General features: G+C 32.3%; 3 protein-coding genes and 2 long non-coding RNA genes across 9 annotated transcripts; 2 read left to right on the top strand and 3 right to left on the bottom strand.

Annotated features, from left to right (window-relative positions):
• Window positions 1-7290: 7290 nt before the first annotated feature.
• Window positions 7291-16439, top strand: LOC132623991 (uncharacterized). 3 transcript variants are annotated; one of them, XR_009576498.1, is made up of 6 exons: window positions 7291-7448; window positions 7613-7727; window positions 12517-12610; window positions 12702-13081; window positions 15121-15208; window positions 16200-16439. It is a non-coding gene; the product is annotated as an uncharacterized LOC132623991 (long non-coding RNA). The 3 variants fall into 3 exon arrangements; XR_009576497.1 differs by lacking the exon at window positions 15121-15208; XR_009576496.1 differs by having other exon boundaries at window positions 12702-15208.
• A 2042-nt stretch (window positions 16440-18481) lies between these two features.
• On the bottom strand, window positions 18482-19901 carry LOC132624067 (uncharacterized). Its single transcript, XR_009576518.1, has 3 exons — window positions 19289-19901; window positions 18974-19041; window positions 18482-18722 (listed from the first exon to the last, which is right to left on the bottom strand). It is a non-coding gene; the product is annotated as an uncharacterized LOC132624067 (long non-coding RNA).
• A 9090-nt stretch (window positions 19902-28991) lies between these two features.
• Window positions 28992-37756, top strand: LOC132621770 (multiple organellar RNA editing factor 1, mitochondrial-like). Its single transcript, XM_060336159.1, has 6 exons — window positions 28992-29176; window positions 33467-33679; window positions 35048-35145; window positions 35232-35297; window positions 35409-36343; window positions 37351-37756. Exons 1-6 carry the CDS (start codon window positions 29007-29009, stop codon window positions 37360-37362), a joined length of 1494 nt encoding a protein of 497 aa, XP_060192142.1. The 5' UTR covers window positions 28992-29006; the 3' UTR covers window positions 37363-37756.
• Window positions 37757-41838: 4082 nt separating this feature from the next.
• Window positions 41839-44303, bottom strand: LOC132623058 (vacuolar protein 8). The gene has a single exon (XM_060337759.1). The coding sequence runs from the start codon at window positions 44008-44010 to the stop codon at window positions 42286-42288; it is 1725 nt and encodes a 574-aa protein (XP_060193742.1). The 5' UTR covers window positions 44011-44303; the 3' UTR covers window positions 41839-42285.
• Window positions 44304-52528: 8225 nt separating this feature from the next.
• Window positions 52529-57910, bottom strand: LOC132621074 (protein TRANSPORT INHIBITOR RESPONSE 1-like). Of its 3 annotated transcripts, XM_060335210.1 has the most exons (6): window positions 57754-57848; window positions 57422-57515; window positions 56170-56725; window positions 54709-55198; window positions 53256-54029; window positions 52529-53163 (listed from the first exon to the last, which is right to left on the bottom strand). In XM_060335210.1, exons 3-5 carry the CDS (start codon window positions 56685-56687, stop codon window positions 53277-53279), a joined length of 1761 nt encoding a protein of 586 aa, XP_060191193.1. In that variant the 5' UTR covers window positions 56688-56725; window positions 57422-57515; window positions 57754-57848; the 3' UTR covers window positions 52529-53163; window positions 53256-53276. The 3 variants fall into 3 exon arrangements, with proteins under 3 accessions (XP_060191193.1, XP_060191192.1, XP_060191191.1); XM_060335209.1 differs by lacking the exon at window positions 57422-57515 and having other exon boundaries at window positions 57754-57910; XM_060335208.1 differs by lacking the exon at window positions 57754-57848 and having other exon boundaries at window positions 57422-57730.
• Between the last annotated feature and the right edge of the window lie 14179 nt (window positions 57911-72089).

Here is a 72089-nt window from a genome sequence, read left to right as displayed (position 1 = left end):
AAAAGCGGAACCCACCACATCCAAATTCACGGGAAAAAAAAAAGTGGACCCCATATTAACAAAATCAAGCAATATTGAAAAAAAAAGTGAATCCCATATTTTTGGGCCCCATGTTAAACAGGCCCTAAAAAAAATTGTGGGCCCCATATTGCTATTGTTTTATCTCAAAGAGAGGAAAATAGTTTTTTTTTAAACAAGTCTTCTCTTTTAAAAAGTATTAATAAATTTCCGTAGCAAATATGAATAAAATAAAGTTCTAGATACGGAGCACAAACTACAATGTTATATTAATCGTATTTTGAACATAGTATATATATATATTATCATTATCTAAATACAACTACATATACATAAATACACTATAATCTGAAGTGTTGAACCCGTGCGCAGCACGGGCATAAGCCATCTAGTTCTTGTACTGCGCACGGCATAGGCCATCTAGTTCTTGTATATAATGCTTACTGACTGATTTAGTAGTTAAAATTCTCAAAAAGGAAAAGTGAGGGCCCAAACAAGTGGAATAAGAGAATACTGATTAATAGTGTCTTTTATTTCGAGTTCTACTAATGAGATTTCAAACGTGGTGGCTTGACTAGTTGACTTTACACATAACGGATGTAGGTGGTAAGTCTCACGTCATGCTAATTTACGTTCTTTTGTTATGCTTCGCGGTTGTTAATAATTCAATCAATGTCTCACTTTAATTTCTTAAGACTTGTAACATTGATTATGAATAATCTATTATATTTTTCTTCCATATTATTGGCAAAGAATTTTAGAACGATTTAACAAAAGACAATTTTACTTTTTTTAAAAAAAGGACAAATTTAAAAACTATAAGTTGATGGATACATATCGCTATTTTACATATTTTTTTTCATCAAAAGGTTGACCTTTTCATTCATTTGATAGCAAAGCAAAAGAATCACGAGTTTCATGTACAAGCCATATAGGAAATTCATCATCCGAAGAAACTGCATCGACTAAAGTCTTTGAAAAACTAGCAAGACGGTGACTACACCTATTTTTGTTCCTTCTAATAAAAGAAAATCGAACTACATCTAGGGTGTCCCTGAGCTGCATGATATCTTCATATACGTTTTGTACAGGCCAAGGTGCTGACTTCAGTCCTTGACTTATCATTACCAATTCCATTGCATCCGATAAAATATGTGCTATCACTATTTTACATATTTCGTTCTTTTAGCGATGAGCGGAGGGGATAGACACAAATAGTGAATACATATGAACTTATATGTGTGTGTGATATGAAAAAAGTGCATCCACTTCCTATTATTATCTCAAGATTTGTCTTGGATAATGAATTTGTGTGCACCCATATATTGTTAAATTCGCTTTTAATTCAACAATTCATTTGTCGGACAACACATAGACAACTACATAGAGGGTCTTTACTAGTCTATATATTCTTTGATTTCGTTCCCCCCGTAAGAGAAATATTACAACCTATGAGGTCTTACTTCCTCCCTTCCAAAATAATTATCACCTTAGAAAAAAAAATTGCTAAAATAAGTGTTACCTTAGAAATTTAACACAAAAATTGACAAGTGTTTCCGAGTATGTCAAGCATCCTCTTTAATATTGATCAATTCTAAAAAACATCTAATAAATAGGGTAGTTTAGTAAACTTCACATTGTATTTATTGATTTCATAATAGGCGTGATTTTTGCTAAAATGATACTTATTTTGAACCGGAAAGGATATAATAATATAATGATTAGAAGAAAAACGGAAAAAAAAAATAGTTGTCATAGACTCACAGGCGTGATAGAGGAACCCAACAGCTAGTTTTGGAGTCGCTTTAAAAGTTTCCTGCTTTATGGGTGCTAAGGTTTGCCACACATTATTATTTTGGGTTGAAGATCAAGATAAGGGTTATGATGAGGCAGAGGGTATTAACAGCCCACTTGCATTTGCTTCACCACAAATCATTACAAATAGTGACTTTTTTGTATAACAAAATCCATGTGATGGGTCCATTCTCACTTTGCTGTCATCTTCTGTATTGGAGTTTTTTTTTTTTTTCGCGCTTTGTCCCCAAGTTGTTTCTCAGTAAGAGCCCGTTTGGATTGGCTTATAAGTTATTTTCAGTTTTTTTGAGTGTTTGGTTGGCTAGCTTAAAGTCATTTTATGCTTAAAATAAGCTCAAAAAAATAATTGAGCCCATTTGACTTAGTTTATCTAAAGCAGCTTATAAGCCACAAAAAATAAGTTAGACTATCCCAACTTATTTTTTTTAGCTTATAAGCTGTTTGCAGCTTATAGACATAAGCCCATCCAAACAGGCTCTAAGTAGGGTCGTTTTTGGTGCTCCAAGTGCTTATGTTTCATTTAGAGTTCTTTAGAGCCCGTTTGGATTGACTTATAAGTTGGTCAAACCAGCTTATAAGCCATTTTTTTATTTATTTGGGTGTTTGTCAAAAATAAAAAACAGTTTAAAGTAAGTTAAAAAATGCTTAAAATAAGTCAAAATCAAGAAGTTGCTCAATCCCAAATTTATTTATTTTTTTGGCTTAAAAGCCATTTTGGTTTGACTAACAACTTTATCCTTTTATTCCTTATATTTTCTGTTAATTTCAATATTACCCTTACTTCTAAAAATTCTTTAAGCACTTTTATGCAAACACGTAACTGCTTATTTATAAAAATAACTTTCAGCACTTAAAAAGTACTTTAAGCACGTATGCTTAAAAGCCAATTTTTGTCAGCTAATCCAAACGGGCTCTTAATCACACTTTAAGGGCCTGTTTGGAAAGCCACTCAGGTAATTGGAATTGGGTGTAATTACACAGTTTGGCCTGTTTGTTTGACCAAGTAATTACACAGTTATGTGAGAATTGGGTATAATTGACAAGGTGTAATTACACTCTCCAATTCTCAAGGGGAGGCTGAGAATTGGGTGTAATTACACCCTGTAATTACAGGGTTACTTTTTAGTTTGTTTATTTTTTTACTTTAATTTATTTTTTATTTCTATTATTTTTATTTCTTTTTTATTTTTAATTATTTTTATTTTTTAAAATGTATTTTTATTTTTATATTATTTATTTTTCGTTTTCTTTCTTCTCATTCCCAATCTTTACTTCTGGTGGTTTCATGTAATTGCTCGTATTTTTATTTTATTTTATTCATTTAGCATAACCGTGTTATTATTCTAATATTTGAAACTACACCCCTTAATATTGGAAAGAATGAATCATTAACAAACTTGACATATAACGAGTGACGTTATTAACGTAGAATTTCGTTGTGAATGAGGTTATAGACTTATATTTTTCCTTTCTTTTGAATTATTTACTTAAGTTACGTTGGAACTTATTTATGTAATGTTGGAAATTTAACATAAGAGTATTCTATTGAACTTTTCCTTTTGAATTTTGAATTTAGGTTATATTTCCAATTTTAAGTTATTTGTTTTCACATTGCATGTTGTTTATTTTTCACTTACCTTTGATGGATTTTTTATGTCAAACATTTGAATAATGTTATGGCATTATATTTATTAATATTATTTTTTTGTCAAACATCCAATCCATGACGTTCTCACAAAAAAAGTCTTCTTTTAAGTTTTATAATTAATTACAATTAAATATTTATTTGAAAAATATATATCAATTATTTTTTACAATATTAGTTACAAATATATGATTATTAATTAATATATTTTCAAGAAACAATGTGTTATTAAATAACTAATTTAATATCATTTATAAAAGCAATATTTTTTAAATATTAATTTTAATTTTTTTATAATTAAATTTTATTTTTAAATTAAACTGGCTGTGTAATTAACCTTGTGCAACCAAATAGCACGCTTGTAATTACACTGTAATTACGTTATGACAAACAAACAGGTCATTATAATTACACTACTGTGTAATTACTAGGCTGTGTAATGTGTAATTACTACCCTAGTAATTACACCAATTCCAATTACCAGGTGGCTTTCCAAACAGGCCCTAAAGAAAGAAGAGCAATTGCGAATGAAGATAAAAAGTGAATGGAATGAATTATCTTCTTTCGCCACTATTTATGAGCCTACCTCCATCACCTAAAAAAGAGTTACCCCCTCCGTTCCAAAGTAGTAAGTGTCTCTTTAACAAACAAAAAAAATAATCTAAAAGTATTTTTTTTTTTACTATACTCTTATATTGAAAAACTGCTTCTAACCCAATGTAGTTATAGATGCAGATGATAACTTATCGTCTTATCTTCATTTTATTTAAAGACTTTGTAGGGGTGGAAATAAGAATTTAGATAAGCTATGACTCCAACATAAAAAAGAGCACATTAATTCCGGAGTTTAATAGTGCTTGACTCTCAAGGAAAAACTAATAAAGTTGGATTAACTTAGTAAAATATATGTAGTACTTATTATATTTTTTTAATGGTCGTGAAATGAGCTAAAGCGACACTTATTTTGGAATGACGGGAGTAAAATAAAAAGAAGAAATAAATTAGTACCCATAATTATATGTTCATAAAATCTTAATATCTTCAATTTCGATAAGATAAAAGTAGGGGAAATTAAAACAATTGAAAGTATTTCCTTCCAATTGTCCCCTATGATTATGATCCTCTAGAAACATGGATCACAAGCTTGTTCTTAGCCGCTAATTGACAATTAGAGACAACGAATTATCTGCCTTTTTGACCTGCACCTATGACCTAACTGATATGCTCGAGCATATATTCACATATGTTGAGGCATAATTATACGGATTCTCGCCATGCACGTATGGTATAACCCATCCTTAAAGATGAAAGTGATTTCTATCATAGGTTTTTCTTTTCACAAGATACAAACCATTATTTCAACTAAGAATATAAAAATCTCATCCATCTTACCGTATTCGCGGTATTAATTATATAATATATGATTCTGCAAGCTTAGAGACCTCTCTGGATAATAATAAGATTAAGGGTAGGGAGAGGGGGCTAAGCTAAGCCCTAACATGACGAAGTCAACCCATTGCCCATAGGTGGTTATCCTAAACAATAAAATAATAAAGTCCATGATTCATTTAGCAGCAGGAAGTAAGGCCATATTGTAAACAAACATACACATATTTAATTCATACCGTAAGGTATAATATCATGTCATTGAATACACTGTTTAATGTACAAGAAAATCTGTCAAGCTTTCATTATAAGTTGTATCTTCTGTCACTAATAAATGTTGCTTACCTGTTAATTTTTTTGGGGTCTAAAATAATAGGAGTATATAAAATTTTAAGTTCCTTTAGAATGAAAACGACTCCGACCCATATGCATCACTTTCATGCATTTTCCTTTAAAATGTTAAAAGCCTCTCTTATTTAAGGACGAAAATGGGTGTTGACTCATTCCAATTCGTTATATTGTTGAAATTTATTTGTTTTCCCATACATCGGCGAATCATGCGTGTGAACTTTGAATATGTAAGTCATAGTGCGCTCATGATCCAAGCGTATTACTTACCTAACCAGATGTGATTAATTTCTAATTTCTCAAATATTGTGTGTGTATAATTCTTAACATTCATATTAAATATGCAAATTTCTTTCAAGAAAAAATTGAGAAATCAGTGTCGAAATTCACACTTTATCCGTTGTTTTCCAAACTCTATAATTGTTTTTAGAACAGGGGATTGACATTACTACTATAGTTTTTAATTTATTCAATTACAGAGAATTAATAAAGATATCGGGGAAAAACAACTAAAACTCAACTGGCTAGCTGAAAATCTACATAATTTAGTAGCCATTAAATAAAACTGACTTGTCAAATTTTAAATTACTTTCTTTGAATGACTAGGAAAGCATTATCCACTTATAAAATTGGTATTGAATTTTTACTCCAAAAAGTAGAAGATAGTTATTAATTAACTAGCCACTTTCAACGCGGACGGTGGAGCTTTCCCATTGTTAAAAGGATAAAATGAGCTTTTGCATGAAGAAACCGTGTCAATCTAGCTGTTGAAATAATATTTGAGTGATTATTATATTTATCCGAAAGTATATCTTATCCTAAAAAAGGTAATATCTTATCCAAACAAGTCATGTAATAGTAGAGTTATTCCTATGGGAAAATGCATGTAGGATTAAATTCTGAAGGTATAAGATCACGTGCGGTTTAAAATATTTTTCTTTTGGAAAAAAAAAAGTATATATACTCCATTACATTGTAATATATAATATCTATATCTGATGCTAAGTGCTAATTGGGCCTTGCTAAAGTAGCGACAATATTCATAATAGAATTTAAGTTTATGCAGTCTGAGTACAAAACTTTTTATTGAATGAATACAAAACTTTTTATTGAATGAACTACCTGCGGAACGTAAATATCTAATCCTATTTCTAATTGCACTATCAAACAAAAATGTAAGCATTATCCTATTACGACTACAGAACCTAAGGATTATCAACTCAACTAGGAAATTAACTCACGTTTTACATTTGAGTATCTCTTTTCTTTTTCAATTTGAACGGTATCCTAATTTAATTGGATATGAGGGTCAATCACTTCTATTATAAAAAATAAAATAAAAACTCATTGTTCCCATAAACTTAGCTTTAGTACTACTTCAAAAAGAAGATAACAAAATTTGGTAAACTTTTTGAAAGATATTATTTCTTTCAATCATTATGCTTTTTTTTAACTTTATGTAGTTTTTCGGATGCAAATGCTAAGGTTCTAATAATAATTTTGGCTTTTGTGGAAGTATTGTTAAACGTTTATGCGGGATTACGGCATTGAAATTCGTATTAGTTTGATAACAATGAGACCCCGCTAAGGCTCGTGATGATTACACAATCCTATTACGTGGTATAAATTTATTATCAACTTTAGAGGTCTCTACATCAAATTATCAATTATATTTAGAATATAGAAGCAGTTGAATGTTAATATTTTATTTATGCATTTTGTAGCATATGAAGAAAGATACGAACATAGAGACTACCATATGATCCAAAAATCAACTCTATGAAGATTCGTCGGTTGAACATTTTTTCAATTTTATAAAATCCAGCGTAAAGGATGTATATGTAGTCCTTCAACCACTACAAGAAAATTGACTTTTAACGACCAATTCTTAACGAAGGGACATGAATCCGATCGTTAAAATGTATTTTTAACGACACAATTTTTTTCCAGTAGTTAAAAGTCAATTTTTAGTTTACTATTCATGACGGAATAATATCCGGACGTTAGAAATATTAATATCCAGTCGTTAAAATAATAATTAGAAAAAAAAGGCGCTATATGTTTCCCTCTTTATTTTCACACCCACGTCTCTCCACCCATCCCCTTTCCTCAACCCTCCGTAAACAGAGATACACTCAGCGTGCTTCTCTTCTATTTCCAGTTAGAGAAAAATCAACAACCAGAGATACACTTCGCGTGGTCTCTCTAGGTTTCTTGGAGCTTCCTTTTCATCAAGGTAAGTTTCTGATGTTTTAACTATGAAATTCTTTGTGAAATGCCTGATTTTTCCCAATTCCGAATTTATTATGATTCCATCTAGGTTTCTTTTTCCTTCTCTTTTCATCTACGCCCTTTGTTTGGATTCGAGTCAATTTATGCCGAGTCTAACTCTTTTCTCAGTTTTTTTTCCGTTTCGTACGATTCTACTGAACGGAGTGGAATTGAATCGTATATTTGATAAATATTGAAGGTGATCTTCAAACCCCTCAACGCCCCGCTCTCTGCAAAGGATCAGGTAATCCTTTTTTAGTTTTAGTGCTTTTGTTGTTTAGATTTGTCACGACCCAACCCCGTGGGCCGCGACCAGTGCCCGAGTTGGGCACCTATACGTACCCGATACCCCAAATTAGCATATTAACAGAATAATAATATAATAATAATATTAGTGGTCGCTACAGAACTTAGCAGAAAAGCATACTTGGCACACATAGGCCGATAAGGCCATCACAGAACAGAATATCCCAAACATATGTACAGAACCCACACAGATGTATCCACAGACCTCTACAGAACATATCATAATCATAAGACGGGACAGGGCCCCGTCATACCCTGAACAAAGTACATATCCAGATAGCAGTGACAGACTGTACCAAAAGATGGGCTCTGTAGAAGAGAGCGCCCCAAATAGCAGAAATAGGATCCTAAACGTGTGGATCAGCGAACCTGTCGTCAGTACCTGCGCGGCATGAAAACGCAGCCCCCGAAGAAAGGGGGTCAGTACGAAATATGTACTGAATATGTAAAGCGGAATCACAGAAGTCAAATCATAATGATTACAGAAAATGGGTACAAAATCCAGAGTGTCAAATGCATATTTCCAAATCAGACAGAATGTGTACAGAAACATATGTCATATCATATCCGATCCCTGCCACGGGACTCGGCAGACAGAACGTGGTCACCCTCCCGACACTGGTGCCACAATACAGAGGAATCAGAAAAGGGGGCGTGGCCCCGTATCATAAAATGTCATATCAGAATGGCCATAACAGATCAGATCAGAATAGGCGGACATGGCACATCATACTCCACAGACCCATGTACGCGTATACCTGCCCCCTCACATCGGGGCGCGGCGAACAATGCAGAGAATTACGCTTGACAACATATCCTGGCCCGGGCTCAGTGTGGGAAACATTGGGACATCCACGAATGGAGTAGTGAGAGACTAATGCAATTTAAAAATATCATAAGTATTTTCAAAGACTCGATGAGGCGTAGCAAAGACAAACAAATCAAATGGAGTCGGACGGAATCATAATAAATGTATTCCGGATATCATAATAAATTACAGAAGTCTGACTTTCCCGAAGTCATTCCGGGTGTCAAAATAATTTATAATATTTAACAGAATATTTAAAATTATATTCGTTAAGCGATTAGTAGGGTAATTAAAACATTTCTTTCAAAAATCGCTTAAAAAGGAAGCTTTAACACATTAGGGGCAAAAACGTAAATAGTGGGCTCGCCTCAGAACAAATAAGGCGGCGGGCTCAAAGTGTGCCCTCTAAACATATAATATCATCTACGAAGGTTATACAAACATCCTATGACTTTCTGAGTAATTTAGAGCACAATTGCATAATTTCAGAAAAAGCGTATCAAAATGGTTCAATTCTACTGAAGGAAAAACTGAAATTTTGTCTTGCGGATTCCGAGGGCCAAGAGGTCCTTCGAGGCCCGGATCCGACCCTAATACACTAAGGGCATGCCAAGGGAAGAATTGGGTTTACTTTACATACCTTTCACGCTCCTTAAGCCTTTCCAATCTCACTTCCCGTTTCGTCGAAAAACTGCAATTGGTCAAGTTTACCAATTGTGAATTATTAATGCCATTATTTCAACTTTAAGCATATTTGGCTACCGAAATTTCGGCAGCACTTCCCCTATACATATGACACCCCGAGAATTCAATCAACAACAACCCAAACGACAACAACAATATCAACAATGAACATTAAAAACACAAATATCCTTCAACTAGTCATTTTTCTCACAAGTTGACATAATCTTCAATTCAACCCAACTTTCAACTAAGATCAATAATTTCATATTCAACAACCATCATGATCATCACCATATAAATCTAAAGACATCTCATACCATTTCCCTTAGGATATACACTTGATATACATGATATACACTTTTCCGCCAAAAGCATAACTTATGCAAAACATCAAATCTTTGGCATATAATTTCATAACAAGTTTCCAACTTCCAAATTCATCAACCATAATCATAATTCACATCTTAACAACTTCATTTCCATAATATCACAAAATTATTCTAAAGTGACATAATCATCTACATTCCAACTTCAACCAAAATTCATTCAACTTTCATTCCCAATATAATTTCCATCATAACCACAACTAGAATGCAACATAAAATTCAACTCATATATGTATACAACATATATACACCCATGGCTACATATATATATACATACCCACTTTGCAAACTTCCTTATTTCCATAATTTCTACTCATTTCCACATACCACAACATAAACAAACCTTCATAACATAAGAAAAAGGAATTGATTCTTACCTTTTTCTACAAACTTCTTCACTTGAACAAGTTGTCAACTTGAAGAAATAAGTGCTCCTTCTTCCAAAACAATTACACCAAGTTGTAGAGGACACTTAATTTAGTAGGAATTCAACAAGAAAATAATTTTAGAGGCAAGATTTTGAGGGGTGATTTTTCTATGGCCAAACCCGAAATGCCCTCTTTTTGTTCTTGTTTTTCCTCCTATTCTTTCTCTTGAAAGTTCTATGGAATTTGGATGATTAAGTGGTCTTTTATTCATTGACCACATGACTTAATTCCATGGGCTTGGATACTTTTTATGGACCATGGCCGAATGGCTCCTCACTTGGGCCTGAATTTTTTTTTTTTCATTTTTTTGGGCCAACTCGGTTGGTCCCGAGTTGGGCCTAGCCCACTGACCTTTCGACCTTAAAACGTTCATATCTCCTTGTACCGACGTCACCTGGGAACCCACGACCTATGGATGGAAAGCTAATTCAATTATCTACAACTTCTATTTCAAGGTATTTTCGAAATTCCAAACTTACAATACAGTTTTTGCCCCCCAAAGTCAGGTCACCCGAAAACGTTTTCTTAAAAATATTCGTTTGGAGGGTTTCCACTTTGATTTGGTCCAAAGGTACTTCATGAGTTGTGTTTAACTTTACATATGTGATTCATATGACTTTTCAGATGTTCCAAAAAAAATCTCAGTATGTGGGCCCCACCCCAGCAGATGCTCCGAGGTTCAAAAATACGGGATATAACAAGATTCTTGTATTTGTGCTAGAATATCTTAGATTTTTTTTCTCTTTTCCTATTGCAGTTGGGTATATTTCCCCTTTCTTATGTTCTTTAACTCAAAATAGAAAAGCATGACAATATCAATTTCATTTCAGTATTATTTTTCCACTTTCCCTTTACTTGTTTTTCTGCCTTAGTATTTTTTTCCTTTTTAGCAAGGTGATTACGCATATGCCACTTTAATTTGTGATTTTTCAATTAGAGTAAATATTGTTAAAGTCAAAACCTGTTAGCATATACGGGTTGTTAGTAAAACAAATCCTCCTTTGGTCTTCAATATCAAAGGAGGGGATATGATGATTATTATTGAATAAATTTGTTAGTCTGATAATTTCTAAGGTTATCAATGATCTCCATCCCCAACGACTAATTGTGGAATTGAGTTGTTTTAGTTATTCCAATGATCTCCCTGTTTGTCAAATATATCGAGACATACCTTTTGTGACTTTATTTTTGGGTCAATATTGAGTACTCCTCTTGAACCAAGTTCAATGCTACAAATTTCCTATTGGTTTGAATTATTTCCATCGGATTAAGGTCCAGCTGAGCGCTGCCTCTCCAAGGTTTTTAAAATCATCTTTTTCGTAGTTTGAGTTTGTCGTAGCATGTGCTGAAAAGGACAAAATCTCTGTCCTCCTTCAAGAGTGTAATTCTACCTTATAATATGATACAAATATGTTGGTGTGAACTGCATCATTTAACATTTCCTCATTCCTGCTTTTTCTATTTCTTTTCTTGTTGTTCAGGTCACGACAAATTTAAGTTGTTGCACTAATAAGAGAATATCAATCGAACAATCAAGATGAATCCAAAATATTGTTTGATAGCTTAATGAAGAAAATATTAGGTGAGCAAAAAAAAAAAAAAAAAAACAAACTTAATAAACTTAATGTCTGCAGCTGCTGCAGTATTTTGATAGAATTATTTTTACTTTTTCCATCCTATGTTTACTTATAAAGATTTGACTTGTCTTTTAGGAATATACTTAGATAGATTTTCTCTACATTTGCAATACAAAATCACGTTTATCATGGCCAGAGAGCTAAATGAGTTGAAAACATTTACAGGATTATATTCTTACATCTCCAAAAAATAGATGATCTCTCTATATGGACTGTAATTAGCCTTATCTGCTGCATAGGGCTTACAGCTACTAATTCTTGCCTTAGTTGCTAGACTGTTGTAACTTGTATTGTTGCCTTAGCTTGATAGCTTCTGCTTAGTGCTTACAGCTGCTGCAACTTGCCTACATTAGCATATAATCAAAGTATTGATAAAATAATGTGTATGTGTGATCTTTTGCATGAACAACGATCCTTGATAACTGTTAAGGGTTCGATGATATTCCTCTTTTACATTTGATGTTAAGTTAACGAGAAATTCAACTTAGCAGCATGCCGTATATACCTGTTTTTTCTCAAAAATAAATATTTCCTCCCACGCTTGATTCTTCTAAGTAAAATATAGTTTGAGCACGTAATGTTCTCTATAATTCAAAGCCTTGACGTGCTCTCATCTTTGGAACTAACTAGCTTTTCATAAATGACTTAAATATGTACTTTTAACTGCCTGTTGCTTTTCTCCTTCTCCCCACCTGTTAGTGAATTCTCCTTTATTTTACCGTACAATGTCTTGTGAAAATACCATGCAAAGAGACATCTGAAACTCAAGTCACATTCCAAACAGATATGATCAAAGACTGTTGTTGCCTTAGTTGCTGCTGCCAACTGCTGAAGTGCTGGTTTAAGGCTGTTATAAGTTTAGCTGCTGCTGTATAATAGTATGTTTCATTCTGAATCTTCTTTTGTTAATAGGTATATATTTAGGAGGAAAATGAGTAGATTGTTTAAAGTTGGGAATTTATTCTTCAGTCACAAAACACATAGTTGTGTTAAAAGAAGAACTCCAGCCTTCTCTCGTTACCGCTCATCGCTCATCGAACCTGCTCGTCTGTTGGTCTGGCTCTTGTCAACTGCTACTGATAAGAAAAACACATTCTTAGAGTGCTCTTCTCATCAAGCTAAGTTTCTGGTTTTGTATGTGTATTAATGAACTTGGTTCTATGGTGCATCTTATTTCTTTATTCTTCTTTTTCTTTTACTTATGGGTTGTTGTTGATGGTGTTACTAACTAATTGTACGTCGAGCGAGGTTCACTTGCAGGTATTGTTTATCATCTTAGTCAGTTTCCACCGAACTTTTTGCCAAAGGACCTTTTTTTTTAACTTACGCAAGTATAATTGGGGGCCAAGGTAAGTTTCTGCTTCTTTTTCTAACTTTTTGCTAGATCAGTTCTTTTCAACTCCTCTATGGATTTTTTCAATTCCACCACTTTGGATGAAGTCACCCATTTTTCATTGCTAATTTAACTGAGAAAAAATATGATTTTTCTTCATCATGAACAATTTAAGGGGAGAAAAATTCTTATTGAAGAGTGATTCGCTCATCAAAATGGCTAACCGCTCAAATTCACAAATGACAAAATAACAGTCCCTGCATCCAATAAACAACTCCTCCACACACATGAATCAGAACTAAACTGATAGTTTAATTCTTTAAACAACCTCAAACAAAGACAACAATGTCAGTGGCAGGAGAACTAGAGAACTTCATTATAGAAGAATAAGAAAAAGGATGGTATAAGTACCACCATTAACATGAAAGTTCAGAGGACATCCTATGAGACGAACAGTAAATTAGATTTAGCCTCCACATACGTAGATATAGGAATACACATGCAACGTGATTAAGAAATAAGTAAATGATCAAGAAAACAATTTAAGGGAGGAAATGATATACTGAAAAACACTATCATTGTGTTACTAAATTCGGGAAAATAGTGGATTTTGATTCTTTAATACATTAAACTTGTTATAATTAAACCTTTCAACTACTTCAAATCATTACTCTTAAAGTTTCCTTTTTTTCTTGACAGTATAGAGCCTGTTTGGATGGACTTATGGCTTATAGCCAGTGGCGGAGCCAGAATTTTCAGTAAGGGGGTTCAAAAATACGAAGAAGCCAAGGGGGTTCAACATCTACTATATATACAAAAAAATAATTTTAACCTTCAATATACACTGTAATTTTCTGCCGAGTGAACCCCCTTCGTAACACTTGGCTCCGCCCCTGCTTATAGCTTATAAGTCATAAGTTAGAAATTCTAACTTATGACTTTTGACTTATTTTTGTTATTTTGGCATAAATAAAAAGTTCTTAAAAGGACTTTTTTATCGAATCCAAACATTACAAAAGTGCTTAAAAGATATTTTGGCTTAAAAGCATCTAAAATAAGTCAATCCAAACAAGCTCTATAGCAGGTAAAGGATCAACTCTGATACTTAAGAAACTCAGAGTAAACATAAACAACACAAAGTATTAAGTCTATACTACTTAAACGGGTGGATGTAGGAAACATAATTCCTCTCTTGAAGGAAAAATTATGGTAGACAGTCAATTAGGAAAAAAAGTTGGTTTTGTAACAAAGTAAATATTGTTGAATAAGAATATATGATATGAAGCAATATTTAGGGTATTTTCTTATTTTTGTAGTTTCTCGGACTTTGGTCTCTACAGGCATTTCTGAAATTAATTTGTTGCGGTATTTTGTATTTTCTGCTGCATGTTTTAGCATTTTCTGCGTTTCTGGTTCTGCTTTACTTTCTGCAGTTAATGGAGTATCAGTCCATTTTTTAAAATAGAATGCGTTGGAAGAAGCTTGTTACATAACTTCTGAAGTTTGTTGGTGTTTGTGGGTTTAACTATGATTCTTTGTTGGTGAATAATACTAGTGAAAAAGATGTATAATAATGGTGAAAAGGATTTTAATGTGTTTTTGGCGATTTTTCAATTACTGTGTTTATGTAACTTTTCTGCAACATCTCTTAATTGTTCATGTTGGCTGGTAGCTGTTGCCCGTGAAAAGGATGAGTTGGTCGGACCTTTTAATATATAGTAACATTCTAGAACTATTTAAAAGATTCATCTCTTTAAACCTTACCTTCATCATCATCATGCTCAATTACAACTCAATAGTTATAAGCATCACTTGAAAGCATGATCTAGTGGTTTTAGCAGTGTTATGAGTACCAACTTCAAACATCTCTGATGTCTTCTGTTTGTAGTTAAGAATCAGTGTATCTGGAATGGAGTTGCAAAGTTTGGTATTTTTTACAAATGTCACCTGCCTTGTATGTGATTTTGTAGCGTTCTATTAGTTTTATAACCATGGGTAATGACAGACTGAAACCAGCTCATTTCTAAAAACTTGAAGGATGTTTTTTGTTTACAGTGATCCTTTAAGTATGCAGTCGAAGTAATGATTATATTGTAGGGATGTTCTGGACAAAGCTCTTATATCTTCACTTGAATGGTAAAAAGTGAGTATTTAACAAAATAATCCTGAAGTATACTATAAAGTTTAAGTGCATCCGTAATGTATTTTCTTACGGTATGGTGTTCCTTTGACTGATACCTTTAAACAGAGACGAATCTAAAGTATGATTTTATTATATGCATGCATTTTAAAGCAATGGGTTAGTTGGACCAAATAGTTGATACCTTTTTCAAATAATTTTTATCTATCAGTAAATTTTCTGATTTGCAAATTTTGATTTGAAAGTATGCATCTTTTTTGTAAGTAACTTCAAAGCTTTTGTCGAAGACTTCCAGTTCTTTTGAACTTTAAGTGAAGTAAATTTTTGTTTGCTCTTATAGTGTCCCTAGACTTAGATGAGGAGACTGGATGCTTGAAGTGGAATATTTTCACGTTTGTACTATGTCTCCGTCTTTTTAGAGCTCCATATTGGTCCAAAGTGCGGCAGTGATATCTATGTTTGTTGTTCTTCTTTCAATGTTTGATGTTCTTCTTTCAATTTACGCTCTTGTCATTTCAGAATCTATCTGCAAGTAAAGTTCGTTGTCTTAGTTATCAATGGGGAAGATTTACGCTCACCGTCTTTTTTTCTTCTTTAAAGTCAAAATTTGAGGGTGCAAGAAGCAACAACCTGATTTTCATATATTATAATCATGCCATAATCATGCAAAGCTCCAAAACTTTGAATTAGACAATAGAAGTCTCACCTTCATTAATAATGGATAATGAAGTTCAAGTGTGCGTATAAATTTTAGGTTCCTGAACATTACTCTAAAAAGATAAACCAGTTATTCACTAGGACACAATTCTCTATCTTTATTTTTGGAAATCATCTAATTTTGTTGGGACTATGCGATAGATATATAAGTTATTGTTCACATGCTTTTTTAGAAACTTTAATGTTTTGCATCCTGGTAAATACGTTTGAGGAATTATGTTTCTTCTTTAAGAGTTTATTGTTACTAAACTGGCATAAACTTGTTTTTTCCTTACAGCTCAAGAATTTGAAGATGGAAGAATCTATCGTTCATGAAAGTAAGGAGCAAGTTGAAGTTCAAGAGGGATTTTTATTTCGTTAGGGGAGGTTTAAAGACAATATCTTATGCATATATGCTGCAAATTTTCTCTTTTTCGTCATTGATAAGATGTCATATAACTTGGATATGGTATATCTTTCTTTAATTAGTTCTTTGTATTAACAATGAAGTTTTATATGGAATATTTGTTATTTAGTATTTTTTCGGATGTGTTTGTGCATGAAATAATTATTATTAATCAGTAGTATAAATTTTTGTATAATATCAAATATTTAAATGGCAATTAACAACTAAGAATTTGGTCGTTAAAAGTATTGGTGTTGAAAGTGATATACGATTAACGAAAGGAATTTCGGTCGTTAAAAGTACTTCTGCAGGTTGAATTAGTTATTGGTAAAAAAGTTTAACGACCGGATGACAAATTAGCGAAGGGAAAAACCGGTCGCTGAAAAGGACATATAACGACGGGAATTTATGTTGTCGTTAAATGTTCTTTAACGACCGGATTTCCGGTCGTTGACTTTTAACGTCGGAGCTTTTAATGACCGGTGACGACCGGTATTTTTATGGTCGTTCTTGACATTTAGCGACCGGATTTTGACTTTTAATGACCGAATTTCCCCTCGCTAAAGGCCTTTTTTCTTGTAGTGAACGGTGTGCCTCTCCATGCTCATTGACTCTTGAGTAGTGACCCCGCTAAAGCTCATGATGATTACACAATTCTATTACGTGGTATTAATTTATTATCAACTTTAAAGGTCTCTACGTCAAATTATCAATTATATTTAGAATATAGAAGCAGTTGAATATTCATATTTTATTTATGCATTTTGTAGCATATGAAGAAAGATATATTCGTGCGAAACACGAACATAGAGACTAATATATATATATATATATATATATATATATATATATATATTCCTGCCCATGAATATGATCCAAAAATCAACTCTATGAAGATTCGTCGGTTGAACATTTTTTCAATTTTATAAAATCCAGCGTAAAGCATGTATATGTAGTCCTTCAACGGTGTGCCTCTCCATGCTCATTGACTCTTGAGTAGTGACTTGTTAGTCTAGACTGAGACTACCCAAAATTTAAGAAGGCATGGACTTCACAGAAAGAGATACTCATAGCTTGTTACATAGAATTTAAAACAATGTCATTTTTTTATCCAAGTGGTCAAGTTAATTAATTGCATGGACTCCCTTCTGATCGAGTTGTTAAAACATTGGGTAAAACACCAGACTGACTTCCTCCAAGGAATTTAATTGTAAATTTTTTATCAAGTTCAAGGAATATGAAATCCCGTTTTGATTTTAAAAAGATCAATTTGCCATGGGTTTCATTGTTGTTTCAAGAAACGAACTGAGTCAGTAGTTTCTGTATACTTGCATCAACTTGGATATCATAGTGTGGCATATCGAGTCAGATAATTGAAAAATTGTAACTCTTAGCCGTAGAAATTAAAATTTGAAGATTAGTTAGAAAACCTAGATTTTCAACTTTACTGTCGCTCCAAATCTCCCGATCCTATTCACACTACAACATAAGGCATCTATAGCTACAAAACACATTGTAGCTAAATATGAAAAATTTTGTGGCTAAACACTTTAGCCACAATATTTTTTTCCGTAGCATCCGTAGCAAAATGTAGCGTAGCTAAAAGTTAGCTACGGACTTTACATGATCCGCGACTAAGGACTAATACTTATTGCTACAAATATTTTTTTGTGTTGTAGCTGTGAGTGTAAAATATTCTTGCCACGAAAAATATATTTATAGCAAATAATTATATCCTTTTGCCACGACAAATAAAACTTGTAGCAATATTTATATAGTAGCTACAATGTGTTCTTTTGTGGCAAAAAATTTAGTTTATTTGCCATGAAAATACAAATTTGGTGGCTATTTTTGATACTTTAGTCTCGTGGCAATAATATTGTATTTAGCTACAAGTTCAAGAATCTATAGCTAGAAATTGAAGTATTTGTCACAAATATTTTTAAATGTAACTAAGAATCCATTTTTTTTGCCATGAAATGTATAAATTATAGCTAAATGTTTTCTTCATATGCCACGAAAAGTAAAAATGTGTGGCCCTATTTTTGGTGATTATATATATAATAATTAGCTACGAACTAAAAAATTTCATCGCTACAAATTAAAGAATAACCCACAAGCAATGTTAATTAGAAGAATTCTTCTATACAAATGAAAAAAATTGGATTCCAGAGTAAGTTTCAATTTACATATAGAGTAAGTTTCAATTTACATATAGTTACGGATCTAAAATTTCAAACATTCACAATACATAATTCTTCTATGACACCAATTACAATAGTAGTATCTTGCTTGAGACTCAAAGCCGCACAACCTTCTGATTTCTCTCCTCCCACGTAGCCTCCAATCTTACTTTGATCAATATCTACCCTCTAGTTTGTCATTGCTTCTGCTATGGTAATTCCATAAATGTACCTGTTAATTTTGATAAAGTAAATTAATATCAGAAACATAAATTAAATGATTATATATGTATATGTAACCGTCTTTCATATATTATGCCAAATACATGAATGAACTCATCATGAAAAATCCTCATGTATTTTCATAATGAAACTCTCACTAATCTTAAAATTGATAGAAAAACTCCAAATATCATAATACATTTCGATTGTTACCACTTGATAAATTGCGAATATTAAGTAGAAAAATTAATAACCACCTACCTTGGAGAAAGATCAAGATAATTCTATCAAAAGCGATCAATAGCATCTCCTTAATCGCATTTCATAACCTTCAACCAAAAAAAATATATTATTGGTATACCAATCTTACAAAGGAACATAAAATTTCAAACTTTTCTCTTCTCTATTAATAACTAAGAGGAAGAATAAAAATGCTTCTACCGAATCCAACAAAAGTTAGAAATGAAAGTTGAAGTATACATTAAAAACAATAAAGAGGATGAGAGAAAGTAACCAATAAATAGATCTATATGAAAAGAAAATAGACAAAGAATCATATTCAAAAATAAAAAAGACCTGCTTCAAATTTATGATAGACCATTTATGGAGATTTTGCTGATGTAGATTTAATACAGAGGAACCATCACTTAAAATATATGATAAGACTTTTGCCCCTCCATTCTAAAAAAAAAAAAATTGATTAGTCATTTACCCAACTCCATTACATAACACCAGAAAACCCCTTATGATTTTTTGATATGGAATAAGATTTGGGGTGGAATTGACAAAGGGAATAAGGAACCGTAGAGGGGTGTGGCGGCTGGAGGTAAAAAAATATGAGGATTAGGTTTTGGATTTTTAGCTTTAGTTAATTGCCATTCTTTTCTTGTTTTATATATGTCTTCTATTTTTTTTACTTCTTTATATGCAAATACGATAATGTAAATAAGATAACAACAATGACAATTAAGTATACCTATAAAAAAACAAAAAGAATCATAACTACATTAAGAAGGACAAAATAAATTAATTATGTGTATGAAAAAAATTCTGAAATATATTTGTTATTTTTTAATGTTCAATTAGATTTATGATAACTAGTAAGTTATTAATATTGCATTTACATCATAAAATCAATAATGTATATGATAATTTAAATTTAATATAATTAGTGATCAATGTAGTTAGATACAAGCACATGGATATTAATTGTGATATTCAAAATCAATTAAATAAAATTACATAATTATTTTTTATATTAAAACTTACAAGTAATAATTTATTAAATATAAATTATTATATATTAGTTAGTTTTGATGTACAACCATACGTATATCAACCATATTCTTAACTGTAATGACCTGCTAGGTCGTTACAGGGTGACTTAGAAAACTAGACCTCCGTTGGGAATTCTAAGGCCACGGTTGAGTCTGTAGTGTGTTTTTATGTATCTGTGCATGTTTTGTTTGCGTCTGTAGGGCCTTGGATTGGTGTTGGATTTTGGGTGAAAACTGGTGCAAAAACCCGAGCTACTGGTCAAAATGGACCGCTGCAACATGTTGTTTGGTTGCATAAGTGTAATTACACAGTTACTTTAATTTAAAAATAAAATTTAATTATGAAAAATTAAAAATCAATATTTGAAACATATGTGCCTTTATAAATGATATTAAATTAGGTATTTTAACAACACATTGTTTCTTTAGGTATTTAACAACACATTGTTTCTTGAAAATATATTAATTAATAATCATATATTTGTAACTGATATTGTAACAAATAATTGATATATACTTTTTAAATTAATAATATTATAATTTTAATTAATTTTAAAAAATAAAAATAGACTTTTTTGTGAGAACATCATGAATTGGATGTTTGACAAAAAAATTAATATTTATAAATATAATTCCTTAACATTATTCAAATGTTTGACCCAAAAAAAATATATCAACTGTAAGTGAAAAATAAACATTATGGAATGTGAAATAACAAGTCAATAATACTAAAGCAAATAAAGTAAAATCGAAAACATAACCTAAATTGAAAATCCAATAGAAAAAGCTTAACATAATACTCTTAAGTCAAATTCAACATAACATAAGTAAGTTCCAACATAAAGGGGAAATATAAGTATATAACTTTATTTACGACGATATTCTGCTTTAATAACATCACTCATTATATGCCAAATTTGTTAATGATTCATTCCTTATAATGTTAAGAGGTGTAGTTTCAAAAATTAGAATAATAGCACAGAGCACCCCCCCCCCCCCCCCTCCGAGAATTGGAGAGTATAGTTACATCCTCTCAATTACGCTCAATTCCTGCCTAACCATGTAATTACTTGGTCAAACAAAAATGTCAAGTGTTGTGTAATTACACTCAATTCCAATTACCTGGTGGCTTTCTAAACAGGCTCTAGATCTGTCATTTACTGTGCAATTTGTAGATAGTGTAAACGGATATGAAAAGCCAAGAAAGATAAAAAAAAAAAAATGGGGTGAAAACGTTGTGCAAAATTATTACTATTAATGTGGAAGATAAAAGAAGCGAATAGTGATCCAACTTTCAATTATGTGACTTCCCACTTTTAGTATTATATGATTAATAAACTATTAAAGTAGTAATAGACCAATTTTTTTATGTCTAGATTAAATTAGTAAAGCACCAAACCATTATAAACATAGTTGTTTAAATTCTTTATAATTTGTTACTTAAATTATTAATTGGATAAAATTCTATTGTTAATTTAATTATAATTGAAACTTATAGGTAATACTTATTTAATAAGTATATTATAATATAATCGTTTTTTTAATGGACTTACATATTCAACCACATTAAATTTTTCATTGTTAGTGTAACTAGGTATAAGAAAACATATTCTTATCGTTTACATAATTAGAAAATTATAGTCTATATGGTGAAAACAATATTGTCTACAAAATACTTATTTAATAAGTATATTATAATATAATCGTTTTGTTAATGGACTTACATATTCAACCACATTAAATTTTTCGTTGTTAGTGTAACTAGGTATAAGAAAACATATTCTTATCGTTTACATAATTAGAAAATTATAGTCTATATGGTGAAAACAATATTGTCTACAAACAATTATTATATATAATATTGTTAGCAACGACATTTATTTTTAAAATATTAGCGTCAAATTAGCGATAGATTTCATAATTAAATTATATTTTTCTTTAAAAACTATTTTCATCTTAAATAATATTGCTAGTTTGTTATATGCTCATTTGTCAATTATATTAAAATTCTTATCTTTTTCGTGCTTTAATTAGATTCCTGAATAACTATCAAGTTATTAAAATAGCATTAACCCATTAATTTGACAACTTTTATTTATTTAAATTAGATACAACAGTGATCAACAAAAATACAAGAACATAGTAGTTTGAATCTAATAACACTTTCTATTGTCCAAATTAAACAAATATAATATGTTATACAATGCAATTATACAAGATTATAGTTGTTTAACCTCTACATATATTTAGTTATTCACACGTTATTAGACAAGGTTGATGTTTTTTTAATTATAATATTGATATTGCCAAAACTGATGTCACCTTAGCTAATGATACTATTGAAGACATCGAATCAAAACTTGGAACTGATGATTATAGCTATTAAGTCAAGTGTTCAACGATTTATTAGTACTCAAAGCAAAAATATTTATTTAGCTATGATATTTTATTTTAAATAATTTTTTGTGGCTAAAAGTTATTATTGCTACAACAAGTTTCAACTCGTGGCAAAAAATTAATAATTAGCTATGAAGTTTTATTACAACAAGAAAGTTTGTGCCTATATCATTGGACTATTGCCATAATATTTTATAACTTGAAGCAAAAATACTTATTTAGCTACAATGTTTTGTTCCAAATAATTTATTGTGGCTAAAAAGTTACTATTACTACAGTAAATTTCAATTCGTGGCAAAAATTAATAATTAGCTACGAAATTTTATTATAGCTAAAGTTTTGCGGCGATATCATTTTACTATTGCCACAATTTCTTATATCTTGAAGCTAAAATATTTATTTAGCTGCAACATTTTGTTTCAAATAATTTATGTGGCTAAAAGGTTAACTATTGCTACAGTAAGTTTAAGCTCGTGGAAAAAAGTGATAATTTAGCTACAGAACTTTTTCATAGCAATAAAGTTGTAGCTATTTAGGTGTTTATTGCCACGATTGTTAGCAATTATAGCAAAAATGAGAAATTAGCTTTGTCAATTTAATTTTGTGGCTAAATTTTTTTACGAATTTGTAGCTAGCCACGAAATTTTAAATTTTGTGACTATTATTAGGTATTAGCCACGGTTTTTAAATTCATAGCTAAGATTTCGTAGCTATAGATGCCTTATGTCGTAGTGTCAGTCAAAAAAGAAGAGAGAACAAAAATATCAAAAGGACGCATCAATATCCTAGACAAGAGAGACCGTATCACATTCTCTTTGGGACATCAGCTGTGGGTCTAGCCAGAAAACGCTGAAAGGAAATTCAAGTAGTTGACAATGATATTGATATATCATCAACTTAAATATTTTTGTTCATTCTCAGTCATAAATTGCTACAGCATTTAGACAGTTGCCATCACCAGAATGCCTATATGCATGCAGTTTGGTATGTACACGTTTATTTGATCCATGCATGTTCTATTGAAAAATATTCCAAAATTATATGAGTATTGCCTCACCACAAGAAAACACGAAATATTATTTTCTATTGCTGTGCACATTATACCATCAGGTAACATATTATGTATATTATAATATGTAGCAATAACCAGTAAGTTTGATTGAGCATTAACCAAAACAACAAGGTGACAAATCAATTAGCTAAATTTATATGGCTACAAGATGCGATATATGTATTTTATAGTTTGCCTTTGTTAGTATTGTTGGAAAAATAAATGATGGGTATTATCAAAAGGGAGTGTCTCTAATTGATTTTGAAGAGGGAAAAAGGAATAGGCTCACGCGCCCATAAGAGTTTGACCGCAAGGGAATTGCGACTTGCGAGGCCGTTATTCCTACTTCTGTATAACTTTTTGGAAAATATTAGCCGTTATTCCTACACCTATATGAGCCTGTTTGGATGGGCTTATGCCTATAAGTTGTTTGCAGCTTATAAGTTAAAAAAAATAAGTTGGGGTAGTCTAACTTTTTTTTTTTGGCTTATAAGCTGTTTTCGGCTTATAAGCTGCTTTAGATAAGTTAAGTCAAATGAGCTCAATTATTTTTTGAAGCTTATTTTAAGCACAAAATGACTTTAAGCTGGCCAGCCAAACACTCAAAAAAGCCGAAAACAACTTATAAGCAACTTTTAAACAACTTATAAGTCAATCCAAACGGGCTCTATAACATGATATTTTGCAGAGCTAACACATTTTTAAATGCTATCTTCCTTTTTTTCCCCCAATAAGCTGGTTTTTTCTCTCTTTAAGTTTTTGCTATTTCTGTTTCCAGTATCTAACTGAACAAGCTTATTAAATCCTCGAGGGATACATCTGAACATTTTATACATCGTGTGGGAGAAATATCCCTAGATATCAGATATATTGGAGGCTAAAATTAATTTTCTGCGGCTAATTTTATATATTTACTAATATTTCATCATCATACAAATTATATAAAATCTTTGGAATAAAAAACTTAAATGCGTTAGATGCTCCTAATTAACACTGGCACAGAGTTTCTTAATTACCATTATCGGGTAAATAATCTATCAAAAAACAATATACTTTTATTCCCATACTACTATTGGCTTGTCAACCCCACACCCCGAAGAAAGAATGGAAGAGATTTTTAATAGATTAAAATAATAACAAAAAAAAAAACCCGATGATAGAGGGCTATAAGATATTTGTTCTATGGAAGTCAACGGGTTTACGTTGTATTAATGTTACAGGCTAACCATCCCATGTATTTGCTGAAAAGAAGGGCTCCTAACACTAGCTATTTCTATCCACAAATATTATATTGCATTTATTTTTTAATAGCACGTCGGTGCATCGACTCTACGTGATAAATTAATGTACAAGAGAAGACAACCGTATAAAATTATATAGTGAATAGTTACGTTGTAAAAAGTTTTGTTCAAAAGAACTCAAGAAGTTTGACTAGTATAAACTATTTACTTGTTTGATCGTTACTCCAAGAATTATTTATTCAACCAGGTTCACTATTTATATCAACATCAAATTGGAACTGTAATCCAGTTGTAATTTGCTGGTTTTCGGTTCAGTTGGAGGAATCAAGTAGGAATTAATTGTACGTGTGAAATACTTATTTCAAAAGACTAGCTGGGGGACAAGATGACATGGTTGCTTTAGAAAATTGACGTTTACTTCTCTTTAATTTTTCATAAAAAAGAATCCTAGTATATATCTACTAAAGATTCTAAATATATCTGCAACGACCTACTTGCAAACTAATCTGCTGCCTGATTTTAAATTGCAGTATTGGTTATGATGTCCTCATCAAGAACAAAAACAATTTGAAAAGTTCATTAGTTTAACTTGATAAACAAAGAAGTACTTCTTTTAAGCTCTAACGATGAAAAGAGAAGGAAAAAATATCATATTTGTGTTCTCATCTACAATTCAAACGTTAGATAGTACGTTAAACCCAAGTGAGCTGAAGTTTAAAGAAACTTAAACCACAATTCCTTTTTTTCCTAGACAATGAGGAAAGAGTTATGATGTATCACAAAAAAATATCAACTTGTGAAAAAAGAAATGTTAGAATCCTTTAATGTTAGTATCTCAATGAATTCTTTAAGCTGCATTAATTTATTCTACTTTTTTTTTCTCCATATTTTCGGGCCAAATTCTATATCCGTGCAAAAAATAAGTATAGATAGAACGAAATGTACCATTAATAACCTACTTTCTTAACTCAAAACCAGTAACGTCTAAATTTTAATTTTGCCACTAACACTCAGGTCATAAAATTAGTTTACAAATAAAGGGCAACGCCATATGGATCAACTTGTTAGCAAGTAGTGTCCAGCTTATACAAGCACAATAATGTAAAATTTCAGTAAGGTGATAAATAATTAATTAATTAAGGACAATAATTGCTCTTTGGAAGGTAGATATTCAAGTAAGGTGCATACTTAATTAGTTAAACACAATAAATTCTCTTCTGAAAGTCAAAAGCAGTGACATTCTCCCAAACTGGTAGTAATATATGTTCATGTTCATATAGAATATGACATTAGTTACGTTAGGTATTACGTAAAATATTTTTTCACGAAAAACCATTTCTTAGATCCTTTTCTGATATATAATTTGGTATAAAATTACATGCATGACATATGATAATAGTAAATCGTGGCAGATAGAGTATGTGATAATGTTTTCTTGGTCACTTTGGGTACTGATCAAGCTAGATTGATGATATTTATTTACGTGTTGACTGATGACAATATATCAAAATCACACAAATCATTTTTTCTCCTTTTTCAAAATTTTAGTTGATTTCAAAGTGCTAAATAGAGGAAAATAATTAAATTATAGTTTTGTTTAATATAAAATACTCCTATATTTTTAAAGAATAAAATAAATGAAAAACATTTCTTTAAGGGCATTAGTGCTTCTATAATAGCATAGATGTGGGAAATACAATCTTTTTTTAAGAATAAAAAAGTATTGGTGCATTCTGTATTATACTTGTTGAAGGCTTGCCTATTGGGCTAGTTGAAGAGAAAAAACTTAGGGAAAATTTCCTGTACATGTAATATTGTATTATTATTTACATATAGTATTAGAAAAATCAATTTTACAGAAAATACCCGTTGTTTGATTACCAAATCATACAAAATATTGTAAATTCCCATAGGATACAAGTTTACCTAAATATAACTCCCCCTGATAACGCATTGTTATAAGGGAAATGCATTTCAGTTTCCTTTTTCTTTTTCTTTCCCGAATTAGAATCCCAAAAAAACCGTTTCAGTTACATTCTTTTGCTAATACAATCCCCCATAATCTCCCTTCCATAACAAATTCTTCTGTCCGCTAAATTCTTCCATAACTAATTAATTATATGAATTGTGTATTTTTTTTTTTTGTTTGTATGAACTCGGTATGATCTGTGTATGTGAGACTAAGTAATTGTATGAATTGTGTATATACATTATATGATTTGTGTATTTTTTTTTGGTGTATGAATTGTGTATGATATATGTATGTGAGACTAATTAATTATATGAATTGTGTATATACATTGTATAATTTATTTATTTTTTTGTATGAACCATGTATGATCTGTGTATGTGAGATTAATTTTGTTTCTCGTTTACATTATCTTGGGTGAAAGTAATCAGATCAAAAAATGGACCACCCTCACAATTATCTGGGAAATCACAAGAATTTGAGGGAAGTTTCAAAATGACCAAAATTGATAAAGATGGGTAGAATCAGATTGCATAATTGTGTGTGTATAACGTAACTAATGGAGTAAATAAAATTAAAATAGCTAAATATTTTTGTACATCGAAATTAGGCTGAAAAGGTGGGAACCTTGAAATTAGGGTAAAAAGGTGGGAATGGGCGAAATTTCAAGTTTTTTGGTAAAATTGGTAAATTATTAGTAATTTCAGTAATTATTTAATAATCTAGGTAATAGTAGTAATATTTTTTCTAGAGTAGTGACCACACGTAATTTTCCCAAAAAGTTATTGGGCTAAGCTGCGTTCATACTAAATTCGTATGATTGCCCCAATATTGGGGTGGTCTTTAATTTTTTCCCCTCAAATCGTTGATATTTAATTTTTTTCCCTTCGCCACTTTAAGTATTAAAAAAGTGGCCAAAATATCCCTGAGATTCTGGGTTAGAATCCTAGCAGAGTAATTCACAAGGTAATGTTTCATAGCAAACTATGCATTTTCCGGCATAGTTTTGTAGTAACTTAATTTCTACAAAACTACATAGAAACTATGCCTTGTCCGCGCACAGTTCTGTAGAATTATGTCTTAAGGCATAATTTCTATGAAAACCTTACTTTGTAAAATTGTTTTATTTTTTATTTTTTTACTTTGCTAGAGTTCGAACCCAGAATCTCGGATTTTATAGACCAACAAATAAGGGTACTTTGAATCCCAGCAGAGTAATTCACAAGGTAATGTTTCATAGCAAACTATGCCTATTCAGGCAAAGTTATATAGAAACTATGTCTTTTCCGGCATAGTTTTGTAGTAACTTAATTTCTACAAAACTACATAGAAACTATGCCTTGTTCGCGCACAGTTCTGTAGAATTATGTCTTAAGGCATAATTTCTATGAAAACCTTACTTTGTAAAATTGTTTTATTTTTTATTTTTTTACTTTGCTAGAGTTCAAACCCAGAATCTCTGATTTTATAGACCAACAAATAAGGGTACATTGAATCATAAATTTTTATTAATAGAGAAGTAGAGCAAAAATTAAAGACCAATCTATAGGGGTGAGCATGGTATGGTAGATACCGATTACCATACCGAAATTGAATTTTTTATACCGCGATTTCGGTTTTATGGTATTCGGTACGGTATTTGGTATGCATTTTTAAAAAGTTTGGTATTCGGTATTCATAAAGAAAATACCGAAATACCGAATATCATACCAAAGTATATAATTACATAGACAATTCATATATCTTAGTATTATAATACTAACAAATATATAAACTAGTATTATTAGAAAACTAATTGTTTAAATGTTGAAACTTTGACTACTCTATCGTGATTTAAATGTTTTTTTTGTGTAATCTTTTGAATATTTTTACATGTATAAGGTGTTTAGTGCATAAAAATTGAAACATTTCTTAAGTAGCAGAAGTCATAATTATCCACGATATAAGTATATATATGTAAGTCGAAGTCGAACAAACTATGGTACCGATTTACCGTACCGTAAATACCGAACCGAACTTTAAAATACCGAATTAATTTGATACGGTAATGGTATAGTATTTTTAAAATCAAAAACTGAAATTATCTTACCGAAATTTCAGAGACCGTATCATGCCCACCCCGACCAATCCATACGAAGAACAATCTATGCAAAAAATTGGGTTCTTACTAAGAAAGGGGCGTAGATGTTGGGCCAGTAATGTATGTGTTGTTGGGCCAGAACCATAAAGCTAGAAAAAAACAAGTAAATGACAATCCTAACCTTCTCTTCTCCATTTCTATTTCTGCTCCCCCCATTCAAGTCTATCTAAAACCCAAAACCCTACTTCACAGTCAAGTCCCATATTCTCTGCACCTGCGATGGCGCTGTATTCTTTCCGTCTCCGGCGAGTTCTCTCACTTTCCTCTTCCATTTTCACTCAAACATTCCATCAACCACCATCTCTCCTCATTTCTTCAACTCCATCATCACTCTCCCAAATAAACAATCCCTCTAAGCTTCACCGTTTCGATTTTCCTAACCAATCGAGGTTATTTAGGTCTTCTACTATTTCGTTGTCCTCCAGGTATCGATCATTTGATCGGAACCTTGGTGACGATGAAATAGGTCCCGATACAATCCTTTTCGAAGGATGCGATTATGAACATTGGCTTATTGTTATTGATTTCCCTAAAGATACTCAACTTAAAACATAAAAGTTGTCCTTCGTATTGTCATTAGTTGGGAATTTGAGAAAACTTAAAACATAAAAGTTGTAGCCCTTTGAAATATCTTTCCAACGGTATTGTGGAGCCCAGACAGAGCTGTGTACAAGAAGTTATGTCTATTTTACCGAACACTGTGCAGAACCGACATAGGTTCGTTGAAAGGGCACGTGCGCTGGCCCCGCGTCGCGCACCGATCTCACAAAAACCCCCTTCTCTGAATATTGACCTGCAGACGGTCGTGCGCTGCATGTGCGTCGCGGGCCCATCACATAACAGGTCAGGTTTCGGGTCAAAAATCGGGATTTCGCATTTTAACTTATATTTAAGCTTGGGGTTTATTTCCCTAGCACCCCTAGTCACGAAAAATCACCCTAAAGTCAGAGGGAACAAGTTCCAAGCCTCAAGAACCCTCCAAGGTAAGTTTTATCATGATTCTAGATTGAATTCAAGTCTCTAATATCTTTCTAACTTGAACAAACCCTTCTAATCGATAGAGTTGTGAGTGGAACATTATTGTTGGGAGTGGAAACCCTAGAACTCGAATTCAAGAGGATTGAACGTCAAAAAGGTAATGCTTCTACACTCTAATCATTCATAATAGTGAATTGATGATTTCTTGGGAGAATAGTAAATGCGTTTAGTAAAGAGAATTACACGAACTATAGTAGGGTTTTGGATTGTTGACTTGAGATTGTTATAAACATATGGGTGATGTAGAATGATGTTAATTACACCGAATTGAGATTGTAGAATCACCTAGAAGTAATGGAATGGGAATTGGGTGAAGAAATCACCATTAATGGAGATTGTGGAGCTTTATGCCCACTAAGTATTTGATAAAATGCTTAGATGACTAAAAACATGGATATTATTGCTAATATAGAATCTCTTTGACTTGTATTGATATAGATCAAAGTTGAAAGGGTTGACGAACATTGTATTACGCTCAAATGCTGGAATTCAGGTATGTGAGGCTAACTATCTACGTTAGGGAATGTTCATGATTCTCCCTACGCCTCATTCTTCATACTTGTCACTAATTTGACTCAACATACAGTTTAGCCCTAGTTTCATGATATGTGGTAGAATTGTTATCTTCTCGGGTTGCAGTTACAAAATTCGTTCATGGTTGTCAATTTGAATATCATGAACTCAACATGTAATCTTTATAGACTTATGTATTGTTACCATATGAGTCTCAGTCTAGAAATTCAGTATGCTCAGAAACAATCAGTGTTTTCAATTTAGTCCAGCATGTCTATTTCAGGTCAGCATTGTTCATTGTTATTATGGTCTCAGTCCTTATTAATTAACGATAATTAAACATATGTGATTTTGCCCAAGGGCACAACACAGTCTTGTGTATATGTATACATGGCCGAGGCCATTGACTGACGCACTACTAGGCCGAGGCCATAGCGTGCATTTATTATTGGGCCGCGACCCTACATATACAAACACAGATAATACATATGATTCAGATATAGAGCAGGGAGTATTCATATCTCTACTTCCTTGCTATTACATTTACAGTTATCAGTTTCAGTTTCAGTTTCAGTATTTTATTGCTTCAGTTGCTTTACATACCAGTACAATTCAAATGAGCTGATGTCCCTTTTTATTGCTTGGGGGCCTGCATCTCGCGATGCTGGTAACGACATACAGGTTGACAATCCAGCTATTTAGGAGTGTTCGTATGAGCTATTGTGGTGAGCCCCAGTTTCCTTCGGGGCAATATCAGTCATGCAGTTCTTACAGCTTTCTAGACAGTTACCTTTTTGTATTCATTAGAGGTTTCATAGACACAGTTCAGACAGTCAGGTATTTGTTATGTTAGTCTTGTTGACAGTTATACTCAGTTGTTCAGTTGTTTTGGTTTAGCCATGTTGGCTACTTTCAGATATTTTCAGATTGTCCAAGTATTTCCGCATTATGATATTTCAGTCAGACTTTTAGTTAATCAGCATGTGTTAGTTTTATTTTATAAGTCAGTTATGTTTTGGTATCACATGTTGATTCAGCCAGCTAGTTGATTCGCTCGATCACATGCAGTCAGGCACCGGGTGCCGTGTTACGTCCAGGCCCAGGTTCGGGGCGTGACATCCGTGCACAGTTTTGTAGAACTATGGCTTAAGGCATAATTTCTATGAAACCCTACCTTGTGATTTTTTTTTTTTACTTTCCCGGAGTTCAAACCCAGAATCTCTGATTTCATAGACCAGCAAATAAAGGTACTTTGACCCATAAATTTTTATTAAATGGGAAGTAGGACAAAAATTAAAGACCAGTCCATACGAAGGACAAAAAATTGGGTTCTTACTGAGAAAGGGGCCCAAATTTTGGTCCAGTAATGTTTCATTTTTTTGCACGGATTGCCCTTCTTTTGGGGTGGCCTTTTAAATTTTGCCCCTCATATTTGTGTTCTTTAAGTTTTGCCTTTCGCTTGGATACCTGAGATTCTATGTTCGAACACCCGCTCAGGCATAAAATAAAATAAAAAATTCACAAGGCAGGGCCGGGGGAGTGTATGCCGGATTCGGCATACAATCCTTACGGAAAAACTAAAGTTATGCCGGAGGGGGCAGATTGAGAAAGACAAACTTACTCAAATGACTACCTTATTGTAGCTTCCTACCATTTGTAGCTACCCTTTTAAATATTACCATTTGTAGCTACATTTTGACAAAATAGTGTATGTTTTCGCGTGTATTTGTTGCCAACAAATACACGAGAACAAGGTAAAAAAAAAACATGATCCTTGATTTTAGCCTTTAATGGTGGAGTTATTAAATTAGATATTAATATATATTTTTTTGATGTATTTTAGTGATTTTTTTTTTTATGTATTTCAGTGATTTTTTTTTTAATGTATTTTACTGATTTTTTTTGATGTATTTCAGTGACTTTTTTTGATGTATTTCAAATACATTGTGTACATTCCAACTACTATGAAGCCAAATATATTCAAATTTTCGTGTATTTTAATGGATTTCAACATATACATTTAGATACAAGACCAAAAAATTCAAATACCTGACAAATACATTCAAAAAAATAATGTGTTTGACTATTAACAAAATACACTTAAAATTGCACTAAAAAAATACAAAGACAAATACATTCAAAAATAGTGTATTTGTGAGATGTAGATTTTTGAATGTATTTGTATTTGGCTTTTAACAAATACACATGGCCAGATCTGAGACACTACCACCACAAAAAAACCCTAATCTCTCCAACACCACCAAAATCCTAATCTGAGACACTACCACCACCAAAAATCCAAATCTGAGACACCACCACCACCAAAAAACCCTAATATTTCCATCACAAACAAAACCCTAATCTCTCCACCTTTACGTCATCTTCTCCGCCGCCATCTCAAAATCAGTCCATCACCGCCGCCACCAACAATGCACATGGCCAGATCTGCAGAGTGAAAAGAGAGAGAGAGGGGCGGCAGAGAGAGAGAGAGAGGGGTGAGCACAGAGGGAGAGGGAGAAGAGAGAGGGGGCGGTGCGGCCATGGTGGTGGTGGTTGAGAGAATGGGAGAGAGATTTTTTAGGGTTTTGAGAAATGAAAAATCTGAAATGGGTAGTGATTGAGAAAAAAGAAAAATAGATGTGTTTGGGTATGTATTTTTTAATATAGCTACCATTTGTAATTTAAAAAAGTTAATTAGCTACAATATAATTAAATAAAAGGATAGTTAATATTAATAATTAGATCTTAAAAGAAGCTATAATGAGTAAAAATTTCCATTGAGAAAGGGTGCCTAGATGTTGGGCCAGTAATGTATGTGTTGTTGGGCCAGAACCATAAAGCTAGAAAATAACAAGTAAATGACAATCCTAACCTTCTCTTCTCCATTTCTCTTTCAGCTCCCCCCATTCAAGTCTATCTAAAACCCTAAACCCTACTTCACAGTCAAGTCCCATATTCTCTGCACCGGCGATGGCGCTGTATTCCCTCCGTCTCCGGCGAGTCCTCTCACTTTCCTCTTCCATTTTCACTCAACCACCATCTCTCCTCATTTCTTCAACTCCATCATCACTCTCCCAAATAAACAATCCCTCTAAGCTTCACCGTTTCGATTTTCCTAACCAATCGAGGTTATTTAGGTCTTCTACTATTTCGCTGTCCTCCAGGTCTCGATCATTTGACCGGAACCCTGGTGACGATGAAATAGGTCCCGATACAATCCTTTTCGAAGGATGCGATTATGAACACTGGCTTATTGTTATTGATTTTCCTAAAGATACTCAGCTTACTAGGGAACAGATGATTGATACTTATATACAAACTGCTGCTGAAGTCTTTGGGAGGTAATTTTTATTTACCCCTTCCCTAATTGTATTTAACATTCTATACATTGATATTTGATATGTTCTTCTTTTGGTCAGCTTATTTTCCTAGTTTAGATTTACTATGCTTCCAATTTTAGAAAATGAGTCGAATTGGTGTATGAGGAAAAATCATCTAATTTTTGTTTTTTACTAGTTTCTTGACATGTGCTTTGTGTATGGCAAATTATGTAATATATGATTTTACATATGCTTTGATACTTATGTTCAGACTGCTGCTAAAGTATTCCGGAGGTAATTTTTATGTACCCTTTACTAAGTTTATCATTGTATTTAGAGTCTTTAACGTTTTGTACATTGACATTTGATATGTTGATCTTTTTGTCTGCTTATTTTCCTAGTTTAGATATACTAAACCTCCGATTTGAGAAGATGACTCTAATTGAAGTATGAGGAAAAATCATCTAGTGTTTTTGTTTTTGTTTTTATATATTCTGAAACAACATATAATGATAAAGTAGGATAGATTAGTTTTAAAGACCCTCCAACTCCAATAATAAGGTGCTGAGAGATAACCTGAACAACTAAGTTGAGAGCTCTAATGGCTGGTTCAAAGGAAGAACACACAATGATCAATGGAGCAAATTGGGAAAGGGGAGCTTACCATATCAAGAGAAAAGTATATTTAACATTTAAAAATGTATGGAAAATTGTAGGTAAAGAAAAGAATCTGTTAACTCTCGAAATAGTAATTGTATCTGCGAGGAATGTGAAAGAAACTGATTCCAGTTTATATATCTTTGTCTTTTTTGTGGCGTTCATGCTCGAGTTCCACTAACTCGTATCATTTCCTATCTTATCTACTAGTACAATATATAATCTATGCGCATTCTTCGATCATTATGTAACTGAAGAACAGGGTCAGGATTGTGGTGCTTGTTCATTGTGATTTTGGGAAATCATGTCTTTTGTCTTTCCGGAAGTCATTCTCTCTGGTTAAATCTAATTTTTGTAAGTATCTGTATTTACATGCTGGAGATTGATATATCGGTTAAGGAACTTCAATTTTTGAAAGCCATTGAGTTGAATAAGTTGGTGTATACTTGATTTTGGTGCAGTCTCTTTGGGTGTTCCTATTATTGCCTGCATGGAAGTCTAGTAGTTTTGTGTTTGCCAGATGTTTTCTTCTTATATTGCTTTTTGGGCATTCTGTGGGTCGCTAAGTGGTGCGATTTTGTGTCATCTACTGATAGAATAAATTATCTCTCTGTTTTGTCATCTATCGATATTGGCTTTTACAACTTAATATGCACGTGATATAGAATCAGGAGTAAACTTCCTGTCATTGACCTAAGACTTTGTTGCTTTGTATTGTTTAACTAATTGCAGTGTGGAAGAGGCTAAGAAAAAGATTTATGCCTTAAGCACAACGACTTACCGGGGTTTTCAGGTCTTGTGTTCAGAGGAAACATCGAAGAAGTTTGAAGGTTGGTGTATATTATGTTGTATTTTTCTTTCTGAGCAATGATAAATATATTGTTGGTTTGATATAGAGGTTTGTCTCTGCAATCAGGTCTGCCAGGAGTTGTGTTTGTACTGCCTGATTCGTACATTGATCCAGTAAACAAGGAATATGGAGGTCTGAATGTTATTTGTTATTAGCATTTCAAAACTATGATTATGCTCTATAAGTTATTAACTCGAATTTTATTGTGGTTTCCTTCGGCATCTGTCATGCTATTAACAATAGGTGACAAGTATAATAATGGGGAGATCATCGAGAGACCACCGCCTCCACAGTTTCAAAGACAAGGTAGCAGGCCTCGAAGAGGCCCACAGTATCAACAAGGCAATTATTCCCCACCGCAGGGTCCACCTCAGCAGAACTATGGGCCACCACAGGGTCCTCCACCGCAGCAGAACTATGGCGCACCACAGGGTCCTCCACCCCAACAGAACTATGGCCCACCACAGGGTCCTCCACCCCAGCAGAACTATGGCCCACCAAGGTATCCTCCACCCCAACAGAACTATGGCCCACCAAGGTATCCTCCACCCCAGCAGAACTATGGCTCACAACAGTATCCTCCACCCCAGCAGAACTATGGCTCACAACAGTATCCTCCACCACCTCAACAGAACTACAGACCACCACAGAATCCGCCACAGCAGAATTATGAGAGTCCGCAGAATCCTCTGCCAAATCAGAGTTCCGGTGCATCTCAGAATGTTCCTCCTCAATGGAATCATGGCCGTCAGCAAAGTTTTTCACCTCAACAGAGTTATGGGCCACAAGGAGCTGGGGATCGTAGGGGTCCTACACCTCTTGGTAGCAGCCCCGGTGGATGGGATAATTCCCAGGGTGAAAGACAAGATTCAAGACGTCCATACGAGGTTAATTATAATCAAGGAGAGCAAGGAAATTACTCTCCTCAAGACCAGAGAGGTTCTGCACCTCCAGAGCAAGGAGGCTTCGGAGGAGCTCAACATTATGCCCCTCCACAAGGTGGAAGTTATGGACAACAAACCTTTGGAGGTCAAATGCAGGGAACTGGTGCCCCGTTTGGGCAGAGTAATCCAAGGCCAGGAGGAGATCAGAGTTTCCCACAGATGGAGCAGCGGGGCAACATGCAAGGAGGAGAGCAGAGAACTTATGCAGCTAGTGGTACAACGGGAACGGACCAAGTAAGCTGTTGCTTCCCTTCCCTCTTACGCATTACTTTGCTGTTTATTTCTCTGTGAATGACATGATATGATGTACTTAAGGGAGATAACTTAAAATCCCCCATCCCAATTGTCTGCTTTCGCCCGTTATGACCTTTTAACTATGTGTGTGTCCTATTACTACACGCCTCCCGTTATCGTCCGAAACACATCATTGACCTCCGTATAACACCAGATGCCAGAAAGTGTGCATTACACTCTTCTAGAGAGAGATCTAAAAAGTTAAAATTTTATTGTTTTAGCATTTCTTTGATTGAACATACACCCTAGAATCCTTCAGCTTGTTTGGATGGTTGTTACTCATCATATTGTATTGTATTGGATTGTACTGTATTATTTTGTGAATGCAATGCAATAAAATTTGAGTAACAATAAAATATATATTGTACTAAGTAATAATAATACAATATAACAAGTTACAGCCATCCAAACAAGCTGGTATCTAAAAAGCTTTTATTTTATGACATCCCCTTTTTCTTGATAAATAGTTATTTTACTACTTTCTATTGTCAGTTGACTTTGATATGTGTGATTTGCCTGTAATTTTTTTTTTTTTTTTTGGCCGATGGTTCTGTGGGCTTAGTATTTGTAGCTCTCTCAATGTTTAATTACTACTATGATATATCTACAACCTTTAGGAACATATCCATTGTACCTTTTGTGTTTTTTCATTATTTTGCCTTATGATTCTCTGAATAATTTATGGGTCAATTAGTTCTCTCTTTCTTGGAAGTTAGTGAAAGCCCAAGACCTACCATCTCATTTGGAAAATACTTGGGACCTCCAAGCAAATGGTGGAAGTTGAATGAGAACTGTAATGGTGAGAGGAATTTCACCAAAATACCGTCCTCTTTACGTATAAAAACGGGGGTTTGAAACTAGGAGCGTTTTTTGATAATTTATCCCTCTTTTCTACATTCGAATATTACTCAACTTGTTCAATGATCATTCTCTGTTAACGTTTGCAGGGGAGATACTGAAAACATGGCGTAGCATCGTGACATGCTGAGAAATGATTGTACTGGGGAAGTCCATTAGCTTTTGACTAGCTAAAGGTGATGGTTATTGTCTGAATAATTGAGAAATGATCATCCTCAAGTCTCAACAATTGGTTCTGATGACTGAAGACTTGTTGTGGTAAATAGTTTTCCAATGTCTTAGTTCTGGTGTTTTGTGAATGATAACATGGAGAGACTTAGGAGTAAACAAGCCTGCATTATCTGTTTCTTTTTTTGTGTAAGAAAGAAGGGAACTGGGTTTTTAATGCCTTTTTAAATTTTGTTATCTTAGATGTACCACGTTTTATTGCCCTATAAAAAGAATAAAACACCGAGAGAAAAGGGGGTACTGGATACCTGACCTCCTCATACTGTATGTATTGGCATACCAATTCTTTACTGAATGACCATACCATGAAGCTGTGAAGTCGATAGCAATTAATAACCACATATAAAAAGTGCCAATAATATGAGTACAGTAAATGCAATAATAACTTGTTTGAAAACTTAAAATCTTGTCTTCCCAAGACCTTTGCTCATTTCGTCATTGCTATTGTTCTTGACCTCCGTTAAACATATGTGAGGACTGGTTGGATCACTAGCCTTGTCACTCTTTTCTCTGTTGCTACTTTAATTTACCATGGCATGATGCTTCTCATTTATTCATACTAGATAAGGACTTGATCTTTCCCTAATTGGGGATTCCAAGATTCTCATTTGGCCACATTGGTTGGGTTTGGTATAACGTAAGATATTGTTCATGAAAAAACTATTTTTTAGATCATCTTCTGATGTTTACAAGCGTGACATATGATAATAGTAGATTGTGGGAGACACCATATGTTTTCATGATAACTTCTACTACTGAAGATTGATGATGTTATATACGTGTTGACTGATGACTGTCAAAATCACGCAAATAATTTCTATTTGGTGTAAAAAGAATGTTTTCATTAAGGAAGACACTTTTAGTCATGCTAGTGATAAACTAATACATTAAGCATTATTCTCATGGAATCCATCTCCGTAATCTCTTAGTATGGTAACGAGGATTCAGTTTTAAGATTATTAATGCATATAACCTCATAAAACGTTGGAATCTGACTTGTTTTGCTTTAATGGGGTAATGGGGCTTTAAGGGACATCTTCTCTTTCCCTTATCACGCAAGTCGCACCTAATCGCCCGTTTTCCTCCTAATTTCCAATATGTATTTACTTAAATAAAAATATGTGAGATAAACTTTTTCTTTAAAAAGATTGGCGCATGTTGTATTATACACATCGTCGAAGGCTTACCCATTGACCTATGCTGACCTGAAGAGAAAAAACGTATTGGGTTTAAGCTGGGTTCATACTAGAGAAAATTAGGCAATTCGCAGGAATGGCCTTTTTGGGGTGGTCTTTAATTTTTGTGCATTAAATTGGAAGTCTTTAATATGTTTCCTTCACCTAATACCATGAGGTTTGGGGTTCGAACTCCAGCTCAGTCAAAAAAAATAAAAATCGCAAGACAGAGCTTGTAGCAAGTTAGGCCTATTCGGGCCAAAGTTAGCCTCAGACAGAGTTTCAAACTCTACCTGCAGGTAGAGTTTGCATTCAAAATTCTGTCTGAGGCTTGTAAAACTCTGCCTTGCAATTTTATTTTATTTTAATTTTTGACTGAGCAAGGGTTCGAACCCTGAACCAAGGGGCTTCTAGCGAAGGGCAAAACTTAAAGACCACCAATTTAAGGGGCAAAACTTAAAGACCAGTGCTTTTGAAGGGCAATCCGCACAAAAAAATGTAGAAAATTACATTGTTAGTCACGATATTAGATTTACTCAGAAAGGGCCTCGATTTTGGGCTAGTAATATTTTGCTCTATTGTACTGAAATTTATTTCCTGACCCAGAAACATAATAAAGCTGGAAAAGAACAGGAGATAAACAATTAGAGCTATTTCTGTTAAAGACCAAATAAATGAAGAATAATCCAATAGCGCAAACACAAATTGAATTTGACGAGTTAATTCCCTAAAAGGTGAGCCAGTTTTGACAATTGCCTCTTAATATCACTTTTGTTTTTTTTTTAGGACAAGAATGTCACTCAACTATCCCCATTTTCCTCAAAAAATACTAAACATTACAAAACTCCCCTTCTCTCCTAGTTGGTATGCCATGTCACATTAAAATTTTATTTTTTAATAATAAATTTATGAAATAATTTCAAAAACCTCCCTCCAAATTTGTCTTGATAATACTTAGTTCCCTTGTGGTTTGAGATATTTACACTAACATCCCTTATTTCAATTTTTGTAACCAAACTTGTTTAAATAATTAGAAATCTATATATTTCAAATTTACCCCTTTATAACTTAATTATGTGAATAATGTTTCGTAACAGTTCTCTCCCCTAAAATTGTTAGGATTGTTATATTAATAGTTAGGCTAAAAATTTAAAACTATCTTATATCTAAATAAGAAATCCTAAATTCTAGTGTTAATGTAATATCACTATGAGAAATCCTAAATTCTAGTGTTATGGTAATATTTCTCTTTGTTCTTATAATCATGTTATTAATAACAATATTTGGGCTAAAAGGAGCACATCACTCTTTTAGTATTCAGAGGGTGAGATGAATAATCCATTTTTTAAATTCTTCTAGTTGTATAACTGCAATAAATTTTATATTATTTTTTTGGTAGAAGGAGCATAATTATATCTACGAAAAAGAGTTGAAAACTGTATATGCAGCGCGAGACTTTAAAAATAATTAATAAAGCAGTATGAAGTCCAGGCTTTTTGAATCAATTTTTATATCACAATTGTTGAATTTCATGTTTTAGCGTTCGAGATTAATATTTTCAAGCAAAAAAAAAAAAAAAAAACACTTTACCTATAAAACTAGATAGTTATAAATTAGGAAAAATCTTATGATCAATGAGAAACTATTATCGTCAAAAGTTTAAACATTATAAATAAGGTTACAAAATGGTATGTTAGCTACATAAACAATTTTTAGTATTTAAAATTAGTTTGACTACAAAAGAATCAAAACAAGGAAGCTAGTGTAAAAGGAACTAAGTATTATAAAGGCAAATTTGGAGGGAGGCTTTTAAAATTATTCCATAAGTTTATTATTAAAAAAAAAAAATTGAATGTAACATAGCATGCCAACGAAGAAAGAAGGAAGGTTTTGTAATATTTAACATTTTTTGAAAAAAATGAGAATGATTAAATGATATTCTAATCTTAAAAGAAACAAAAGTGACGTTAGAAAGTAATTATCAAAAGACGAATTAACTCTGAAAGTCAATTGCATATGAATGGCAAAAAGTACTTTCCTTTTCTTTAAGTACTTGCTTTTTCTTTCTTTTCCTCTTCTCTTTTCACTGTTTGTAGTATTGGCTACTCTTTTACCAATTGACAGAATTCACAGCACTCAGTGTGGACCAATGGTCCATGTGGTCCCGCTGGTCTGTGTTTGGATTGTTATCTCTTACTGATATTTGGTAACGTTGATGACACAAAGCCCAACTTAAAAAGCCTTCTGCATCATCCGTAAGCCTGGCACTTTGTGGTCCAGTATTTGTTCATAAGAAATCATGTTATTTTCAAGTAGAAACCTACTACCTTCGCCTGCAATAAGCCCGCCTACCCTGTGGGGGTGTAAAAGGAAAACGGTACATCATAAATGGGTATAAGACCTATCATAGGTCTTGGTAAGTTGTGGCAATATATCTTTTATGTAACAAAGCATTCTTAGCATTGATTAAACCATTTACAATAAAAGTCTTCATTCTGTAGGCCAAGGTTGTGTCCTTCCTAGCCGTTTCATGTTCATACTGATATATTACTCTCTGCCATTAAATGTAAGTTGGTGATGCCAATAAATTACTCTTTACCATTGAATGTATGTTGGCGAAGGAACGCTTGCTTGATCTCTCCATCTACTTTCATAGTGTGCAACTGAGTTGCTACACTAAATCCCTCGCTAGTTATCGGGGACCGGTAGTAAGGCCATTTTTACCAGTGGCAACTAACCTTGGACCTGGACCAACTCTTCATTAAACACAAGTAGCTACTTGGAAAATGTAATATTTGAAAGTTAAGACGAGCTTAATTTTTATCTTTCTGACAATGTAAAAGCGAATAAACGTTTATACGATTAGGTAATTCGAGATCCAAACTGCATGTAATATCTACTCTTGAGTATTAGTTGAAGACCCAAACTGCATATAATATATATGCTCTGACTATAAGTTGATTGGGTAGATGATAACATGTTAAAGCCAGTCCAAGTACCCTAAATTATGTGTTTTATGAAAGTCATAGTAGTCCAAAACAGTTTATGGAATGTCATGCTGATCTAAAAATCATTCGATAAGGAGTTCAAAAGAAAAGGAAAAAGTCCTCCATACAAGCCAGATGAGCTCATGTAAGTGTGTTGGCTATGTCAAATTAATAAATACATCATGCGTTAATATAAAACGAATGCATAAGAAAAGGACAAGAAAATACAGAGGGAGCATATTCATCCATCACTCTCTACTCTGGGCTCCTTGGAAGGCTAAGACAAAAACACTGATGGCTACTCATCACATGCCCATCTCTAAATTCATGCCTTCACCCATGTGGATCCTCAATAAACATTAATATCACAAAAGAAAATGATATATACAAAAAAAGAAGATCAAAAAAAAAAAAAGGATTTCTATAATCCTTTTTATTGGGACTCTTTATATGACTAGAAGCTAAAAAAGGGTTGTTCTAAAAGCTCTTTTTCCACAATTAAGTACATTTATCTTGGTTTATATTACATAAGATCTACTTGTTGTTCTTTGGTTTTGTTTTTTTTGGTGATGGTTGGGGGATTGAGAGTGTTAAGGTAAACAGTTAAGCATAAGACAAAACTGAATTACATTGATTATGAATGCCAGATTCCATTGAGAATGTTTTTGAATCTATTGGAGGACAATTTCCTGACAATCTTTTTTGCATCTGAAACTTCAGCCTCTGCTAGCTTCTCAATGTTTATTAGATACTCAGAATTTGCAATTTTCTTTCTGGCACAATTGCAACTTGTCAAAGACATGAGTATAGAAAGCAACAGCTTCTTGTTAACAAAATTTGCCTGCTCAGGATCAAGCATTTGCAGCAGCAAACCAACATTTTGATCATTCTGTACAAATCTCTTTTGGTTTCTTGGCACTATCACCATACTTGATAATGTTTCAGCTGCCATTTCTCTAACCTCAAATGACTTTGAATCAAGAAACTTCACCAGTTCTGCCATAAATCCAGCATCCCCCATTAATTTCTTCGCTTCATCTGATGTTCCACATAGCCAAAATGCTGCCTTTAAGGCCAATTCTTGAAGAGAACTGTCCCCATGTCGAAGAAAATACAAAATATGATCCAAAAATCCATGACTCAACAGGATGTTCACTGAATTTACTGATGAGAAACACAAATTAACAATCCCCCTTAAGGACATTTCCCTTGCTTTAGATGAGGACGATGATTTCGGATCCAAAACACGAGCCAACGCTCTTATTCCCCCTTCTTTCATGATCATCTGCCTAGTTGATTCGTCCCCAGTAGCCATAGTTTGTAAAAAATCAATTGAACTAATTTGTGTAACCTCATCTTTAGACCTAACAAGCTTGATAAATACTGAAATTGCACCTTCCTCAATCATAAACCTCTTGATCTCTTCAACCCCAACAAGATTTTTCAACACCCCACAAACTGAACCAACCAAAAAATTATCTTCAACCTCTGTACAGATCTTCAACAAAACAGTAACTCCCCCATGAGCTGAAATTGACCATGCATTATCTGAATTCTCTGTAACCTTCATTAAGCACCTGGAAGCATATTCTTTACTTAAACAATTACCACATTCCAAAACTCTAATCAATGGGGCAATTATTCCAGCAAAAATTAAACCACCTCTAAATGATTGAAACCCTGCTATTACAGATAATGCCTTAGCTGCTTCTTCTTGAAGATTATCTTCTTGCAAATCAAGAAAACTCACTAACAAAGAAACAAAACCATCAATTTCAATTGCAACTTTAACATACCTAGTATCATCTTCTTGAATAACTTCATTCAAAGCAATCAAAGCTTGTTTCTTCATCTCTGAAGAACCAATCTTGATCCTTGACAACAAATCACTTATATAAAACTTTATATCATCACGTGAAGCTCCAAGACTTGGCTTTGGAACAATAATAGCATAGCTCTGAGTAAGCAAACCAAGAGAGTAAATCTCTGAAATACCCTTTCTATGATTCTCCAATTTTGTTGAAACTATATCAAGATCACTCTGCATGAGTAATTTCCCACTATAAGAAAACTCAACACAATGCCTAGAAAGTTCATGACAGTTTTTTAAGGTAACTGTAATGGCTTGAAGAGAGCTAAATAATGGAGAGTAATTCTCAGTGGAATCACAATTTTCAATAGCAGAGAGACTAGAAAGAAGTTCTTCAAGCTTGTTTCTTATAGATTGCCATTTAACAGGAAAAACTTTGATTGAATAAGAAAGAGATATGAGTGAAGAAATGAACTCAATGGTTTGCCGGATTCTTGATTTTCCGGCGAGTTCTTGATTTTCCAGTGAAGTAAACATGTTGGATTTCATTGAGGGGATTCCATTTTCCGGTGAGTTTGTTAGAGGTTTCGTTGAGATGGAAAAAAAAAAAAAATTCAATAATTTTATGAATGGGGAGAAAGAATAGCTCTGCCTATATCCATTGCTTATCTTTAGTTGATGTACAGAAATTGTGAATGGACTAATTGACAAAAATAGGCTTGCTAATTTTGTGACAGATGGGCTGATTAGTGTGAAGATATAGGGGTATTTATGGGATTTTGGGTCTTGTCAGTTGGGAGATGAAACAAGTTATAGAATAAGGATAGGAGAGTTATTAGGGCAACTGTTTTGGACTCTTGGAAGTTAGATATGTCCAAATTTTATACTCCATAAACATCTCAGCCATTTAAAAAGAAAAAGAAAATGATGGAATTATTACTATAAATAAAGTTATTTTATCTTACAAATTGGAAAAACATATGACGGATTGAGTTATATCGACCTCTACACGGGAAAATTTTGATTAATCCCTACCAATTAAATCTATTGAAAATAACATGTAGAAATTACAAATTAAGTACACAAAAACTATTACTACGTGTGAGTTCATCCTATTTAAAGATGAATAGAAGTGTATATTTAAAAAAGAAAAAAGATCAGAAGAAATATCATCTTATTTAATTCACATGAAGTAAATATGACGATTATGTGAGAAAGCAGTGTATCAGAAGTTTTATTTCATCATTTACCAATCATTTCGAAATTATGCAGAAACTTTGTTTATTATTTATTGCCCATTGAATGTTTCAATAGACAGCACTAATTTCCCTTTTATACTGGTAAACGGAAGTCCTTTCTTTATGGGAAGTTTATATATGCTCTATTAGCAAAAATATGGGCAGAACTTGTATTAGGCTGCAACACAACAACAGAATTAGTAAACATTAACAACTTCTTGGAATTTATTTCATATATATACATATTTTTTTCATCGTTCGCTACTCGCTTTGAAGTCCTAACTAATCTGAATTTTCGCTGTCTCGTAAGCAGTGGTGGAGCTACATGCATGTATCCAAGGGGTGTCAACTGATTGTTGAAAAATTAGATTGTGTAGATAAGTAAAAAAAATAAAAATGTATGTCTACTAGTATGTGTTGAATTTCCTTGATTTTTTCGTATGTTTACTTTTTCATATTTTGATTTTCATTGATAGAATTCCTAGTATTGTCACTGCGTGTAAGGCTAAGGAAAGCGCTCCCTCTCAAAATTTCTTTTTTTTCAAAATTCAAACACGAGACCTCTAATTAAAGACGAAGAAATTATATCAGTCTATATTTCTTATTTTATGATGAAATGGTTTGATCCACAAACAGTGGCTTTCATTGTTGCAAAAGCATGGTAGCTTCACAAGGGATCTTACTTGTGATGTTCTTTTTGTTCTTTTCTATATTGTTGCTTTCGCGTGTTTGTTATCTATTATTTTTCTCATATACTGTTGTTACATGCTCTACTTTAATGTCAACAACCTTAGATGGAACATGAGACCCATACTACAATGTGAAGATAATAGGGTAATTCTTACATGTTTGTTTACCGAAATAATCTTCTTAATTAAGCTTGTATAGTAAATAATGCAACTATTTAAGGACAAGAAGGAGTGTATGAAAAGTTTCGGTTCATCTTTTAGCAACAAATAGAAAATTATATGGAATCTTTCCCAAGAGCGTGCTTCATTTAATGTATCGATAGACAGCACTAAGTTTTAATATTTACACTTTTTGAAAAAAGAAAAGGTTCTTTTTGGGAGAGGGACACATTTATGCTAGCTCTAATTGAAAAAATAGGGATAACGTAAATTTAGCTTCAAGGATTTGGACAAATGAGTTAAACATTTATGACTTTATAGGCTTTAATTTTATGCAGTAATTTTTACATCATCAAATGTTCTCATCCACTATCAGCACGTATGTGTCCAGCTATGCTAAAGCTTAAATTATTAGTGAGTATATTACTCATTTCTATTTACTTCATACTCATATCTTTAATACGTCATCTCAAGCTCTCACGCGAGGACTTAATTTTTTTCATGGGTCAAGTACGGTTAGATTCTAATTAATAGTGGGTGGTGTCAAGGGTGAGACTTCAACGTAACTCAGGACCTCTACAATTGCTATGCTACCATGTTAAATTTAGTGACTATATGCATTTTATCGAAAAACTTAAGCGATTAAAGAAAACATATATTAATTAATTTACTTTATGTTATCTTCAATAATAGTGCTACAATTGATCTTACTTTTGATATATTTCTTATATTTTTAATGTTTCTTTGATGTATTAAAATCATTGTAATCTTCAAATAAGTAGAAATGACATAAAAAATTCAAGAACAAACCCTAGATTACAATATAGAGGAAAGAGAAGTAAAGGCCAACCTCCTTGCATTTGGATTTTGTGTCATGAATTGCTGTAGACTTTAGGAAGTTTCAATGGCTAAAAGTTAAAAGTAGTTCTATACATTACTTAGGAAAGAAAGAGTAGAGTTACAGAGGATCTGACATTAGACAGAGCAATGAAACTTTGACACGAAAGAATAAAAACATAAGTTGTAATGGACCATCTTTCTAATTAATTAGAGCTATCCTTTTCTATAATATTAGGTAAAGAGCTAGCCAGCTAGGCAGATAAAGAAAACCATACTGTAGCTTTCAATTAATTACAAATTATGGCAATTGAGACGATACTTGGATAAAATTTCTTTATTTTTAATCAGATATTTCAGGCTTGGACTTTGGAAATGGAAAAAACTTTGGGAAGGAGCGTTCCTTTAATGAATTTTACGCAACACAAATTTAAATTAATCGAGATGTCAACACGGATAGTGGACGCTGGCCGGAAAAACAATAGAAAGAGATGACAAAATACTTAGCCCACCATGCATGTGAACCCCGTATGTTATTCCCAATCCTTGGCTTGTCACCTTTTCAATCTTTCTTGATAAAATTGCATTACCTTTTTGTGGCTTGGTTGGTGAGATGACCTTAACAAATTCAAAAGCTGCTACTCACTAAACAAACTAATTGGCACCCACATGAATAACCATTTGTGTGGAGTTAAACTTGTGTTGTGAAAAAAGTTTCACACTATTCAGGTCAAAGTAACCTGCATTAATGGTAGCCATCTATCTATAACAAGCCTAAATTGATACTTAATAACCTGTTATTAATTTATTAAATATACTAACAATGTAAAATGCTTCTAATTTACACTATCAATATATATAAATTAAGTCTTTTATTAATTCTTTAGAGATTTAAATAGCAGGGAGAGGAATGTTATGGTCCTGGAGAAAGAGAGAGAATAATTACTTTATCTCGAGAGTTTGGTCCAAAAAAGTACTTTATACGTCTTATAAGTTGACATTGTTTGATTGTAAAATTTAAGAAAGAAAAGAAATTTTTTAAAAGTTGTAATCCAAAATAAATTTTAGTATTTGTGTGGCTACATATCATCTCATTAAACAATAAAATAGAAATTTTAAATTTAAATTATTTTTAAATATAGAAAGATAATATTTTTATTGGACAAACTAAAATTGTGCCTAAATTGGGACAGATGGAGTAACACGCAAACTCATCAAACAAATTTAGAACACGTACATCAAGAAAAAGAAGAAAAATACCCTTTTAGAGGAGGAGGAAGTGCAAACAAAAAAAAGTTAAAAGTTCCTTTTAATATGATTAGATATGTATTTAGTACTAACATGGTATTATCAGGTAATGACAAAAATAGCCATTATTCTGTTGGTCACGGAATATTATTCTATACTATCTTTTGCCCTAGCTACCTAAATGCTTGAAAAATGCATTACTTTACTAATATTTTTCTTATCTTTTTTTATGATATAATAATTTCCGTTTGTTAATAATATTACAGAACTCCCTTTGAAGGCCAGCGTGCGAATATTTAGCCTTTTAATCTGAAAAAAGTTTGTTGCGTCCAACTAATTTCTGTTCATTTTAGATTAAAGAGTTAGCACATATATGCTCATTAATTTTTGTGCTTAAAATAAGCCCAAAAACATTAAAAAAAAAAAACATATATGCTCATTATCATTCATCAACTATATTATGTTTAATTATTTCACATACAAATAAAACAATCAAGTATTATTTGCATGACACTTATAAAAAGGGACAAAATAGTACGAAGCTACGTCTAAATCTATGGAGTTTGATTATTTCTAATTATCATCAAATACAAATAAAATAATCAAGAATTATTTGCATGCCACTTATAAAAAAAAAAAAAAAAAAAAAAAAAAAAAAGAGAAAACTGTACAAGCATCGTCTCCTATGGAGCTTTTCCGAACATGATTTAAATTTTTTGTACTTAAAGTATAAAAAATACTTACACATGATCAGATAACTAGAAGGATATTTCAACTAACTCCATATATAAACATTAATTGTTAATCTGAAATAAAAAGTCATTTAAGTTGTTATATTATGTTAAATTATATGATCAATACGTAAAGAGTTGCTACATTATTAGTGTATATATGTCAATCATCCCGGATATTCCAAACTATGAATTTTCACTTATCCCGAATAATGGTGATACAACAAACTATTGTCATATAGAAAATTATAATTCTGATCAATCTGGATATCTGATAATTTTGTATATAGCTGCAAAACAAACAGTGTAATATATGATGTGGTGCTAACTTAACGCTCATGAAATGTTAGGTAGAAAAGGACATACTTTTAAGAGTGAATATGAGTGATTATGTGCCTGATATGGTGAATTAATACCCTCCTTTTGACTTTGAGTGAGGAGGAAGTGAAATGAACCAAAAGCCTTACACAAAATCAAAATATATACCTTAGCTTTGAAGAGACAAGCCACATACATCAATATAAAGTGCATATCCCCCTTCAATGAACCATAATCCTCTAGTCAAATAATAGGTCTGCAGAATAAAATATTACAATAATAGTACTTAGGAAAAAGTAATCGAAATTGCATTATGATTCTCTAATTGATTGGCTCCTGAAGCCTACCATATATACACAGCCATGTAAATATTATTCTTTATTAATTATATGATTTAATTTATAATAGCATGTTAATTATTATTTTTATCAGGATACCAATAAATGCTTATCATAGTGATATATTTATAATTACCTTATAAGTAATATGATTCTGGGGAAAAAACAATTACATCAACGATATAAAGAATTAAATCGAACTTAAACTCATATTATGTAAATATACATTTCAACCCTTTTTTGAGGGGAGAAAGGGTTGACGGGGATATGGGTAAGTGAACATATTCACTTTAGAAAAGACAAAAGTCATATATATCAATGAAAATAGAAAGGCCAACTAATTACAAGATTTATATGCGAAGTTGTTGTTGAGGTTCTTGATATAGTGGATCCAGATTAGTTGGTTCGTATCCCTTGATATGGACTGCTCTATAAATAAATTTTGTTCGATCACACTGTCCTCCATTTCTCAGACTCCACTTATAACATTGTATTGGGTAGGGTAACTATCACATCCCCCTCCATTTGGCCCTATATAAGACTAATACTCAAGGATGCACAACTAGCATTTAGGGTGTGTTTAGTAGGAAAGGAAAATACTTTTTACAAAAAATATGCTTCTAAAAATAAAAATAATTCTTATTGATTTTGACATTTGATAAATAAGTTGAAAACGTTGTCTGAAAAGCATTTATGTATAATCTAGACAAACATTACGAAAGTATGTGAGGGTGGGGTGGCAGTAGGGGGGTTGGGTGTTGGGATATGGAGAGGAGACAATGAGTGTGGAATGCTATTAATCTTGTTCTGCATACTCCTACGATAAAAGTCAATTTTTTTATTTTTAAGAAATTTATTTTCCTTGAAAAATTGTTTTCAAATAATAGTTTTGATAACCAAATATGAAATTAGAAATCATCGTACCAAACACACCCGTGGTACGTTTTGCTTGGACCCTTTGAAGTGCCACCTAATCTGATGCGACATATATGTGCTACGTGATTAATTGATTGTCTCATTTATTTTAATCCGCGTGTGCGTTTCCATATGAACTACTAAGATGGACTACGGTGTAGGCTAAGTTTCATCTACTTAACTAATTATTGTCACAATAATTCATCTTATTTGATTTAAGTATTTATTATAATAAATAATTATATGCCATAACTTTACTACAATTTTGAAATTCAAATAATTACATAAGGATTTAATATAACACAATCAGTGTAATTTAACTGATTATAGCAGAGTAGTAGTATTATTTTAGGATCAGGTTGCTATTGAGTTATCTGTCTATATATGTAAGTTAATTTGATAGCATAAAAAATATATATTATCTGTGTATTAAACTCAAACATAATTTTCAAGTAGTACAAACAGAGGGTTAGATGATAGTAATTATTTGAACTGAAGCTGAGTAAAATTTCCAAGGAGTACAAATAGGCTTATAAGATGATAGTGTAATTATTTGACATGGAAGTTTTGAGTAAAATTTCCACCAACTGAATCTTGTTGCTTCATATACATGCAAATGCTAGTCAATAGGGTTACTTTTCCATTTGCATGTGACGAGAACGAAAATTAACACTATTATTGGGAATGTGAGCAGTGGAGTGACAATTCATATAGGATATAGCTTCGACTTGAAGAAAGTATGAATATTCTAAGGACTCTATAATGGTGAGAAATTTCTTTATATACTAAGGACTCTATAATGGTGAGAAATTTTCCTTTTATTTCATTAAACTCACATGGTGTTAAACTTTACTATTATTGGCTGTGAAAAAAGGGCCATTCAGAACTTACTTATAGAGTCACAAGGAATATCACTCAAGAGACTATAATTTAAGTCCTAAAATACCAGAAACTAATTCATATAGGTGTCCCTTTTTAGTCTTCTCTTGTTAAATGTTAAGTGATCTTTCATTTAACATTCTTGTGTAAACTTATATCAGAAGAAGACCTATTTACTATACGTTCATAATGAGATGTACAGTTTGGAACCTCCTATTTAGAAAAAACTTTTCTATTTTTGGGTAAATCGGAACTCATCATGAAAAAAAGAAAAAAGGGCGATCGATTGAGCTGAAAGAGTTGTGAAAAAAAAAAACTTTTACGATGGGAAAATGTCAGCTGGACAATGCGATCTTTTGCAATTTTCACCTAGATTTTTTTTTTTTTTTTTTGCATCTTTAGCTATTGCCCAATATTTTCTCTTCAAATATTCTTTTAAGTACTGAAGGAGAGGAGAAGGAGAGGAGAAGGAGAGGAAAAAATGACAGAATCCAATAACTTTGTATCGGACAATTATGTCGTTCAGGAATAGAGAATATGGATAACAAATGGAATATATTTCATATGGATAACAAATGGAATATATTCGATTTGTTTGATAGGATTAGTTACAAGAGTTCGTTTTCTTTTTAAAGTTGAGGAACTTTGTATCGGACAATTATGTCATTCAGAAAAACTTTTACGAGTAACTCTAGATAAAAGACCTCTAAAAATTCTTATTTCATATCCATTTCATTTGATCCTATTTCGTTTATACTGCTGGGTTCTAAGCCCAAAAAAGAGGGCATTTGATCAATAAAACTTCTGGTATTTCATATAGAAGAAGAATTGAAAACTCTTACCCGTCTTTTTTTAAAGTGATATATGAGAACTTGAAAGGATACAGACATCATACCATTCTAAATTTAGTCTGTAGGACTGAAGAATAGATCGTAAGGCGAAGTAAAAAAAAAAATAAAAAAAATTAACACTATCACAGTTATATACAATTTGTGGATTGTAATCCTTACCCTTTCCCCCAATATTAAAAGTTCATGAAATAGGATGAATCCTGAACTAAGATGATCATCTCAATATAGGAAACCACCTGCACTCACTATATACACCAAATAATGTACTTAATTATAGTAGGAAATAAAATTATTCGAAAGACACATTTCATATTATCATTGGTTTGATATAATCAGTAAATGCCGTAAAATTTATTTTACTTATACTACAATAAAAAGGATTTGAGTTGAATAGGAGGCAGCTTTCATTATCCAATAAAATTGTTCCAAATTGATTTTATTACTTTCTTTTTTAAGCTTCTCGAAACTGCAGTTTTTTTGCTAAACGCCTAGACCAACAACTTGCATTTCTTGTCTTACATAACCATGTAAAGTCAGATTAAAATCATTTAATCTAGGACAAAAATAAGAGTTCTAAACCACTCATAATGCTTGCTATACCACTATTCAAATACTCTTTTTAAGATTTTGAATTGGATTTCGGCAGAACCAAATTAGAAGGAATAGCTTATGAGTTTGACACTTGCATTTAGATGGCGTAGTTGCAAGATTAATAATTATACTTAAGCTGGAGTTCATGGATAAAGCTGCATTTACTAAGCGCTATGGATGAAGCAAAGGAAATTGAATAAATGTCTTGAATTAAACTAACTACATAGTAAAATGCAACACCAATTTATTCTGACGAAGCACAGCAATCACATGTAAAAAAAAGAACACCATGGTTTCTTTTCTTTTGCATTGTCACTTTGGCCAAATGACTTAAAAGTCTGTGAGACCTAATCACCATCATTCAAGTTACATGATAATACCTGTGACTCGTTTCTTTTTTCTTTCTTTATGATTATACTGCTTATTGTTACAAAACAAATGCGTCATCGAACCAGCATTCATCATCTTGCTCTTTGTTGTGAGATTTTTGCGCTCAACGTCTAAGTTTTCTCTTGCTTCCAAACAGCCAGAAAAAACTTCAGCACTCTTCAGATTTTCCAATGTCACGTTTTGCTGAATTCAACTTCTCAACTTTGTCATGTGGCCTCATTCCAGTTTTCTCGTCCCTGATCCACGTATCACCATTTGCAATGGTCAAAGGTCTCACCAACTGCAAGAGAATCATCGCATGGTTTCTTTCTCATAATGCATTAGTTCAGCAAGAGCTCAAACATCTCTTTGTTGTCTTCCTTGAAAATCTCAAAGCTTCTCCAAGTAAAACACATAGAAAATGCAGCATAAGGAAAGGTATCAAACTCCATCGTCCACTTACTTTCTCTCTTCCGCCTTTACGAACATCATACAGCAAATAAAGCCAGCTGAAATACATGGGTATCCCAGTGCAACACCTATAGATATAAATAAAATTTTGCATCATCAGCATATCTATGTATTAATTTCCTTTGAGAGGGAGAGAGAGAGAGTGAGGGAAGGAGCTTACCAGAACTCCTGTTTCTTTGTACTAGAGAGTTACAACAAAAGGTGGAGCATCCCTTCGTGGCCCAGCTACAGAACGATAGACGTATAATTTATCAGCGAGGTCATCACTATTCTCATCTTTGATAACCTCAACATTCAACCTAGGCCTCCCTTGTGCAAGCATTCTACAACCATTCATGGTGACACGGCAAGCTGACATCCAAAGACACCGCATTGATTCATACTTCTCCATTCCAGAAAGAAGTGCTGCATTTCCAAACGGACAATCCCTTATCTCCAGCTTCCTCAGCTTAGAACACCCTTCAAGCACGCACTGCATACCCCGGTCACTGCTCCCAGCAAAAGCCACTGAAAGTGTCTCAAGGTTTTTGGCATACTGCCCGATATACTCAAAGGTCAGGTCAGTTAACAGCCCAGAAACAGAAAGCCTCTGGAGCTTTTTACAAGTCTTGACCACTGCACCAAATGCCTCATCCATGGGTTCGTTTGTCAAGTAATCTGGCTGGCCAGGATTCATTATGCAGAGACGAAAATGAGTGAAATCAGGGCAGTTACGCACTATCGTTGCAACAGCAGCATTAGTCATTTGCCGGCAGAAATAGAGAACATATTGAAGCTTAGGACAACCAGCAGACACAGCCACAAAGCCCGACTCCGTCACTCCATGGACTATATCCTCCTCGAAAGGGTCGGCAGGGAATACTCGCAGTTCTTCAAGCAAAGGGCAGTTGGCTCCAACGGCCTCTAATCCCTTATCTCGAACAGTGTCAAGGACCTATAACAGCAAGATCAGGCATAAACACCTTGAAGATAGGAAAATGGAATTACCATGATAAAAAAGGTGATTAGCATCTCTGGAATACTTATCCCCCAGAGAAAACAACCACAGAGCAGTTTAAATTAAAAAGACGAAATAGTGCTAACTTCAGTAGACAACAAAGAGAACAAGGTCGGGCATTTATTTTCTAGTAAATACTTGGTGCTGGAATGGAAATATTTTTGTTAACGACTACAGCTGCAATGGAAATCTTTGTTATCGCTCCTGTCTTTTATTCTGAAGAGTACAACAGTTCCTAAGAAGAAGAACAAGTGCGCCTCTATGAGCACACAAACCGCCCCCGTGATATATCAGCTGAAAGATATAGTGTCATCAGACAGATTATAGTGAATATAGTACCTCCTCCCCCTATTACTAAAGTGATAAACAGGTAATATATCCTCTTAAAAGCATGCAGATAGTCCTGATCAATCCATCATGTGAGGCTGAAGCTAACATTCATCCCAAACAGGAATTTTATTAAATGTTAGGGAATAAACACACGTAGATGGGAAAATTAAAGATCTCTTCGTGTCATCCCTTGACAAAATGTCAAATGTTAGGAGTCAATACCTAAGACCTCATCACGAAAGGATTTATCACGTAAAACGTTAAAAAGTCTGAGCTACATCCTTACCCAAAGGCGTCTTAAATTTGGGCAATGAGCAAGAAGCTTCGAAAATTCATTACTCCGAATGGTTGCATAGCTCAAGTTGAGGAAAGTCAGGCTAGCACAGGCTGCATAAAGAACCGGTAAATATCGAGTCGCTTCCCATAAACCTGAAAGAGTGTGGAGATGTTTGCAGTTGCTGAATGCACTTTCAAGTTCTGCATACTGCCGACCAGTGAGCTCTGGAACGAAGGGTCCTGTACCCAGCTCCATCAGCTGAGGAGCCCGGACGAGCAGGCGTTGCAATTGACCCAAGGTGACGTTCTTGTTCAACTTCAGAACCCTCAGTGATTTGCACCTACTGACAAGTCTCTCTAAAGCATCGAAACTGAACTCACTGTTTAGACTAGCAAAGTTTAGCACCTCTAGTGATGCAAAGTCATCTGGAAAACAACTTAGCCAACTACCAGTAAAGTCATCAATCCCATTCTCCTGAATGTCCAGCTCCGTCAAGTTCCTGCCAAGGAAACCAACATTTAGATTGGTATTGCAATTAAGATAACTTGGATTCATGCTGATTAAGCATCAATTAAGCGCCACAAAACAAAATGACATTCTGGAACTTTGTGACGGTATAAACACGGAAAAATCAGAATCCTAATTGCATGGGCCATCAATGAGCAGTAGTCAATACCTTCCTTAATTGCTAAGACAACAATCAAGCGTGACAGCTTCATGAACCATAATAACTCAGTCTTGCTATAAATCTAGGCGACAATGTAACAGCATATATACTGAGTAATATACTAGTTGAAGCTCCATGCATGAACAGGTGTAATAGACATTAACAAGTTAAAAGATCAAAAATATAGTATGGAATCTAGGTTAAAGTAGAAACTCTATATTGACCAATAAAAAGAGTTGTTTGTGCCTAACAATGACATCAAGGAATTCCCTCAATTAATGCTCATTAACAGGTCAATGTCACATCATGAAAGTAACATAAAACAGAAGAGGAAAAGAAATCATAAAGTGGAACAATTCCAGTTTCCACTTATACTTTTTCCCTCTTTTTTTCCTTCTTTCTTTTTTAATGTGTGCATAACAAGATAAACAGGCGTATAACATGGCCCAAGCCAAGAACATGCCACTTTATTTCTTCACCCACAACAATTGAAAATACAAGGTTCTTAACCATTCCACATCCAGACACATGGGTCTACTGTTTTGTCCTCCATTACTTCAATAATTACCTTGGACCACCTAGTTAAACACTACTGTTTCCTCTATCTGCCTTGAGAGAATTCTAAATCCTCCATAACAAAACTAAGATCTTAACTCAGATGCTAGAAATACCAGTTCCAACTAAAATAAAACTATTTCAAGAAAAAAAAAGGTTTTTATCCAACAAAAAAATATGAACTAATGCATTTGCTACTTGACATAGTTAACAAGATAAAGATAGACAAGGAAAACAGATGATCTTACTTGCAGTAAGTAGCAATGCTACTAATCCCATCAGTGCTAAAACCATCACAACTCAACAAAGAAAGAACCTTAAATCCATGAAATGATTTAGCCAAAAACTCCAAACTCTCATCAGTAACAGCCATTCTCTTCAACCTCAACTCCTCAAGAAAGGGGTAAACTCTAGCAAAAACATCAAGCCAAACCTGAACATCAGCACCCCAATTCTCTGGAACCAAATTAAAGTCAGAAAATCTAGGCTTCCCTTTAAGAGTAACACTCTTAATCTTAGGAAATCTCCTTGCTACAATCTCAGGAGTGACTGAATAACAGTTTCCAATAAACAACTTAGTCCTTGTCCATCTCTCAGCATTATACCAATATTTGCAAACCAATGAAGCTGAGTTTCTGTCTTTGTGGGATTCCACAAGAGACAACACCTTCTCTAACACCTCATCTGGAAATGCTGTCGGCTGAGTTAACTCGGACGAGTTCGATAAATCCATAGATTCCCTTGGTTTTTTCAAGCTAGGATTCATTTTCCAGCTCGCTTATAGATTCAAACAGCTCAAGAAAACTGCATTGACATAAAAACAATTGTAAAGATTAAATCTTTATCCCATTTTTTGACATACAAACAATTGCAAAGTTTAAATCTTTATCCCATTTTTTGAGTTAAAAACAATTGTAAAGTTTAAATCTTTATCCCATTTTTTGACATAAAAACAATTGTAAAGATTAAATCTTTATTCCATTTTTTGACATAAAACAATTGCAAAGTCTAAATCTTTATCCCATTTTTTGACACAAATTTTTTTTTTGCAAAGTTTAAATCTTTATCCCATTTTTTTGACACAAAAAAAAATTGCAAAGTTTAAATATTTATCCCATTTCTTGACGCAAAAACAATTGTAAAGTTTAAATCTTTATCCCATTTTTTGACATAAAAACAATTGTAAAGTTTAAATCTTTATCCCATTTCTGGACATAAAAACAATTGTAAAGATTAAATCTTTATCCCATTTTTGACATAAAAACGATTGTAAAGTTTAAATCTTTATCCCATTTTTTGACATAAAAACAATAAAAAGTTGTGAAGTTTAAATCTTTATCCCATGTTTTGACATGCAGACAAATTATAAACAACAGATCCCAGATATAACCCTCAGTTGATAAAAACTATGTACACACACACATACAATCAATTCCATAGAATAAAACTAATTTCCAAGAGTAGGAAAGGAAAGGAAAAAATGATTTAATTTTGAGGCACCTGAATTTCAAAAAGAAAACATCATCTGCAATCAGTTGTTACTAGTCCAGTTTGGAGCTTCAAGAAAACAAAGCAAGAGAATATCTCTTGAAGACTGGAAAAACAAAAAAGGCTCAGAAATAGCAGAACTTTTCTGAAACTCTACTGAAAAAGCTGATAAAGAATGGCCCAGAAAAACCAGCTTAAAACCATGCTTAAATGAATTTTAACACAAGAAGGGAAAAAAAGCCAGTAAAATTTCACAAGAAAAAGCTGGGTTTGTGAGAGAAAAAAGGGAACTGGGATTGAAACAAGAATTGAAAAAGCTGTTGGCTTTTTTTATTATTGCATACCTCAGTCTTGAAAGTGGTGTAAATTTGTGGACACTTTGGTGCACCAGAAGAGCCAAAAACTCCCAAGCCAACCACTTACATAATATAGCAAGCCAATTATTCCCCAAAAAGAAAAACCTTTAATATAAAGAGAATACTTACTTAAATTTCATAGATTTGTTTACTACTACTTTTTTTAAAGGCTTAATTAGCTTACGTAAATTTCATAGATTTGTTAAGTACTATTCCTATTTTTTAAGGCTTAATTATATTTACAGCCCCTTAAATTTGCCAGCACCTGAACACATAATAAAAATATTTCTCTAATACACTCTCGATTTAAGTTTTAAAAAACTTTTGTCTATATTCTCAAGCGTTAATTATGTAAATACGTTAAACACTTAAAATATATCACATTCTTTAATTATATGTATTTGTCCAAGCCTATTCCAATTGACGATAATATGTATATTTAAAAAAGATGACATATTTTATATGATTTACTTAGCTATAATAAGCGCAAAAAAATAAAAAATAAAAATTGGAACCGTATATTTAATAGGAATATTTTTCAATATTCAGATGTTCAATTAGAACAAACCTGCGAGTGTCTAATTAGAATTTGCTCCTAAGTTTATTGGGTTATCATGTATTAAGCCTCTATTAAATTTCTAAAAGTACTGTAGACATACATAAAGGTTATATATAATAATAATAAGAAGTGCACCATATGTGAAGCTGACAGACATGGCAGGCGAACGAAACCTAACCCTCTACAGCGTGGGGACAGTGGTGTGAGCTTATTAAATCACGAAACGTGTACATAGTCACGTTGGTGCGTACATCATTCACGGCGCATATTAGACAAGAGCATCTTTTTAACGGTAAAATGGGTAATTTTGTACCTTTGACCCCTCAATTTTCTTGTATTTCTTCCATTGCTTAATCTGCTTATCAATTTTAGGAAAAATTGTTTTAGGAAATTTATTAAACTTGTTTGCAATAATTTCAAATGCCTGCAATCTTCTATTTGTCGTATTTAGCTCATTTGGCCAAATAATTATCAAGGGTAGGTGAGCAGAACATGAGAACTGAAAAATAGGTAGGAGTTCGTCGTAAATATCTACACGTAATAATTTCTGGGGATAAGTTCAACTTCAACCTCAAATAATTTGAGTTGACAATTACTCACTTTTCCCCCAAATTTATCTAATATTTTTTTAAAAAAATAATAATCAAATATTATACAAATGCCTACGACTCTCATAAATATTACGTGTTACTAGTAATTTAACTAATTGATTTACAGGCCAGAATACAATGCTCTATATAAATTCTAGACCTTAAGAAGAATTAATGTAAGTAGATAAAATTATATGGTCTATGTGATACAGTTGAAAAGTCTTCTACTGTTACGTTTAAATTAAGGTGATAATTAAAATATCAGTCATAACGTAAAATTTTAAAAAATCATTTATTATTCATTATTAAGTATTAAAAGTTTTATCTTTGAAACATGAATTATTATTGGGAACAACTAATAACAGCAACACTCTTTTATGTTCATTCGTTACAAGTTAAGTTCATATCTAGTTCATTAAATTCTATCTGATTCATCTGTACTTTAACATAAAACATAAAACACTTAACTAATTGAGCCATTTATGTCAATAAAGTTTAATTGCTTTTTCAACCCCAACTTTAAATTGTTTTTTAAAACTTCAACCAAACATTATTCAATGGCTTACAACGACTCTCCTCACATATTTTGTACTACTAATAATTGTAATTTAACTAAGCAATTTATAGGTCAAAATACAGTCCTTGTGACGCCCACAAAAGAGGGCAAGCCTATGAAGAAAGGTTCACATTACATCTTAGGCGAATTCTACATCCGAATGGGAGAAGAAAGTTAAAATCTCATAAAAATGAGTTTAAAATCAACTGTTGAGACGTCTTTTGAGTTAAAATCTAAGGGACAAAATCGTGCGGGGCCTAGACCCACAATTGACAATACCTTAAAGGCTCGTTTGGTACCTGGGACAAACGATAATTAATTCTGAAATTAAATTTGAAATGAATTTATCTCATGATTGAGATAAAAATCGTAATATAAATAATTCTGGTATTGTAGTATTATTTTTATCTCTGTGAAAGGGTGGATAACAAGTCCGAAATAATTAATCCTGGTATTACTTATTCCCCAAACAAACGACTCCTAACAGTTGGATCATGGCTGGCTATTAGAGCCCTCTACATAGATCCCATACCTAAAAGAAGGATTCACGTAATGAGATGAGATTTTTCTAAAGTTACCCTTAAATTAAGGTGAAAATTGAAGTTAACATTAGCATATATGATTTCGTTAATGTTGCATAAAATAACTAAACAAGATTGAAAAATAACTCAAAAAGGAAGACACAAAAATAAAGATTTGATGGGTGATGATACAGCGGACGCTAATAATTACTCATAGTGTAAAATAAAATACTTCATTTATTATTTGCTTATTAAGTGTTGGAAATTTGATATTTGAAACATGAACCTTTATTGATTACAACAGTAACATTCCTTTTTATTAATTTGTTACTAGTTAAATTCATATCCAATTCATTAAATTTCTATCTGATTCATCTATATTTTAACTTACTCTAAAACATAAGACACTTAATAATCAAGCAATTTTCTGTTAACACTCAAAAAAATATATTGTAATTGTTTCATATTTGGTATTTGGGGTAAACCCTCCAAAAACGAAATTAGGCAGTGTAAAACTAGAAATGAGATGGTGCAAAGCAAGATTTTAGTTCTTCATATGTATTTTAAAAAGATATATATAGAGTGTATTTTATTAGACACTTCACAATATTTACAAAGAGCTTCATATTACAGCAAAAATCCTATACCTCAACCATCAGATCTTGTAATTTACTCATATTTACGTGTTTATATCAAATCAAATAACTCAATTCCTATAGTGATAATATTAAATTAAATCAAATAATTCAGTTTTGACAGTCAAAAATCAAACTAAATGTATGTTTAATTCAATCATAATTAAGCGAAAAAATTACTCATGAAAAAACACATCCAAATCCAAATACAAGTTTTTCATCATGTCTTGTTGTCTTTACTAGTCTCCACACACATATGCCAATTTTTTATTTTTTATTTTGGAAGGGTCTCCATATAAACATGCTTTACTCTTCCATCTATAAACACAACATCTTGCAGCTGTCCATTTAAAATTTACAAAATTATGTGTTCTTAATTAATTCACACTTGAGAAAGTGTTTAAGTTCAATTTAAAAGATTATTAGTGTCAAATTAATTTAAAAAATAAGTTGGTGCAGAAATAAAAGTAATTAACAGCTGGGGATTGCCGACATAGTTTGAGCTGGCCAAAGGATGAGGGGGCGCACGTGAGGGAATCACGTGATTCCCTCCTTAAACCGCACGAGTCGAGGATGTAACAAAGGAATAAATCATAAAGAGTTTATTGAGGCATGTAATCTGCTGAGGAACACAGCTAATCATCTCGAATCTCCATAATTTCCTTTCAATTAATTAAATTAAAACAAGAATTTCAACGAAAGAGAAAAAACAAAATCAAGTAAGTACAAGTAATTTTAATTAATCGATTTTAAATGGATATAGCTGAGCAATCTATCATCGACAGTTGTCCCCTTAATCCATCACGTTCTTCTGCTTCACCATTACAACAATAAAACAACGTTAGTTTGTTTGGTGATGAATAATATCTCAATTACAAAAAAAAAAAAAAAAAATGAATACTATCTCAAGTTTGAGTTTTTCATAAATTTTCTGTACGTATAAAACTTCTAATCAAGCTTTACATCGATGACGACGTTAAGTTTACCCTATTAATAGCTATTTTAATATTCAAATTCTTATTATTTTTTAGTATGTCAATGGAATCCGATAACAAATTATTAGTTTTATATGGAGTATCAAATAAATAAAAATATTGTGATTAGTTTTCTTTAATGATGACCACTCATCGGCCGAGTTTTAATACTATTATGCCGTACTAGTATATAGATAAAAAATTGGCATCCGCCATTCAGTTCCAATTTGAATAGTGCATCTTTAAGGATTCTTTTCATCTTGAACTACACATACAATATATATTTTCAACACCTTTGGTCTAAGATAATCAAGTTTTGCATATACGATCACAAATGAATAGTAAATATGATGATATTCGACATATCATTATATAATTAAGGTCTAAATTTACCTCTGTGAGTTGTTAAAATAATTAGTTTAAACTATGACTAGCATATAATTAATGTTGACCCAGTTCACTTGTATTACACAACTTAAATTGCATTAAATATAGACGTACCTAATACATAAAGGATGCTTATCTATGTGATGTGGAGGATTTTAACTTTTTTCTACATCACCTCCTAATCAATTGACTCAACCTTACACAATCTAGATTGTTTATTAATTAGCTTGCCCCTTATAAAAAAAATTTGCTAGCTTTTCTATGTTAGTTCTTAATTGTGACGCTTGGATCATTTAAAGTTTGATTGGTTCGATTTTGGTTCTTGATAAATAATATATGTCCATAGATTTGATTTTCCTAAATGACATGATATATTGAATACATCTCAGCACAAACGAAAGTTTTTAACTTTTTTTATAAATTAGCCAAGGCCAAATAAATTTTTGTCCTGATTAGGTGCACTGCCACCGATGTAGCCATTATCAAACATTATGTGCTATCTCTTAGCTTTCTAGAAAGCAACAAATAACTAGGCTTATCCAATTACACCAATATTTGAACATGTTAGGACAACTTCTTCCTTGTCCACAATACAATCTAGGATTGAGGACGTGTCACTCGATTGTTTAATCATAGGGATAAAAAGAGGAAAGAAAAAGGAAACAGTCAATGTTGTGGCTTAAGAGCCCGTTTGGATTGGCTTATAAGTTGCTTATAAGCTGTTTTTAGCTTTTTTAAGTGTTTGGCTGACCAGCTTAAAGTCATTTTATGCTTAAAATAAGCTCAAAAAAATAATTTGACCCATTGAACTTAGCTTATCTAAAGCAGCTTACAGGCATAAGCCCATCCAAACAGGCTCTAACTATCTTTTCACGAATGAGGGAGTGCCAAATAAAGAAATAATTTGCAAGATAAAAATGAATTCGCTGGAATTATAGAGAAGGAGAGGTCTAAAAGATGGGTGAAGAACTGAAGATTGTGGGAGATCCGGGGTCAAAAATTGATACAAATAATAAAAATTAAGTAATTTCTTTCCATATGTTAGAAATATTGTACGCAGAGTTAGATACTTGAAAATGTAAAGATTTATACAAGTCATGTGTGTTGTCACCACTTTATGAAAAATCATTAGGTATGAATATGCATGTCTCAGAAATTAATAATCCATCTCCTCCAAAAGTTAATTAATTTCTTTCTATTATAACCTTGTATGTAGAGATGTCAGGTACATGAAAATGAAATTTTTTGTATAAGTTATATTTTCGTCATTATTTCATGAAAGATAGTTAGGTATGAATATATCAGATAAATGTGACTGATTGGTGAAAGAGTATTTCTACCCTAACTAAAAAGCATGCTTTTCAAATCGATGCACCCAAAAATATTTATTACAAAAAATAAAATATTAAAGAATTATCCATACATGTTACATCAAAATTATTGATACGCACCGAACCCCACTTCTATCGAAACAACGAAAACAATTCTCATATGACCATCTTTTAATTACTCACGGCGAACTAGCAGGAACCATTGTTTCTCTACAGTAAAACTACCATGGGTAATAGGTCTAATTTAATTGATTAATGAGTTTGTGGCCCTTTGCCTTGCTTGTATGCAGAAGCAATCTCTTTTAAAACCAATCCGAATCCAAGAGGTTCCAATAATTTAAACAGTCCAAGCACATCATATAAAGTCCACTTTTACTGCATAGTTTATATAAAATTTAAAAAGATGAATGCCGTTCCTCACAGGGCTTCCTATTTTGAATGGAGTTTATTTGTGCATTGACAGTGTGATTTATTCCTGAAATTACGTTCAATAACCTTAAACGTTAGTGATTATGAACTTTTGATCTTCACTTGTCTCATGAGTAAGTATTTAAAGTCAAACCTTATATGATACGCTCATGGTTAAATTTGAAATTTTGCCTATAAAATCAATCAGGGTCAAGAGATCAAGATCACCTGCCTCTAAAATCATTCTTACCACCCAAATTTCTTTTACATTATCAGGTTGATCAGTTAGTCTAAAATAACAAGAGATCCTATCTTTATGAAAAGTTCGATGTGGTAGCGTGAAAATGAAATAATAGTAATTCAATATAATAGTTACGTAAGTTATTTTAACAGTATATATATATATATATATATATATATTTCTGTTTTTTCAAGGACAGAGGTAGAGTTTTAACTGCAGGTTCGATAGAATTTAGTTGTATTGGTCAAAACTTTATATTTATGTTAAGAAATTTATACTTAATATATATAAATAACTTATCCAAAAACCTAATAAGCTTCATTTTCTGAAATTCAAAATTCATAAACCCAAAATTTAAATCGTCCGCTCTTAATTTTGTATACAATAACTTAAGGTCTTTTCAATAGGACTTTTGTGATGGCTCTTAATTAATATAATATAGAATTAATATATATTAGCAAAGTGTCCTTTCTAATCAGTGGCATATTGACAAAGCATACATGTGAGTGTAAGGCCTTCGGGTCCCCACCACCCCTCCAATCCCCCACCCCAACTCAAAAGAAAGAGAAATAAATAAATTTGTAGGAGTATATGAGCTATCTAGTTGAGTTACTCATTGCTGCAAAAAGGGTTAGGTTATTGAAAGCACATGCATCCAACCTTGTGTCTGCTATATAACTCTTTTTTATTTCAATTAAATTGTAAAACAATATTAAACAATGATTAAGATTGAGATTTTCCCCAGATGCCAAAAGTTAAGCTTTTCATGTCCTTCTCTTCTATCTAGTAAGTTTACTTCTCCCCCATAACTATTCTTCTCACTAACTATAGGTTATATGTCTCTCTCCAAATGAAGAAAAAATAAAGTACTCCATTTCCTCTGAGAAAACAAGAAAGAAAAAAAACCTTTTTTTTTCTTGCATTTTTCTGTTTTGCTGTCCATGTATTACATCTTATAGAGAAAAGTATAAAGTTTAAGTATAAAATTTGTTCCTACATTATTCGAAATTAAGCAATTTTACCTTCTGTTTGACATTTGGTCTAATTTTATAATCGCCGTAAAGAAAAAGTTTCGTTTTTGTCTTTGACTCGCTCTAATGGAGCTCTCTAATAGTCTAACCTAAGGGTACGTAATTTTATCGTACTTCAAAGTTGAGGCACAAATTTTGGACCTTCACGTATAGTCCACCAATTAATTTCACTGGCCTGCATCAATGAAACGGATAAATGTTAGACGATTTGCTAATAGCAAGGTATGAATAGACCAAAAAGTCTAGAGAATAGCAAAATTGAGCAATTCGGGTATATATTACTCGAACAAATTTGGACCTTTTTCCTATGTATCTTATAATACTCCGTCGCACCAAGAAAAAAGGGAGAGCTTTGAAGTACAAAGGCAAGTTATCTAGTTTTAATTTGTTAATCCAGACTAAACCCGTCAACCGGTCCGGTTTTACCGGTTCAAATCGGTAACCGGACCGGTAAAATCGGAACCGGTTACCGTTTATTTTATACCGATCCGGATTCAATTTTTTTGAAACTGGAACCGATTTAACCGGTAAAATCGGTGAAATTTAAAAAAAAAAAAAAAAAAAAGGTTTCTAGCCGTTGGCAGGCTTGGGCCCCAAATTGGACCGTTGGCCAACGGTCCATTTGCAAAAATGTTCGTTGCCAAACGGTCCCCAACTCATTTCCCCCCCCCCCCCCCCCCCCCCAAACCCCCCAAACTTTTTTTTTTTAACACTCCTATATAAACCCCTCTCCATTTCTATTTTAATCCACACCAATTCACTCTTCTCTTTCTCTCAAATCTCAATCTCTCAATTATAGTTACTTTGCAACAATTAGCCACTTTAAATTTCTCTCAAATAAATATTATAAAGTCTTATTATAGTTTCAATTATTAATTTTGCAATTATAATATTGTTGATGGAGTTGGTGATTTTGCAACAATCCGAAGTAGCTTTGGTGGATTTGTAATTGTAGCCGCCTTCACTTTGTTGGAAATTAGTCCGGCAATTTGGTACCTTTGTTCCAACTCTATCTTTATTTTTTCGCAATTTAATTTACACAATTTAATTTGTTGCAATTCATTTTCTTGTGATTTATTTGAGTGTGATTTAAATTAATTCTATTTAATAATGGCGAAGAGGTTTAGACGTGGCGCCGGTAGTAGTGGTATTGTTAGGCGTGGGCTTAATGAGGAAACATTTGTAGAAAAAAATTCCTAATTTAGGTATTGATATTGGTGGAAATAATCCACTTTTAGGTCGTGAGGCAATGCAACAACATTATACCGACACTTTTAATGAAATTGATGATGATGATGAAACACAACCCCCCGAAAATCCCATAGGAGATACATGTCCTGCACAATCACATACACAAGACAAACCGCCTAGAACTCGTAAGCCAACCGCTAAAATTTGGAAATTTATGACTAAGGACAGGAAAAGCTAAACAGCTAAATGTACCCTATGTGGACAAGTATTTACTTTTAAGCAAGAAACTAGTATGGATGGTGGAACGGGTACACTAAATGCTCATATGAGAAAGAAACATATGGATGTTTAGGGAGAGCAAACGGGTTCAAATGTGGGGGTTATTCAAATGACGATAGACCCACGAACCGGTAAAAATTTTAAGTATGACAAGAAAAAAGAGCGTGTAGAAATAGCTAAAATGGTAGCTTATGATTGTTTACCATTTTCCTTTCCTTCGGGTTTGGGATTTGTTACTTACATTCAACGTTGTTATAATCCGTTATTTGAGGGTATTTCTAGAAGTACTTGTAGAGCGGATGTTATAGATTTGTATAAAAAATATAGATTTTATTTGCGTCATGTATTTAATTCTTTAAATTGTAATGTTTGTCTTACCGCTGATTCGGGTCTTAGTCTTAACAAGTTAGATTTTTTTGCTATTACATGTCATTGGGTTGATGACAATTGGGTTATACAAAAAAGAATTATAACTTTTTTATATGATGAAGGAAAAGGTCGTTACGATGGAAAAATTTTAGCGGATTCAATGTCTACTATTATGAGATTTTTTAACATTTATAGAAAAACACTTTGTATTGCTTTAGATAATACTTCTTATAATACAATGGCGATTGGTCTTTTAAAAAAGAGAACTAAACCCTCCGCTAAAAAATATTTTTTCATGTAAGATGTAGTTGTCACATTTTAAACTTAATTGTTAAAGATGGTCTTGTGCGTTTTGAAGATTCTATTCAAAAAGTTAGAGATGTGATTGCGTTTTTTTTTTGTAATGCTAATAGGGGAAGAATTAGAGATTTTAAGAATGCTTGTGTGGAAAATAACCTTAGACCTAGGAAAATTCAAGTAGAAATTGAGACTAGGTGAAACTACACTTACATTATGCTACAGCAAGCATATGAGTATAGGATTTCCATACAACAAGTTCACAACAAATATAATATTAATAGAGATGATTGGTTAAATTTTACGGATTGGGAAGATGTTAAGGAATGTGTTGAACTCTTAGAAAATTTTTATAATGCAACTCTTGCTTTTTCTAAACAATTATATCCCACGGTAACCGGAATTTTAGCCTACTTAACGGAAATAGCTAGAGTTTTACAAGAGTATAAATATAAACCCGATTAACAAGCGGCTATTTTTGATATAACAACAAAATTTAAGAAGTATTTTTTTCCCATCCCAACTTTATTTATACTGGGTTCTCTTTTAAATCCTTGTTTAAAAGTGTCTTATACTAAAGCATTGGTTGGTCAAATTTATACATTTTTAGAAATTGAAGAGGGAGTTCAACCATCTTTAGCTGAAGCCTAAACCTCTATTGATGACGAGTTTAGAAAAGTTTTTACTCATTATTCTAATTTGGAAGAACATGCTACACCCGTTGCTCCACGCCCTACTACTTCTCAAAGTAGCAAAAAGGGCTTTTCGGATTTAAAAGTTTTACATTCACATCCAACTCCTTCTCGTAATGCAAACTTTGATAAATATCACTTTTATTTGATGCAGCCAAATGTGGATATCAAGGAACTAGATGAGCTTGACGTCTTAGCATGGTGGAAGAAATACAAGGCATGTCATCCGATACTCTCAAGAATGGCTCGACATATCCTTACGGTTCAAGTATCAACCGTGGCTTCAGAGAGTGCATTTAGCCAGGGAAGACAACAAATTGGAGACCATAGACACTCATTATCCGGCTTTAGCTTGCAAGTACTAGTGGGCATTAGCGATTGGATTAGATCGGAGCAACGCAACCAAAACTTAGAAGCGGAGGAAGAGGAAGAGATTGAAGATTTGATAGCAAGTGGACCGGACCAAATGGAAGACTTTGAAAATATCTCCATGACCGAATATGATATGGGGGAAATTAACCAAATGATTGAGAATTGGTGATTTTATTATTCTACTATTTCTTTGCAACTCATGTATTATTTGCAAGTTAAAAAAAACTACAACTTGCAAATAAATGTTATCCAAGAATGAATAAAATATATAGCTCATTGAGCTTTCTTCTATTTACTCGTGTTCATATTTTTACTTATATAAAGTTAGGAATATACCTAAAATATATTAAGAATATACTTATAATATACATCTACTTAAATTAAAAACTAGAAAGTTATATACTTGAAAAATAACTAAAATATACTAAGAATATACTTATAATATATAGTATAGATATAACTTAAACATATATATATATATATAGTTATATAACCTAAGTATGAGCCCGTTTGGCTTAACTTAAAAAAAAGTGGCTTATAAGCTGGTTTGACAAAAAAACAGCTTATGGGCCACCCCAACTTATTTTCTTGGCTTATTCTAAGCATTTTTTTAGTTCAAAAGCTGCTTTGCCAAACACCTGAAAAACCAAAAAACAGCTTATAAGCTGGTTTGACCACTTATAAGTCAATCCAAACAGGCTCTATATTGATATATATAAGTATATTCTTACTATATTTTAGGTATATGTAGTATAACTTAAGCATATAACTTAATATATAGTTAAACATTTATATATATATATATAAAAGTTATATAACCTAAGTATATTGATATATATAAGTATATTCTTACTATATTTTAGGTATATGTAGTATAACTTAAGCATATAACTTAATATATATATATATATATATATATATATATATATATATATATATATATATATATATATATATACTAGACGGCCTATGCCCGTGCTGCGCACGGGCCCAACACTTTGCATTATTGTGTATGTAGTTGTGTTTGGATAGTGATAATATATGTATATTTTATATTGCTAATAAACATACATATGTTTGTATTGTTTTTATGCATATAGATATATATACTATGTTCAAAACACGATAAATATAGTATTGTAATTTGTGCTCCGTATCTAAAACTTTATTATATTAGTGTTTGCTACGAATACAAAGTCCGCAAAAATTTATTAATACTTTTTAAAAGAGAAGACTTGTTTAAAAGAAAACTATTTTCCTCTCTTTAAGATAAAAAAAAAAGAAATATTTAAGCATCAGTTGACACTTTCAATCTTATTTTGATTAATTTAAAGGTCTAAAATACTTATTATTTTTTTATCAAATTTTGATTTGGATAATTCTAATTCTAATTATTAAATTAATTTTACATGTTTAAAACGAAACAAAGTAGAAATTGATTTTCTATTTAAACAAAGAAATACTATTTTTTAATTTTTGATAAATATTCCCGATTTAGCTCATTTTACTTGTCATGTTGTATTTTGCATGATTTTTTAATGAAACGTCAATTAGAATTAGAATTTGACTAGTTTACCTTATTCATTATTTGATCTCCATTTGATTTTTTTTTACGACATTAATCTCCTTTCACATTTTTTAGAGTAAGAATAAAATGAAAAAGTAATTAAATTTTATCTTATTTTAAAATATAAATATTTTAAGTATATTTATTTTAGTAAACATAACAAATAAATGACATGACGGAATAGCAAATACAACAGTTTAATATCTAGATTAGATCTCAGGTTAATATAAAAAAAGAAAGAAAATTGTATGGTTTGGCTACTTAACCTTTTGAAGAAAAGCAATAATTTGGGGTCCATGTTTTTTGCTGTACAATAATTTCATTTGCTTCCACTAATGAGTTGATACGCATGTGGTAATGAATCCATCATTATTGACTTAATGGAATACTTTGGAAATTACATGAATATTGTTTGATTTTTTAATATGGGGTGCCCTTTTTTTTTACATTATTAGTTTGCACTGTTTTTATGTGTGTATGTATATATATATATACACTATGTTCAAAACACGATTAATATAACATTGTAGTTTGTACTCCGTATTCAAAACTTTATTATATTAGTGTTTGCTACGAATACAAAGTCTACAAAATTTATTAATACTTTTTAAAAGAGAAGACTTGTTTAAAAGGAAACTATTTTCTTTTCTTTAAGATAAAACAATAGCAGTATTTAAACATCAGTTAATATTTTCAATTTTAATTCGATTAATTTAAAGGTGTAAAATACTTATTATTTTTTATCAAGTTTTGATTTGGATAATTCTAATTCAAATTGTTAAATTAATTTTACATGTTTGCAACTAAACAAAGTAGAAATTTGATTTTCTATTTAAACGAAGAACTACTATATTTTTTTTTTTGTAAATATTCTCGGTTTAGCTCATTTTATTTGTCATGTTGTCTTTTGCATGGTTTTTCTAAGGAAACGTCAATTAGAATTATAATTTGACTAATTTACCTTATTCATTATTTAATCTCCATTTGATATTCTTTTTCTTTTACGACATTAATCTCTTTTCACATTTATTAGAGTAAGAATAAAAATGAAAAAGTAATTAAATTCATAAAAATGAAAAAGTAATTAAATTCTATCTTATTTTAAATATAAGTATTTTAAGTATATTTATTTTAGTAAACATAACAAATAAATGACATGGCGGAATACCAAATACAAAAGTTTAATATTTAGATTAGATCTTAGGCTAATATATAAAAAAAAATATATGGTTTGACTACTTAACCTTTTGAAGAGAAGCAATAATGTGAGGTCCATATTTTTTACTCTATAATAATTTCATTTGCTTCGACTAATGGGTTGATACACATGTGACAATGAATCCATCATTATTGACTTAATGGATACTTTGGAAATTACATGAATATTGTTTGATTTTTTAATATGAGATGTTTTTTTTTTTTTTGACATTGTTTGTTTTTTTAATATGGGGTTCACCTTTTTTTTTTTTTTTTTTGATATTGCTTGATTTTGTTAATATGGGGTCCACTTTTTTTCGTGAATTTGGAGATGGTGGATTCCATTTTTTCTTTATATATTGCTTGGTGTTTAGTATGGGGCCCACCCTTCTTAATTAACACAAATTTATTTCATCCGTGCACTTTAATTTGTTCATTTTTGACTTTTCACATTCTTTGAGAATTAATAAATCTCACATGGATATATGCCATAGTACTGAATATTTATTCTTTTCTTATGCATACACGTGTGCACTTCTATTTTAATTCTCCGACACATATTTATTTCCTCCGCAAAAAATGAGTCGGTCTGATAACAAAATTATGAAAGTTTTATTACATAAACACAATTATAATTCAAATAGTATTTGTTATATTCCTATATTTTTACGTACAAACTAAGGGATTGAGCGCTAGCTTTGGCGAGCTCCTTGCCTTCCAAGATTGAAATGAAGGGTTCAAATCCCATTAATTGTATATAATTCCTTTTTCCTAATTGCTCTCTCACTTCGGATGTAATACGAAGGAATTTGTTTTACAAAAAAAGTACAAAACAACTACTGCATCTTAATCTTTTTAAAGAATACGTGTACACACGTCTTAGTGTTTTACGGGTTCAATCTAAATTCACTTTTTTCTTTTTGTTTTCTCTATGTTTAGCTTTAATTTTTCATGGACTTATTATAACTCAGTTTCGGATACACCCCGAATATTTTAAAATCAAACACTTATACCTCCTATGCTACGAAAATTATACACCTTCACCTTATGAGGTATATTTGTACTAAGTATATTAACATGTAATTATTAAAAATAAATTACAATTATAAATAAGAAGCTATTATGTA

This window comes from Lycium barbarum, chromosome 12 (assembly GCF_019175385.1).
Source record: "Lycium barbarum isolate Lr01 chromosome 12, ASM1917538v2, whole genome shotgun sequence".
Lineage (NCBI taxonomy): Eukaryota > Viridiplantae > Streptophyta > Magnoliopsida > Solanales > Solanaceae > Lycium > Lycium barbarum.
The sequence above is the reverse complement of the archived record's forward strand: the minus strand, read 5'-3'. Positions and strand labels throughout refer to the sequence as shown.

Bases quoted from the DNA above. Each gene is read 5' to 3' on its own strand.
- LOC132621770 (XM_060336159.1), top strand. From the start codon at position 29,007: ATGGCGCTGTATTCTTTCCGTCTCCGGCGAGTTCTCTCACTTTCCTCT. The intron at 29,177-33,466 runs GTTATTTAGGTC...TAACCAATCGAG, and splicing joins GATTTTCCTAACCAATCGAG to GTTATTTAGGTCTTCTACTA. The intron at 33,680-35,047 runs GTAATTTTTATT...AACTAATTGCAG, and splicing joins GCTGCTGAAGTCTTTGGGAG to TGTGGAAGAGGCTAAGAAAA.
- LOC132623058 (XM_060337759.1), bottom strand. From the start codon at position 44,010: ATGAAATCCAACATGTTTACTTCACTGGAAAATCAAGAACTCGCCGGA.
- LOC132621074 (XM_060335209.1), bottom strand. From the start codon at position 56,687: ATGAATCCTAGCTTGAAAAAACCAAGGGAATCTATGGATTTATCGAAC. The intron at 55,199-56,169 runs GTAAGATCATCT...TTTCCTTGGCAG, and splicing joins AGCATTGCTACTTACTGCAA to GAACTTGACGGAGCTGGACA. The intron at 54,030-54,708 runs GTAAGGATGTAG...TTGCTGTTATAG, and splicing joins CAAATTTAAGACGCCTTTGG to GTCCTTGACACTGTTCGAGA.